The sequence below is a fragment of the Neophocaena asiaeorientalis genome, unplaced genomic scaffold, assembly GCF_003031525.2.
Source record: "Neophocaena asiaeorientalis asiaeorientalis breed wild unplaced genomic scaffold, Neophocaena_asiaeorientalis_V1.1 scaffold603, whole genome shotgun sequence".
In the NCBI taxonomy this organism is placed as follows: Eukaryota; Metazoa; Chordata; class Mammalia; order Artiodactyla; family Phocoenidae; genus Neophocaena; species Neophocaena asiaeorientalis.
The window spans coordinates 692,499-758,118 of NW_020175662.1; the positions used below are offsets into that span (position 1 = coordinate 692,499).

The 65,620-nt window shown below is 39.6% G+C and overlaps 4 protein-coding genes across 7 annotated transcripts in view; 3 read left to right on the top strand and 1 right to left on the bottom strand.

Moving 5' to 3' along the window:
• CCDC175 (coiled-coil domain containing 175) overlaps positions 1 to 18,797 on the top strand; it is a 65,781-nt gene extending 46,984 nt beyond the window's left edge. Inside the window, exons 14-20 of the mRNA XM_024731499.1 lie at positions 2,742 to 2,880; positions 6,820 to 6,899; positions 8,370 to 8,522; positions 11,748 to 11,850; positions 15,212 to 15,255; positions 16,566 to 16,728; positions 18,727 to 18,797. Coding sequence (XP_024587267.1) covers positions 2,742 to 2,880; positions 6,820 to 6,899; positions 8,370 to 8,522; positions 11,748 to 11,850; positions 15,212 to 15,255; positions 16,566 to 16,728; positions 18,727 to 18,797 — 753 coding nt within the window. The remainder of the gene's footprint in view (positions 1 to 2,741; positions 2,881 to 6,819; positions 6,900 to 8,369; positions 8,523 to 11,747; positions 11,851 to 15,211; positions 15,256 to 16,565; positions 16,729 to 18,726) is intronic.
• Positions 18,798 to 21,552: 2,755 nt separating this feature from the next.
• Positions 21,553 to 40,942, bottom strand: JKAMP (JNK1/MAPK8 associated membrane protein). Of its 4 annotated transcripts, none has more exons than XM_024731484.1 (7): positions 40,843 to 40,916; positions 38,726 to 38,849; positions 38,004 to 38,158; positions 32,392 to 32,598; positions 28,927 to 29,108; positions 25,351 to 25,427; positions 21,553 to 23,496 (listed from the first exon to the last, which is right to left on the bottom strand). In XM_024731484.1, exons 3-7 carry the CDS (start codon positions 38,063 to 38,065, stop codon positions 23,278 to 23,280), a joined length of 747 nt encoding a protein of 248 aa, XP_024587252.1. In that variant the 5' UTR covers positions 38,066 to 38,158; positions 38,726 to 38,849; positions 40,843 to 40,916; the 3' UTR covers positions 21,553 to 23,277. The 4 variants fall into 4 exon arrangements, with proteins under 4 accessions (XP_024587252.1, XP_024587250.1, XP_024587251.1 ...); XM_024731482.1 differs by having other exon boundaries at positions 22,502 to 23,496; positions 38,726 to 38,817; positions 40,843 to 40,942; XM_024731483.1 differs by having other exon boundaries at positions 22,605 to 23,496; positions 38,726 to 38,799; positions 40,843 to 40,914.
• A 102-nt stretch (positions 40,943 to 41,044) lies between these two features.
• L3HYPDH (trans-L-3-hydroxyproline dehydratase) lies at positions 41,045 to 53,112 on the top strand. The gene is made up of 5 exons (XM_024731479.1): positions 41,045 to 41,634; positions 44,434 to 44,603; positions 47,089 to 47,211; positions 47,301 to 47,438; positions 52,110 to 53,112. Exons 1-5 carry the CDS (start codon positions 41,127 to 41,129, stop codon positions 52,233 to 52,235), a joined length of 1,065 nt encoding a protein of 354 aa, XP_024587247.1. The 5' UTR covers positions 41,045 to 41,126; the 3' UTR covers positions 52,236 to 53,112.
• A 5,313-nt stretch (positions 53,113 to 58,425) lies between these two features.
• GPR135 (G protein-coupled receptor 135) lies at positions 58,426 to 60,049 on the top strand. The gene is given in 1 exon segment (XM_024731500.1): positions 58,426 to 60,049. A coding segment is annotated over 1 exon segment (1,587 nt). The 3' UTR covers positions 60,013 to 60,049.
• The last annotated feature ends 5,571 nt before the right edge of the window (positions 60,050 to 65,620 follow it).

Below are 65,620 nucleotides of genomic sequence, written 5' to 3' on the forward strand. Positions count from 1 at the left end.
TTATTGTACCCTTGATAGAATCATTCTTCTCACCAGTAGTAAGATCTCTGGACTGACAGAGCCAAATTCACAGGGAGGGGGAGCAAAATCATTAGGTTTAATAGTGAGAAGGCCCACTGCATTCCCAAGGAAAAGAGCCCTGTATATTAGTCACTGGTTCAGAATGTAAACTTCCAAATCTTGAGAGGTGTTTTCTTCTAGGCGGTGCTGTGACTAATTCTTGTGTAGACTTGGCTCCGATACCCAGGGGCCTCCACTACAATGTTCCTGTCAGAGCTTGCAAAGCCTTCTGCGTCACTCTGATCTAGCACTGACACATTGATCACAGTTGGATCTGCTGGGTCCTTCAGCCCTGTGTCTGGCAAGGTTCAGTCAGAGAAACAGAGCTACCAGGAAAGGGGTTTATTAGAGGATTTGACCTTCTGCCATTGTGGGAGCTCGTTATGTAGTCTAGTGAGTCTTTTAGCTTTACATCTGGAGCCGGGGCCCAAAGGCAGCAGGGCAGGCAGTTCGGAAGGAAAGATGGACCGGAAGTGGAGAAAGCAAGGTCAAACTGGAAGTCGCAGGATGAGCGGAACTCATGAGCTTGGACTGGTACCTGCATTGGCCACTCTCCTTTCCAAGGCTTCAACGCCCAAAAATTGTAGCAGAAGCCGGAGCCTTTCATCACTGGGCTATGTATGCACGTGGCTCAGAACTCAGGGAAGCTGAGGGAAGATTTGAATGATCGGAAGAAGCTGTGGGCCTGACAGGTCACCCAGCTCCAAGAAGCTGAGCCAGCAAACACCACCTTGCCTGAGCTGTGGCAGCATCTGATACCCAAACCCTCACTCCTAGCATGAAAGAAGAGCGTGGTTTCTTGTCAGGGTGCTGCCGGCAGCTTCAGCCTTGTGCAGGCAATGGGAATGAATTAATGCATTCACATGCCTCCTTATCCCCCCAGGCCATTCTTTTTTACCAAATATAGTATAGATATGCGTTTCTTAATACTGCAGTCTGGAGAATTTACTCCTGATTCTGCATAGCAATATTTTTATATTATGGTGTTTTATGTATGTTTTTGTCTTTCTGTATCATTCATAAGGATTCTAATGGTAATTTGGAATGGGACAGCATATCACTGTATTAATTAGGGTGCGAGCAAGGTGCTCTATCAAAGAGATGCCAAAATGCAGTGAACATAAGCAAGATGTGTACTAAAGGGTTAACAATCCTCTATCCTTTACTAGGAAATTGACCTCGGCTTAACTTTCTGGCTCTTCCCCTCGTAGCCTGATAAAGGTGGATTATCAGTTGTATTATCAGGCAACATTGCTTATATAGAACAACCCTTTATTAGTATGCTGCATCTTGACCAGGAGAATAACTAGCGGGAAACCAGAGCATTGGGCTTTCCTGGATTTGGTGCCTCTTTTAAATGGGCATGTCCCTTGTATAGACCTAGAAGGTATGCCCAAGAGATGTTGGTTCCAATTTAAACATGGGGCTTCTAGACCAGGGAGTCCTTCACATCTACCCCTGTGGATCTCCTTCTCTGGCACTAACTTACCACTTTGGTGGGGTCAATGGAAACTAGCCTCTGGTAGGCTATGTTGTGAGGGCATCTCCCGCTGGGGGAGCATGTCTGGCATTGCTCTGCTGGCCCTCAGGGTTTCCTTTAAATTACGTGTGTATGCAACTTAGATAAAAATTAAAAATAAAAGTTTTTAAGAGTAAACTGGGTCAGTTATGGCCAGTTTAAATCTTTGAGTCTGAGTATCTATTTAAGACAGATACTCAGATACTTCTGACATGGTCATTACAGAAGAGAGATGTTTATTTCTCTTTCCCGGTATAGGCTGAAGGGAAGGGGTGGAGGGCTGGAAGGGTAGCTCTGCCACCCTCGGCATGAGACTAACATCTGTGGGTCCAAGTGGCAGCTTCCATTCTCATCCTCTTCCAGCCAGGAGAAGGAGGAAGGACCCAAGGGGCACATACCCCTTCCTGTTGAGGGGCACACCCCACCTCTGCTCACAAACTCATTGGTCACACCCACCTGCAAGGGAAGCTGAGAACTCACTCTAGTTGGCAGCCATATGCTCAGCTAAAACTCAAAGAGTCCTGATATCGAAGGACAGGAGAGTGGATAGTAAATGTCAGTTGACTGTCTTTGCCTTAGTCACTATTTTAAATCCACCCTGACTTTCTAAGAGAGATTCAACTATATTCCACTTGAAACTAAATAAAACCTGAGTTTGAATAAATAAGCAGGCATTTTCATGTTTTACTTTCGGCACTCTTAACCCATTTATTGTAGTATCATATCCACTTACTTCTACCCCCTTCCCATTTCTTACTAACATCCACATTTCTTAGAGCTGGTATATATTTTGTTTTTCTGCCTGGGTTTTTTTTTTTTCCATAAAATATCAATCAAGAGAAAGTTTCTCAAATATGTTTTTGGGGTACACATTAGGTGGCAGTAATAGAACCATAGCAGTACAGCTATAGAACTGACAGGATCTTTGGAGAGCCCAGTGAATTTAATCTCCTAACAGTATAGATTGCCAGAGAGTCAGTGAGTCAGCCAACAAATATTTATTAAATATCTAGTATGTGCCAGATACCTTTCTATGCACCTTAGGATAAGAGGAGTCCAGGACAGACAGAACTTTTCCCACCAAAGAACTTACCTTCTACTCTAGAATGCTGTGTGAATTCTCCAAAATCATACCTCACGATCAGCTTTACTGTCTTTAAAGCAAAGATTCGCTGAGGAAACACAAATTAACAAAGACAAGGAAGGTGAACTAGTCGAGTGTCTTCCACAGCTTCAGGTGGCAGAAGAAGAATACACGGACAAAAACAGACAGTTTGAAAATCTCATTGATATTCTTACAGGTACATATGAAGCACTTAGTAATTGAACTCAAGCCCAGGTAAGGATTTCACTGTTGTCTGCTAACACAAAGTGGATCACAAGCCAGTGGTGAAATTCTCCCAACTTCTCCCATCACCTTTAACTCTCTATTCTCTAGTTTTTGCCTCTTCTATTAATTTCCTCTTCTCTGCACCACAATCTTACTGTTAACTCTTGTCAAATTCCTCCTTTTCTCTTTTAAAACTGTTTAAAATTAAGAAGTAGTAGCAACTGTATTATATGGTTTCTCTCTGTACTTGCTAAAGGTAGAACCAACTCCTTTATCTCCTGCCATGTGGAAAATTTTTTGTTTCTTAACATGAATTTACAGCTTGACTTTAATCATTTTCTAGCTATGACTTTAATCATTTATAAGGTATGTACTCAGACTTTTTTCACTAATCTGCCCCTAAGGCAGAGATAGATAAGAGCTTGTCTCAGATCTGGGGGCTTCATAGAGAAGATGAAATGTGTCTGAAAGTATGCATATTTTGCATTTTATTACATGGCACACCATGTGTGTGTTTAATATAGAAAATAATTATTTTCTCCACAAAAATTGGATGTGATCAGCTAACCCTGAACCCCAAATTTCACAGATCCAGAACCATCCCTAGAGGTGTGAGTCTTGTTTTGAATTTGGGGAGTAAAGGATCATTATCCAAGGATTTAGGTTATTAAGAAGGACAACTTCTAGAACTTCTATCTTCTAGATGATGGAAGAAGTGCCACTGGAATCAGGCCAGGACCAAAATTACAGAAAATGTGCACATTTTTTACTGGAATGGGAGTAAAAAATGTGCATTGTGGTGGGACTGACCAGCTGGCAAAGATGAATATGGGGATAGGAATTAAAGCAGTGTGTCAAAACAGGGTAGTCATATGGAAACCCAATATGGTCAAGTGTGAAATAAACAGATATTCAAAGTGAATAGTGGTAATTTTCAAGGAAGGTGGATTTTTAAGAATATTATAAGAAAAAGTACCTGGGTCTGGTTCCCATTCCTCAGTTGATTTTCCACTTTTGCCACATTTTCATTTAGTCAACTCAGTTAGGTTTTCTTGTTTTTTTACCACTTTTACCAAGACTTGCAACATATATGTACTCCATTCCCAATTTTCTACTCCCCCACCCTTCCTTCATCCCTTCTTGCACTGGGTGGAGGATATAAGAAACACAATGAGTATAAAAATAGGCAATATATTGCGGTATATTGCAAGAACTGATTCTCTTAAGTCAAAGAAGAGGGATAAAATACTGAAGAAAGTAGAGAAAAGAGAGGAAGGCAGGAGAAAAGAAGGAAAGGGGACATAAGAGCAATGTGCTTCAGAGAGTAGGAAAGTATACTTCACCTGCCAGGAGTGAGACTTATAGAGGGTAGAATATAAAGGCTCAGTACACATAAAGAATAATGTTGTGACTTGTGATTAAATATGATGGATAAAACACATGCATCTATCTTTGCTCCCTAATAAAACTTCATAAAATATGTGCAAAAGATTTATTTAAAGATATAAACCCACAAGTACAAAGAGACTGGCAGAGAAGACATCAACAGATAATAAATAACAGCAAATTGTTGGAAGGTGTAATTGGATAGAGGTATTAGCAGAAAAAGAAGTTTAACTAGCAAGTGCTCACAGAGGAGCATAGCATGAGGACAAGAAGTTCTCTCCTCAGGACCAGGGAAGTCTTGGACATTGGAGGACAGGGATACTGTGAAGCCCGAGATGAGTCATGGGGCTGAAGATTTGCTGGAAGTCTTTATGGCGAGCAGTTAGACCCCCAGGTCAAATATCCTCTTCTGTGCCACTGACTGACTATTCCTCCACAATGCCAGCAGAGAAATTGGGCAAGAGGGTTCTAAACTTCAGGATATCAGATATGGCTGAGCGCAGAAAACAGGTGCTGTTCTGAGACCCCCTTCCACTGCTCAGCTTGATGAAGGCTGCCAGCCAGTTGTGTTATAACTCTTCTGTGATCCCTTCCCCACCCTGAAGATGGTTGGATTCTTCCCTAAGGACACTGAACAGTTTCAAAGAGCTCCACAGAATCTAACATTAGAGAGCCCCCCAACAAAATGGGTGATCACTTCTGATCACTGTACAGTGAAGTCCACCCAGGAACCAAACCTTTTAGTCCCTCCCCCTTATGTAGGATTAGATAGTCAAAGATCACCAGACATCTCAGGAAAAACTCCAGCATGAATGACATAAACTAAAGCAGATAGAAAAACAGAACTTGGTGGAAACATAAACACAAATAACATAAGAATACTTTTAAAGATAAATTCTCAGGGAGTATATATTCTCTGTATATTATTATATATAATACATATATATTCTCTGTATATTGCTTAGAATATATGTTCTCTCTAGTATAGAGAATATATCTTAAAGTATATTCTTAGAGAAATAAGATATTGCATTTATGAAAAAGAACAAGATGCTTAAAAGAAAGAACAAAGAACAAAAAAGAGCTCTTAAAAATAAAAAATATAGCAACTAAAATTTTAGAATTCAATAGGATTATAAGAAAAGTTAAGGAAATCTCTCCAAAAATAGAACAAAAAATAAGGAGATAAAAGGATAAAATGGTAAGGAAATTATAAAACTGTTCTGAGGTGTCAAATATCTGACTAACAGGAAGGCCAGAAAAAGAGGTCAGAAAATGGGAAGTATAAAGTTATCAATGAAATATTACAAACATATTTCTCAGAACTGGAGAATATGAACTTCCTATTTTAAAGGGCCTTAAAGGGCCTGTCAATCCCCAGTACAATATATGAAAGAAAAGACATTAAGCTACATCACTGTTGGATTTCAGGAGAAAAATAAAAAAGAGAAGATCCTAAAAAGCTTCTAGAGAGAAAAAGCAGATCTCACACAAGTCTGAGAATGGTCTCAGACTTCTTTACATCAATATCATAATAGAATTTAGAAGACATCGCCCTCAAAATTTTGAGAGAAAATAATTTCCAATGCTAGATACCCATCCAAGCTACCAGTCAAGTATAGATTTAGAATAGAGATATAATTAGATATACAAGATCTCATTTACTCTGTCTCAGGAAGCTACATAAAATTTGCTTCAACAAACAGAGGAAATAAATCAAGAGAAAAAAAAAGGTATGAGATTCAGAAAGCAGGAGGTCCAACATGAGAGAGATGCAGAGGGAAGTCCCAGGAGGTCAGCTTTGCGGCAGGACTAAAGAAAAATGTACAGAAGGTAGTGGGAGAGGGTAGAGAAAGGGAACTGATGGATTACGTAACGTGTTTGACCACGTGGGAAGTAATGTTCAGAAAGATTTTACAATTCTGTTATAGATTTTGATATGAATTAATGACATGTACATGGAAAACTAAGCAATTCTTTTAAAAAGTGAGGTAATTTTTACCTCCAGGAAAAACAAGAAACTATAGAAGAAAGGAAGTGTAACCCTACTACACTGTTTGTCTCATCAGTGAATAATATTTACATTGTCGTAATGATCCAAACAGTTAAAATTCATTTAAACAAAATCCACAACTTCACGAGGAGGTTGAGGGAGGGAACATGGAGCTGCGGGTGTGGGCGGGAGGTGTAGGGATGGGGGTAAGTGGGCTGTGTCCCCTACTATGTTAGGAAGCGAGCAGAAGAAGTTAAGAAAGAAAAAAGTTTCTTAAAGAAAAAATTTTAAGAAAAAAATTTTTAAGAAAATATAAGAGGAAAAAGTTAAAATGGGTTAAAAATGGTTGATTCTGAAGAGTCAAACACAGGGGTGGATGCAGCATTGGGGAGTGCCTGACTTCCAGTGTTTGTTATAAGCCTTATCATAGTGTATGGCTTCTAAAACCAGGCATATGTCTTGTTTTGATTATTGTCTTTTAATTAAAGAACATTGTAGGTGGTTATTTTTTCCTCTCTCTCTTTTTTATAGCACAAAAGCAGGAGCAGAATTTACTGAATGATCACATTTCTCAATTGTCAAGAGACTTTTTAAGATACCTTGACAACACGGTAAAGAGTCAATGTATTCATTCTTTTTTCTTTTATTAGAATATTGGTATATACAGACAGTGATACTTACCTAGCACATTAGAGTTTTCAAGAAATTCACATTTTTTAAACTTACTCTGTTAATATCAATGTTTTGAAAGTTTTAGTCACAACATACACATATGTATATAGGTATATACATATACACACATATATATACGTGTGTGTGTGTTTGTATGTAGAGAGAGAGCAACTTCAGAAGCAATGAACATGTAACCTGGGACTTCCCCAGTGGTCCAGTGGTTAAGAATCCACCTTCCAATGCCAGGGGCACAGGTTCGATCCCTGGTCAGGGAATAAGATCCCAAATGCTGTGCCGCGTGGCCGAAATTTCAAAAAACAAAACAAAACAAAAAACTGGAAAATCACTGGGGAGGATTCAGTTTCCTTATTTAAAAGGTAGAGATTAGAGTATGCTTCCTAAGGTTCTTTTCAGATCTATTATTCTGGTAAACTCCTATGAAGACAAGGATAAGTGGGCCAAAGTTGTGGGTGTGGAGGGGGTGAATGAGATGGGAGCAGGTGAATAGATGCTTACTACCTTTTCAAATTTTATAATCAATACTTAATGATAAACATATGTATGTGGAGTTGGTTAATTAAAAATAAAATGTATTCTTTGAGAGTCACTGATCTCAAAAGTAACTTTCAGTGCATTATGGAAATAGAAACATATGAAGGGGAAAATTACAAGTAAGTATACTATATATATAATTCTATATTCTTTATAGGATGCTGCTAGGGATGATTATACAATGTACAAAGATTATGTGATTTATAGCAGTATAATAATAGAAAACTGCTTAGAGAATTCAGTAGAGAAAACTGTAGAGAACTCTGAAAAATCCATAAAGTAATATTCTTCTTCTTTTGAGAAATATTAAGTCCTCACTGAAAGAGTCTCAATAAATTCCACTCCCTGCTTCCCCATTTTTGCCAGGTAATTGTTCATATGTCAAAGTATATTCTGTTTTGTGAAATTGTCTCAACAACTTAACTTTGGCTCTTAACTTGGGATCCATAGACTCGTTTCCCAGAGTCCGTTCGCTTTGGAGTTTATATAAAGTTTTTCAAGGGAAGGTGTCCATAACCTCTGCTGATGGTCAAGGAGTTACAGTTGACCCTTTAACAACATAGGTTTGAATTCTGTGGGTCCATTTATATGCAGATTTTTTTCAGTGAATGAGTACTACAGTACTACGTGGTCTGTGGTTGGTTCAATCAGCGGATGTGAAACTGGGGATACAGAGGACCAATTGTAAAGTTACACGCAGATTTTTGAGTGGAGGGGGTTTGTGCCCCTCACCCCTGCGTTGTTCAAGGGTCAGTTGTAATTAGAACCCCTCTCTGAATGTGGTCCAGGCAAACTAATACACTGGGGCCCTGCTAGTTGAACTCTATACAATAACTGTGGGTTTTATGTTTGAGCAGAATAAAGTGAAGCAAGAATTAAAACAATTAAGAGATCACGAAAGCCATAAAATCAAAGCTCATTTTGAAGTTCTCAAGCACTTAGAAAATGAAATCTGCGTACATGACCTAAAAACAGATGATTTGCTCTTGGAAAATAAAAGATTAAAAGAGGTAAGTTCAAGTGCACTTCACTTTGCACAATGGTCTTGGTTGATTGTCTACATCTGCACTAGTTAGAAGAGAAAAGGAGAGAATAACTCTTAAAACTTTTTAAGTGAAACTTAAAGTACACATAGAAAAGTGCCCAGATCATAAGTGCACAGCTTAATGAATACACTGGGTAACCAACACTTAGATCAAGAAACAAAGCATCAACAGAATCCAGATATCTTCCATTGTGCCTTCCTGTCACTAACCTCCTAACAAGGGTAATGCTATACTGACTTCTAATACCATAGGCGAGTTTTGCCTGTTTTTGAACATTCTATGTATGAAATGATACAATATGCACTCTTTTGCCCAACATTATGTTTTTGAGGTTCATTCTTATTACTGAGTGAAGGTATGATTCATTCATTCCTTAGTTCTGTATTGTATGTATGTACTGTATTCCATTGTATGACTAACACTACAGTTTATTTATACAGCCTACTCTTGATGGGGGTTTAGAGAGTTTCTAATTTGGACTATTACAAAGAGTGTTGCTTATGAACATTCTACTACATGTTTTTTAGTGAATAAAATTACATATTTCTTTTGGGTAAACATCTCAAGTGTAATTCTCGAGCCATAGGGAGGCATATGGTCCACTTTAGTGCTCAGTGCCAGTCTCCCAAAGACGTTTCACAGCTGCCACTGCCAGCAGTAGTGTATGAGAGCGCAGTTGTTCCTCGTTCTCTATGAAACTCGGCCTTTGTCAATTTAATCATTCTGGAGGGTGTATAGAGGTGTCCCTTGGTGGTATTAATTTGCATTTTCCTGATGATTAATGAAGCATCTATTCATACGTTGTTGGCCACTTGGATACCCTCTTTGTGAAGTACCTGTCCAGGTCTTGTGCCCATTTAAAAAGTTAGGTCGTCTGTTTCATATTGATTGCAGCTTTTTGTAAAGCAACGGAATTTGTTCATCCAACAAATTGGGGTTCATCCAACCCCTAAAATTAAGGTCTCAATCTCAAATGATTAAATTTTACTTATTTATACTTGAGTTACTTATTTGAATAAGTTACTTATTTGAATCTGTCACTCACTGGTAACCCTGTGTGACTTTGGGCAGATCACTTAACTTGTGAGCTTCATTTTTCTCCCCTTAAAATGGGAATAACTCCTAAATTCATAGTGTGAAGGTGACTTCTTTGTAAACTGAAAGTGCAAAAGAAATGCAATTAAAAAAATATTTTTTTCTGGTAAACCTTATTGACCTCAAAGGTCAGGATCTGTATCAATGTATTTCAAGAGTTTTGCACAATGCCTCACATGTAAAAGGAATCCAGTCCCATTTGATGCTCACAATAACCTGGATAATATATGTGGATATTACATTATATCCCTTTTATAGATTAGGAACTGAGTCTCTTCGGGTTTTTTTTGAATTTTTAATAACCGGAAAAATAAAAACAGTCCTACAGCGGTAAGACGCTAAGGGGATAATCTCTTTACCTCTTTGAGCAATTTTTTTTTCCATTGATTAAATGGCAACAATTTCCCCACTAATCTCATGTGTTTTTTGGTAGAATTAAAATGGCGTAAGAGGTACTAATGTACTTTGAAAAGGTAGATGTGCTCTGCAGAGCCCAGGTACCATGAGCAAGAACCTGCACACATCTGACACATCTTCATTCTAGCCCTTGAAACAACCTTGTAAGAAATTTCATCCACCTGTGAAATATTCCACCAGGCTGTCTTCTATCAAGATGATGTAGATTATTTATTAATCTAACTGGAATTTGCATTGCTGTTTTGGCAATGGGTGAGCAAATGGATGGCTGACTATGTTAAAGACCGATTCTAAAAGTTCTGTTTGTGGATTCAAGGTCCACCTACTAGCCCCTGGATGACCCTATTCGTTTATCTTATTCACTTACCACTCTTTGTTTTAATGATCGCATCCCTTCATTCAACAAACATTTTAAGCATCAGTGAGTCCCAAACTCTAGGGAAGGCACAGTGAATACAAATATGAGTAAGACACGGTCCCAAGCCCTTAGAAAGCTCGCAGTCTAACTGGGGAGATGGGTATACAAATGGAATTACAATTTGGTTGTTAAGTGTGACAGTCTACACAGGGTGCATATACAGAGTCACCCAGAGCAAGAGCACCTAATCACACCGCGGGAGGAGCTCCAGGAAAAAGTCTGACAGGGTGTCATTAGCATACAGGTAGGCTTTACACCTGGGAGATGGTGAAATTCCTCAGGGATAGTGAATGAGAACAGTGAGGTGTGAACAGAGTTCTGGAGAAAGACAGCTTTTAAAGAGTCAACAGAAGAGGAGACCAAAAAGGGGGACTGAGAGAGGAAAGTTGGAGAGTTACGAGAGGCCTGCTGAACTAGGCAAGTCTACGAATAGTGATCTGTGTTCAAAGAGAGCGAGAATGATGACTTGGACTTGGCTTAAGGTGACTTGCACTTTGGTTTACTACAAAACCTTCCAGCAAGCCATGCAAAGACTGCCACAAGATCAAGGCTGCATGAGAGACCCTCTGAAACATGCTTATAAACACAGTCCTCTGGAACAGTTCCATGTCTACTTCTCCAACGGTACCAGACACTATTTCTAAGATTTTTATCAGTAGTTTCTAGTATTTGACTATTTCTCTCTTGAAACTGGGCCAGTGCCAACATTATATCCCAAAGCCCATACTTTCAGAGTTCCCAGAGACTATAGAGGTCCTGAGCATTGGGTGGTCAGAACAGAAAGCCATGACTTTAACACTCAAACCACTGCTACCACTGCCACCCAATGCAATGAAACATCCAACTGGAGTGAGCAATTCCATAGGCTCTCCTGACTTGATCTCTGTGAGGTCTTATGAACGCCTCCAGTGAGGCGTCAGTGCTGCCTGGTAACATGTACTGAACACACATTTTGCAAAAAAAAAAACTCATTTTTTTTTTCCTGTGAAGACAGTGTGTTTAGGCAGAATACCTTTTAATTCGTTTTTGTGGCAAATTCAGAATACCATGTTTACTTGGCTGTTGAAATGCTTACCAGGAAGTAATGTCCTTTACCTCCCTCACCAGAATGTAAGCTTAACAAGGGCTATGTTCGCCACTGTTACCCTTGTACCTAGAACGGTAGGTCGCACAGAGGAGGAATCAATAAATGTTTGCTAAGTGACTGCATGGATAATTAACTGAACGGCTTAAAGCAAACACATGCCTTTAATTTCCAGTATATTGCATACATAAAGAACAGCACAGAGCAACACAGAAAGGGAGCAGAAGACCTCATGTGCACCTCAAGTGACCTGTCGTCTCAGCTGACAGCTCTTCAGAGTAAGTAATGTGTCATGAATGACCTTTACATATAAAAAATAAAGTTTTGTTTAAATCAGTTTTACTGGTTTGCATATAATAAAATGCACCCATCTTAAGTTCAATGTGTTTTGACAAATGTACATACCACTAGAATGACTAGTACCACAAGAAAGATATAGAACATTTTCATCATTGAAAAACGTCCCCCGTGTCCCTTTGTGGTTGATTTCCCACCCTACCTCCAATCCCTAGAAACCATTGAGGTGCCTTCTGTCCCTAAGGATTAGATATAAATGGAATGATAGAGCATGCACTCTTTTGTACCTGGCTCCTTTCGCTCAGCAAACTGTTTTTTAAGATCCATCCATGTTGTTGCATATATCATCATTGGCTCTTTTTTACAGCTGTATAGTAGTGTTCCATTAAATGGATATACCATGTTTTGTTTATCCATTCGCTAGATGAAGGACATTTGGATTGCTTCCAGTTTGGGGTTGCTATTTGTTTATAAGTGTTTTTGAGGGTATTTGTTTTCATTTCTCTTGGGTAAATACAAAGGAGGGAATCGCTGGGTTACACCGTTAGTGTAACAGGTTTAACTTTATAAGAAATGGCCAGTTTGCCAAAGTAGTTGTACAAATTTATCATCCCACTATCAATGGGATACTCCACATCCTCACCAACAATTAAAATTGTCAAAACACTTAAAATTGTTAACATTTTAGCCATTTACTAGGCATGTAATGATATTTCCTCTTTTTTTTTTTTTGGCGGTACGTGGGCCTCTCACTGCTGTGGCCTCTCCCGTTGCGGAGCACAGGCTCCGGACGCGCAGGCTCAGCGGCCATGGCTCACGGGCCCAGCCGCTCTGCGGCACGTGGGATCTTCCCGGACCGGGACACGAACTTGGTCCTCTGTATCGGCAGGCGGACCCTCAACCACTGTGCCACCAGGGAAGCCCCATGATATTTCCTCTTAATTAAGTTTTCCTGTTGACTAAGGTTGTTAAGTACCTTTTCATATGCTTTTTGGCCACTTAGACATCATTTTTTGTGAAGTGTCGTGAACAAATTATCTATTACAGCATGACGTTACAAATTACTTTGCTCACAGATTGTCAATTTGGTTAGAACTTAGTGGAGGCAACTCCTGTCTGTTCTACATGACATCGGTTGGGGCAACTTGATGGCTGGGGGGGTAATTCAGCAGCTGGGGACTGGAATCATCTGAAGATCCACTCACTCACACTTCCGGTGTCGATGCTGGCTCTCAGATGAATTCAGGGGAGACTGTTAACCAGAACACCTCCATGTGGCCACTCCATGCATGTAGCTGCTTGGCCTGCTGTGTTCCAAAAGTTAGCATCCCAAGAAAACAAAGTGGAAGTTCATGGCGTTGCTGTGACTTGACCTTGGGAGTCAGAGTACCACTTCCACAATGTCCTAATGGTTGAGGCAGTCACCAGGCAAAAGGGGAGGGGACAGAGACATCACTACTAATGGGAAGAGTGTCAGCATAATGTTGGGGGAAGAGCATTTGAGATGAAATGTACTGTGGAGCCATCCCTGGAAAATACAACCTGCCACGTGTCTGTCCACATCTTTTGCATATTGCTTTGTGTTCTTTATGTTTCTTATTGAGTTAAAATCGTTATATAGTCTGGAAATGAGTCCTTTTTCAGTCTGAGGCTTGACTTTTCATTTTCTTAATGGTGTCTCAGAAAAGAAGTTAAAAATTTTCTTTTGAACAAAGACTGCTTTATCTAGTTTGTCTTTTAGGGTTAGTATTTTCTGTGTCCTGTCGAATACATTTTTTTTTCAACTTTTTATTAAGAAAAATTTAAAACTTACTGAAAAGTAGCACATAGAATAATGAATCACATGTGCTCATGTCTAATACATTTTTGCCTAAGCCAAGTTCTCAAAGATTTTTCCCTACGTTATCTCTGAGTTTTTAGTTTAGCTTTTATGTCTAGATCCCTGATTCATTTCAAGTTAACTTTTTCATATGGTATGAGGTAAGGGTTGAAATGTCATGGTTTTCTCTTATGCGTATTCAATTGTGCCAGCACAATTTTTGAAAAAAACTCTCCTTTTAGCACTGTATTACTCAAACGATGTTTTTAAAAAAACCAGTTTTATGAGTCTGTTCCTTTATTCTAAATATCTAACTGTACACCAGTGTCACACTGTCCTGGTTACTGTAGCTTCATATTCAGTCTGGGAATCATGTAATGCAAGTTCTCCACATTTGTGCTTCTCTGTTAGAATTATTTTGGCTATTTTAGATCTTTTGATTTCCATATAAGTTTTAGAATCAGCTTATTAATCTATACACACCACACACACATACCCCTGCTGGGATCTTAATTGGGTTTGTGTTGAACCTGTAAATCAATTTGGGGAGAATTGACATCTTAACAAAATGAAGATTTACAATCCAAGAACACAGTATATATCTCCATTTATTTAGAACTTCTTTAATTTTTCTCAGCAAGATTTTGCAGCTCTTCATATTGTTTTAGAGGTCCTCAAGACAGTCACCATTCTTGGTGATTAGCTGGAAGAATTCACAGGACTCAGAAGTTGTTATATTTTATAGTTATTTTCTATTACAGTGAAGGGTACTGAGTAAAATCAGCAAAGGGCAAAAGGGCTTGGAGGAAACCAGGTGCAAGCTTGCAGGCATCCTCTCCCAGTGGAGTTGCAAAGATGCACTTAATTCCCCCAGCAATGACGTGTGACACATGCAAAATGGTGCTAGGCAGGGGAGCTCACAGGGGCTTGGATGTCCAGGGTGTTTATTGGAGGGGGTCAGTCACATAGACATGCAGTGCCTGTGTGAATGACCTCAGTGACTCAAGCAGCTACCGAGATGCTCAGGTGGTATTTCTCCTTTACGCCGTTAGTATGGGAAATTGCATTGATTGATTTTGGAATGTCAAACCAATCTTCCACTCCAGGGATAAAACGTTACCACTTGTTCAAAACCTATTATTGTTTTCGTATATTGCTGGATTTGATTTGCTAATCTTTGAGCAGATTTCTGTATCTGTGTGAGACTGCCTTGCTCTGCTCACACCCCCAGCAGAGAGCCCAGTGGTCATAGCGCTCACATTTCTCCGCCTTCTTTCAGGTGTCACAGTTCTGTACTGCGCACTCTCCAGTATCTGAAAACTGGAGATTGAAACAAATATACTTGTGTTATACATTTAGTCCCATTTTCTCCTTGTTTTAAGTGGGAGGGCAAGTGTTGTTCTGACATTTTGGAAGTAGGAATTTTTAGATAAAAATAATTTTTGAAAAACAAATAGCGTTACTTGAATAAAAATGTTCAAATTATTTCACTAACTTTTGCATTTTAAAAATCTTTAATTTAGCACAATATTCGGATTTGTGGACTGGATTTTGGACTACACTTAAGGTGAGCTTTTTTGTGTTGCCTCCATAAGTATCATATTTCTAAGATATTCACCTACCTAATAAGTGTGTGTGTAAGGAAAGAGGTCAGGATTTGCGGGGAGTGACAGAGCTGGTGTGATCATCATATCCTGAAATGTATCCTTTGTGCTGTTAAAAAACAAATTTCAACTGAGTAAATTTTACAGATCTTACTGGCTTTATTCAACACTTCATGAATCAGGCATCATTTAAGCTAGCAGACAGGAAGGAGCCCTGAGGAGCTGTACAAATGAAAGACTTTTATAGTCAGAAGGGATCAGGAACAAGGAAGTTATTCCAGGCAAAAAAGGCAGGTTGGCTGTTGCAAGGTCACTTTCCTGTCAGGGATGGCAGGGGTCTACTAGGCAAATTACCTGACTAGTACTGATCAGGTAGATTCCTGATTGACTGGTTTAAGATTCCGTTTCTGAGAGAGCTGAAACTGTAATTAAGTCTCGCAGTTTGGTGACATGGGGTTTAGTGTAAGTGACTCCATTTTGGGCCTGTTGTCTTGTTTTTAAGAGTACCAAACATCACTATGAAATCTTTATCCTTTGGGAAGCTGTCTTCCCACTCTACCACTTCAGTTAAAGTGGGAATGGGGGAATTACAATTTTTTTTTTCAAGTACAAACTGAACACAGATCATTTTAGGACAAAGTTGTCAATTCTGAGCTCCATCTCTCCTCCATGTTTTACCAGCCATTCACCATCTCCAACCCTCCCCCCTTTAGAGGGAGGTAGGCTGTAGTTTAAATCCTGGTTCTGCTACTTTCTACGTATTGGAAGTTTACATGTGATCCTTGTTTAACCCTTAAAACAGTGGCTAAGGGAAGTGTTAGTAGTGCCTTTTTTAGATGAAGCTACAGAGGCTCAGAGAGTTTAAGTGACTTGCCGAAGACCAAACAGTTGATGAACTTATGGGGATTTAAAGCTAGATCCAGCCTGATTCCAAAGTTCTTTCTCTTAAGCTTTAAGCCATGCTGAATCTCCTCTGCAATTCTGTGCTGCTCTTAAGATGGGCTGGCTTTTTTATACCACCACCACTACCCTACCCAGTTAAAATTTGGAGTTCAGTGAGTACTCTGTTAAATCTTCTCGTTTGCTAATCCACTTTTCTGAGATCCTTTACAGAACCTTGTGAATTTGCTGTCTACAGACACTTATTTTACATGACTAGTACCAATTTTACCTATGTATTTTTGTCTTGTGCATGACTCACTTATACAAAATATGTTTTTATTTATTTTGTTGCAATTTATATTCACATACCCCCAAATGCTACTTTTTAAAGGAATTGGTAGAGAGTGGTAATGAGACCTTGCAAGAAATAAAAAATCTGATAGAGAAGCTGTATGGAAGACAAGAAAAAATTGAGCAAATCAGTATTTGGCTTCAAGAGGACATTGAAGAGATGCGTTTTCTTATGGAACAGGAATCGCAGACGGACCTTCTCAGTAAGTAACACCTCAAGAGCTTTGGGTAACAAAGACCTTTCTGCTATTCTACTGTAGCTGGTGACATCTAAAATAGCAAAAAAAGAATACCTATCAATAATTTAGTTATCCCCAGTAATCCATTCTCAATAATGTCACATATGTTCAATGCATGTTGATTCTCATTTGTGGGGTTGAATATGGTAATGCAGCAGTGTTGGGCAAGTCTCCCTTCCATCTGATTGAATCTCCTAAATAACTGAATCTCAACTTCTTTCTGATTTTTTAAAACATTTTCCTCCCCAAATCTTTTTAAACTCTTTTACATACTTCCTTGTCTTCTTAAACAGAAGATATTGAACATCATTTTCCCTTTTCTTCCCGAGCTGAGTTTAGCATTAAAAACAGCAACAGCATTAAAGACAGCAATAGTTGCTGTTTTCTAGTGATGCCTTCTGGGGCTTCTGAGATGATAACACATCCTATGCAACACGATTGACTCATGAGCAAGCAACCCGGGCTCTCCAGAGGAATATCATCCTCAATCCCTAGTCTAGTGTCATGTTAGACACAAGGGCTACAGAACTCCTTCCAGATCAGGGCTGCAGTTAGAAGTGAAGGTGAATCCTCACACAGTACAGCCCAGAGGTCCCAGGGCCGGAATCCCTTGGGAAGGTGGGATGGTGGAGGTAGAAGGGGCTGGTGAGAAGGAAGGAGAATAGAGCGTAGGGGAGAGATGGAGTGGTGAAATGAAAATAATGTCATCTGGCAAGTGTACAGATCTGTTCGAGGTTATTAAGGTTTAAAAGCATCATCATTAGAAAAGCAATATTAAAGGTGGGTTGTAGAAAATTTACAAATAAGATGAAATAAAAGTAAAATGAGAGAAAGTGGTACAACTAAAACCATCTCAATATTTGGTAAAAACCAATATTCTGAGGGTATTGCTTGACAAAAGAAATAATGTTTTAGCAACCAATAAGGAATTTTGTGGGTGAACCTTCTTATCAACCTAAAAGCTGTCTTGGTGGTCCTGCTCCAGGTTGGTGATACCTATTATGTCTTAGTGCATAAGGGTCCCTGGTGAATCTTGCTTAACTCTGCATTTTCTTTGCTAGGTCAGGCCATCCCTAGCAACTGTAGAGCAAGCAGAATTTTAAGAGCCAAGTCATCTCTAGGTGTCAATTGCACTGTTTTCACACGAGCAAATCTTCCATTTTTGTCTGAAACCTGATGGAATCTTTGCATTGGAGCAAAAAAATAGACTATATTGAAAAGCTAAACCCATGGAATAACTAATACCATATTCCCTTTTTCATTTATTTTGAGTACTGTCTTATTGATAACCTATGGAATGTGGAGGATTGCAGCATGGAAAAAATTGCAAGGCACCCAAACGAGAACAAGCTGAGGCATAAAGCTTGGTAGAACAAGGGAGTCAGAGCCACCATCGCTTGTTTTTGCCAGAGATTCAGAGGCAGGTGCGGGAGTGAGAGAGGTTTAGTGTGGGGAAAAAAGGGAAGGTTTCAGGTGTGTCCCGATTGGAGGTTGTTTGCCTGGGGAGGCTGGTAACAGGCTGACTAGAAGGAGGACAGCCTATGTGATTGATTAGTAAGCATACTTGGCTTTTCTCTGGTTGGTCCCAAGTTAGAAGAAGGGTCATAATAGAGGGAAGTTCGTGGTCATTGATCAAGTTATGACTGTTCTGGGCTCATTACATACATGGTCATTGCATGGGTCTATTGTCATGTATGGTGTGGCCATTGTTGGTTTGTATATTCAGTCTCAGCATGGATCTTAATTTTTACTTCCATTTTCAACTTAAAGTATCATGTTCAGAAAAGAGTAATAGTCGCTTTGAGTGAAAACCAACCCAAATAAAATATAAATAATAGGCCAATTCAGCATGTGCCATTCATTTTTATTTCATCCAAATGGTACAATCATTTAATTAAAATTTAAGTTCATTTGATAGGCAGTCCGTATATACGACTCTTAATTAAACCGTTCTTATTCTAGACAACTGGAACAAGTTCCAGTTAATATTTATTATGAAGTATCGCAAGTATGGAAAGTATTGGCTTGGCTAAAAATTTCGTTCGGGTTTTTCTGTAATGCTGCCCCCTCCTGTTTTTATAGGGCTCAGAGCTAAGAATGGTTTTTATATTTTCAAATAGTTGGGAAAAAATCAAAAGGATAATACTTCCTGGTGCCAGAAAATTATATGAAATTCAAATTCCTATATTTGTAGATAAAGTTTTATTGAACCCCAGCCATGCTCATACAGTCACACATTACATATGGCTGCTTTTGTGCTACAATGGCAGACACTGACAGGGACCATGTGGCTCGCCACACCTCAATTATCTATTACGGAAAAGATTTGCCAAACCCTGAGCTAGAGTATTGCATCTTCTCCTTTGATCACTCATGGAGTGGGTGAGATTTTTTTGGCAACATGGCAAACCCTAAGGATCCTAGGCCATGCAATGATGAACATGTTCTGTTACACAGTGACCAATTCCGGAAAAAATTAAAATATTCTTTTTGTTGTTGGAAATGAAAAGAATATCACTTAATTTTATAAGAAAAAACACATATTTCTACTGAAAATATTTTCAGTCAATAGATTACTGATTGGAGGAATTTCAATTTAAAATGTCAGTACTGTTTGCAGCCACTGAAGTGTTCCTAACTGGGCATACTGATACTTGAAATTCCTCCTGTTTTTAAGGTTTCATCCATGTTTCACTATTAACACTAAACTGAATTCCACAAGTATTTACTGAATGCCTATTCTGTGCCAAGTACCATGTTAGGCTCTGGGGTTACAGTGGTGAATGAAAACAGGTATAATCCCTGCCCAAATGGAATTCAGTCTAGTACAGAAGCCGGCAAATGTTAAAAGGCCATAATATTTTTTGGCTTTGTCACCCATAAGGTCTCTGTAGCAACTACTCAGGTCTGCCATTGTAGCAGAATTGTCCCTGTAGTTTGCCCACCCCTGACACAGTGGGAGAACCAAGTATTATGCAAATGTATGTAAAACCTCTTGTCATAGGAATTTTACAGGTGGGGTATGAGAGCTATGAGAGAACCTTAGAGGGAGAGAGACTTGACCTAGTTAAGGAATCGGGAGAGGTCTCTGGGGAACTGGAAATGGAGCTGAGACGTAAAGGAGGATTTCTGGATTCCCTTACTCCACTTGTTTCTGCTCCTAGAGCACTGGCACCACATGGGCTTTGGAGGAAGGTGGACCTGGGATCAAATCTCAGCTCTGCTTCTTACAGGTTATTTAACTTCCACTCTTCAGTTGCCCTGGTTAAATATGAATGCTAACTAACAGGAATAATAAATAATGCCTCAGACACAAATTAGGCACTGAGATCCCTGAAATCTTCTGCCCTCCTGAGGAGATAAAAGTCACCCTGGCTCCTTGAATTACTTGAACATCTCTGAGGCACCTCTCAGCTCTTGGATATTTCGCGTTGAAAGTATTCTGTCACTGATGGACTTCTAGAGAAGCCCTTGATCTCTTCCAGCTTAACAGCCCTCTCCTGCCCTCTTCTGGCCACAATGTGTCACTGTGGCCCTGCAGGTCCTGGTGCTCTCCTTCAGGGTCACCGCACTATCTGTATTAGCATACTGAATACCTTTGAGCCCTGTACTAGAGCACATGCCCAGTTACTGAGTCGAACAAAACCAGTCCCTGAAACTGGTCATACACTGTGAGAAGCAGACAAGTGAAGAGATGATTAGAATATGGTGGATTCCTTCTAGTGAGTGGCTATGGAGGGTAAAGAGGCACCTCTCAATCTTTGGGGGCGTTGGGAATATACAGGGATGTCTTCCTGAAGGAGCAGCTGACGTAAGCTGGCCAGGAACAGTAATAGCGTGGCTGAGTGGAGATCTGCTGGGGGTACCAGTTGGCAAGAGTGGGGGATAGGCTTGGCCGAATGTGAAATGCCAGACTTCATCCTGAAAACTAAAATCGTTACTTTTTGCTTTAACGTTCTTTCTTGTAAATTAAAGGTAAATAAGTTAATTCTTGGTGTATACCTAAACCAAATAGTAACTGTGTACAGATTATTTGTAAAGAAGTATTAAAAATAATTGTTTTAAAATTCCAAAAATCCCTGAATATTATACCATGTACTATAACTTAGGTTACAGATAAACACTTTGTGTGCTAATCAAATATTTTAACTTGATATGTGCTCTACAGAAGACATTTTTAGGCCAAGAGATATTTTTAAAGATCAAAAAATTCGTGTAACTCTCTGTTAAAGTTCTCTTTTTGTTATTGTGATGAAAAGGACTTGATATAATCTGTTTTGATCATTTAATTCTGGAAAAGAACCTAATTATTGAAGCAGAATCAAAATTTCAGTATGAAATACTTAAAAAAATCATTCCCTCAGAAATTTTCAAAGGATCTCTTCGAAAAATTAAGATCTGAACTAGGAAGAGAGTTTAGGCCATGGTTTTCAAACATTAGAGTCACCTGGAGGAAGTTTTAAAAATCCCTCTGCTCAGCCAGACCGATTCACCCTGAATCTCTGGGGTGAGACCCCAGTGTGTTTTTAGACCTCTCTCCAGCTGGCTCCATTGGGCAGCCAAGTCTTGAAAACTATCGGTTTGAGACAAATATATAACAATGTAATTGTTATATATTTATCAGTTGACCCAAATTAAGAAAATATTTTAACTTTTATATTACCTATCCAGTGCTAGTTAGCAAAGTAATTACTATACACTGTAGCAGCCAGAGTAGTAATACAGTACAAGGATCTAAAACAAAACAAAGCCGAGCTAGAAAAAGGGTTGTTTTTGTGTATTTTTAATGACCATTTTAACAAGTTATTTAGTAACATTAGGAACCACAGTTGCTATGAATTGTTCTAGTCTTGTTCTTAAGGAAGCAAATTAAAAATGCAAATATGTATTATTTCCGAAATTCTTTGCATTTGAGGACTTGTAATCATATGACTTGCACAATTTCTCCTTTTGCATACACACTTTTCTGCTAGAAGAGGACATTGGAGAGGAAAATAATTATTAAAATGACTCCAAATGTACTGCGACAAAAAGATAGCCCTGGTAATCAGATGCATGATCCCTCAGCACCATCCCCTACCCCACCCCTGCCCATTATACAATCGTCCAATTGAGGATTCTTGGGGCAATTTAAAATTGTAACTACATAAACCTATATAAGATACATACAGACTTTTTACATTTTATTTATTCCTACAGAAAATAAGAAGAAACAGAGTCCTATCAAAAGAATACGTCTCCCAGTGGTTGAATGTACTATGAAAAAAAATCAACAAAGAAAAACTAACAAAATAACTTAAAGTATACAACTGCTGTGAATTTCAAAGGTACGAAACTACAGAAAAAGTGAGTGCATTTTCTTTTATATTTTTCAACTGTCAATGGAAGTCTTAAAAGTTTGAGATTTAACAAACTCACGCAACCCTCGCCAAGGAGCAGAAAAAGGAAATAACCTTCTAAAAATACAAATGGATAAACATGGTCAGATTATTAAGTGCAAAAATCTTATGTTGCTCCCAATCATGAGCCTCCTGAAGACTTCAGAGCATAAAAATCACAGCACACGTGTTACCAGCCAACCACAGGGAAACTTTGTGTACTGTATATATTCTGTATTTTGTTACGTCTAGGAAGCCAGCAATTGAGATACCACCATGTGACAAAAATTGTGTCTCAGGATTCATAAAATATGGCACGTGCATATATCCTTCCAAAATGAGATATGGGGGAAGGAAGTATATTTATTCATTTGGGAAAGAGACACTAATCTTACTACTTAACATTTTGAATTATTTCCACAGTTAGTGTGGCAAATACAATGAAATGCCAGATATTTGAGATTTTTTTTGTAGTTAAGCATTTTATTATCATTTTTCTTTACAGGAACAGGAATAACCTGAAGATGTCTTCAACCAAACTACCTAAAACAAAAGACCTCTTATATAAATTAGGCTCTAGTTTTGTAATAGATCAAAATACTGTATTGGTGAAAATAAATAGATAACAGAAAACAACACACTTGATTTCCATGTTTGCTATCAGACCCCACAAATACGTTTGACTTTATAATTCAGTATACTTGAAACACTGAAACACAACAGGCATGCACAAGTATGCCAATGCTAAGGATTCCAGATGATACTTGTTACAGTTTTTCTTAATAAAAGTGGGAACAACACATTGCTAGGTACACAGAAACATGATTTTGCACAAAAGAGCTAAACTGTTGCAAGAGGCAAGTGCTTCCTAATAGGTTTCTAGTGTAATATAACCGTGTGCTCTAAGTGTATGGTGTGTTCTACTACATAATGGAGAATTATGGGATTTTGTATTTTCCATCAAACCACAAAATCTGTTAAGTCAAAAAAAGAAAACAAGCAACGACCCCTCCCATAACATTAGGTGTACTGACAATCATATTCCCATGTATGACAGAAGAGTACTAATACATTTTTTTCTTTCTTTACTTCCTTTTATTAAGAACACTTCTTAGGGTTTTTTGGCATTTTACATTCAGTGTCCATTGGCTCCTTCTGAGAGTATCCGTGAAGGTTCGGTAAATTTTGCGGTGAACAAGTAAAAAAGGGCTGGTGTGGGTACCAGTGCCAAAAGGGGTAGATCTTGCTCGAGTTTATCCACTCTGGAAATGGAGATTATTCCATAGGCATGAAGTAACCAGTGGCTGAAGAGAACAATGAGTCTTTTCTTTCTGACCAGAAGATCATAGCAGTTCTACATAATTTTATAAAAGAAAGAAAAGAGAAATACAGATTATTGGGCTGAATTGGCTAGGTAAGTTATTACATTTTACTGTAAAACATATTATTGTCACACAAAATCATAACCTCAGAATCACAGGGACCTAAGAAATCACCCAGTCTTGCTACTACACTTCACAGATGAGGAAACTGAGGCTTCCTACATTCAGCACTCAGCGGCAGCACCAAGACGGGAGCCCACGTCTCTAAGTTCTGGGCTACACTACCATTCGACCCTGGAAACACTACTGCTTCTTCTGAAAGATCTGAACTGGAAGGGGAACGCCACTTTATGTGCCTTCTTCCTGCCCTGATCCACAGCAGCTGAGTCTACCAGTGCGAAGGAGGAGGTACATACACCCAACTTCCTTAACTCCAGCATTCCTAGAGTCTGCTGCCTGGATACTTAGAAGGGAGCAGAAATGACATGTGACTACTCTGATTTCCCTTGTATCTTTAATACTGCTCTACAATATACAGAAATTGGAAGGACCAAATTATTATAAAAGTAATATCTAAATGTGCTAATGAACACACACTAAAATGTAATTTGCAACTGGTTACTTAGCAGCCTTCCCTCATTAAATGCTCATCGGCTCACCTAGAGCTTGACTGTCTTTTCCTGACTTGAATCCCTATTTCAGATTCATGTACAGAGTGCTAACTGAAGTACATGAATGTTTTATATATGGGGGATTCCCAGCAGCAGAGAAACAAATATGATTCAAGCTAATCGAACTTTCCATAGTAACTATGGATAATAAACAAAAATTCAAAACATTCATTTTATTCAAATAGCCAATCATTCCCCCCCCCACATTTCCCTAGAGTTGATAAAAGTGCCAAAACTAATTTGCTTATCTTTAATTATACTGCAAAGTTGATTAAAGATTACCAAGGAGAAATGGGAGTAGAACACAAACGGAAGCATCTGAAAAATCACCGTAAAAATACTGTCTAGTTCCTCTACTGCTAGTCTGCCTAAGTCACTATGATTTCTTTCTCATTCTTTCACTCATGTAACAGAAACAGGAGCTTCAAGAGCAACCACTCCAAAATAGTTAACAACTTTCTCTGGGGTGAACTTTTTTATGTTAAGAATTATAAGAGAGCACATATCAACTGTAGTGGGCGGTTGAAAACAGTGCATAGGCACTAGATTAGCAAGCACAGGATGGAAGAGTACTAAGACATGTTACACTTTTATTCCTTTAGAGTTTACTCTCTAAGGGTTCTAACAGTGGCCTTCCACTGAAATATTAAAAAGTAAGAGGCACAAAAAGGATATCTCAAGATAGGAACAGCATCGGAACTAATGTGAGCGTTAATAACATTTCCAAATCACCAAAGTATTACAGATATTAGAGGGCAAAAGTAGACATCCGTAATCAAGAAAATAAAATTAGGGACAAAACATAGAAGGGTATGGAATGTACACTGTAATTACTGACGACTGTTAGTGTTTACTGCAAAAAAAAAAAAAAAGGCTAGAATTAGTTCTATATAAAATAAAGCATTTTTATGTTTCCTTCAAAATAGTGTTAATAAGGTTCAACATTTCAATAATTATACATTTTCTATGTGGATAAACGATGTGAAATGAGTTTTTTCTCTAACATGCCGGAGTTAAGCCTGACTACTTCACTAATTTCCCAAGCAAATATTGTCTAGTATACAACTTTTCATGAACTCATGAGCCAAAAGCCACTGAGTGGCATCGTTTAGCCAAGGTCAGCTGTAACATATCATATGCACTATTCTCCTATTCAGTTGTCAAATCTATAAAAAAAAAAAAAAAGTCTTTAACAAAGGAAAAAAGATGTCCTACCTCTATTTCGGAAGCCGACATGTACACAGCCAGAGTAACCAAAGATAATACTAATATAATGTATGGGAAGGCATAGTCTGAAAGACAAACATTGGTATTATGCTGAAAATTAAATTTTCTGAATAAACCATCAAAAAATTCAAACAGTATAATTCTTTCCATAGACAAAAACCTTCTCAACCAGTCTTGGGAGAGAGTGAAGCCCTAATGCTCTAAGGCAGGGGTCAGCAAACTTTTTCTGTAAAGGGCCAGATAGTGAGTACTTTTGGCTTCGTGGGCCACGCAGTTTATGTCTCGGTCACCTAAGTCCGCAGTTGTAGTGGGAAAGCAGCCAGATCATACAGAAAATGGATGTGTCTGTGTTCCAGTAAAACTTACTTTATAAGTTTGTAAGCTATAACTTATTTATAAGTTATTCAGACAATAAAATTCAAATTTCATATAATTGTCACACGTCAAGAAATATTACTCTTCTTTTGATTTTTTTCCCCAACAGTTAAAAAATGTAAAACTATCATTGGCCCAGCTTTGAAGACCCCTGCCTGAAGGCTTCCACTGCTGTAGAGAATTAACTTCTCTCCTATGCGTCTCGCATGATACTAGTTATGTATCAAACTTGGGAGAACTGGCAAAATAATTACTCAATTTTCTGTGTTTTGTGGTCCAGATGGGGAACTTCAGTTGAGAAAGGCTATATATAAGAGTAATTCAGCTTTAATTAAAAGGTCATATACCAATAAACCTCAAAGGCTAAATGGATCATTCAGTGCTCTTAATGTCAAATTTCTAGACAGTTCTACTTCAAATACAGTACAGTAAAATAATACTTTAAGTGAAATTTTTTTCTTAAAAATACCACCTCTTAAAATGTTCTAAATTTATAGCTCACTAAAACAAATGGACAAATTGAGAAAGATACCTTGAATTATTTTTATACAATTATTTTAAAACGATTAACTTCAGTTACTAAAACTATTAATCATTCTACGATACAATGCAGTGGAACCTATCTGGAACATTTTCAAATGTTAATTAAGGATATGGCAGCCCGAATCTCTGAATTATCTATGCAGGTCTGATTCCAATTACTAAATAACTGACAATGATTAGGTCCTAACCAGCCATTCAAAAGAATCCCAATTAACTTATAAATAGCTAAACAATGTTGCTAATGATAGTAAGAACTGGTAGAGAAAGAACTGGTAGTAAAAAGGAGAAAGAGGAAATTTCCAACAAGCCCCAAACTTGTGGGGAGTAGAGGGAGGTTCTGGGCTCAAAGCAGGATTTAGAGTGATTCTTACTCTAGGGTCTAAAACAATGTAATATTTTGAGCAACTAGGTCTGGCTGGGGGTAGTGCCTGGAAATCTTCATTTTAGTTCTGCTGGTGGTTCAGAGGAAGATCACACTTAAAAACTGGCTTCAATAATACTTCCAAGCAGGTAAAAGCTTGTCACTGACATCTTCCTAATTACTCCAGTGTCTCTCTCCCTAGACCCTGGTATCTTGAGCTACCAGAAGCCTCTTGGTGCTCTACTTTGCTCAGACTTGCTATATTCCCTTGTCATGGACTAAATGTTTGTGACCCCCACCCCCCAAATTCTTATGTTGAAATCCTAACACTCAAAGTGATGCTGTTAGTAGGTGGAGGGGCCTTTGGGGTGGATTAGGTCATGAGGGTGGAGCCCTCATGAATGGGATTCGTGCCCTTATAAAAGAAACCTCAAAGACCTCTTCCCTCTTCTGCTATGTGAGGACACTGAAAGAAGACAGCCATCAATGAACCAAGAAATGAGTCCTCACCAGACTCCAAATCTGCTGGTGCCTTTTTTCAACACCATAAAATTATGAGTTGGTATGATACCCTCTGTGACTAATCTCAGCTGATTGCACAAGTTTATACTTAGTGCAAATAAACAATAACTCCTTGATCCTCCTATGAATGTGCTTTGAGTGGAGGCTTGTTAACAAAATGATCCAAAGACTTTCAGTGTGGGAAAAGGCATTTTCCATATAGGCAGCTACAACATAGAAAGTAACACTGTCTGGCAGTCTCCTTAGGTTAACTTTCCAAACCTTTCCCTGCTTTCCACAGCTTTTCCCTTTTCCCCATTTCATAACCAAGAGGTTCTATACAATAGTACCAGTGGCAGTCTAGGACACAGGGATTTGAGGGCTGGCAACGCTTAAATCTTTAAGCCTAGTCAGCTCTCCCAAGCTTGTCTAGGATAAATGACTACCTGTGCTCTTTTGAATATTCCATGAATACCTAAAACTGAATTCACTTCTCACCAACCTATTTGCTTATTCTAACATTCATTATTCATACATTCACTAGTTACTAAGTCAGAAAGCTCCTTTATCGTATTCTCCTCCCATTTCCTCAACCCCTATATTTAATTAGTTACCTAGCTTAGTTAATTCTGTCTTTGAAATAGTTCTTCTTTCACAATGTTTCTCTGCTTTAGGTCAGACAGTCAGGCCCGGCTTATGGCTGTTATCTCTTAACTGATCCCCCAGGTTCTCTTCCCTGCCAATCCATCTTCCACACTGCTACCAAGTTATCTTTCTAAAATGCAAATCTAGTCATGTCACTCTTCCTCCTGAAATCCTTTTAAGAGCAGGTCTCTAGTCCCTAGAGCAAGAATAGCAACCTCAAATGCCTACAGAGGTCATCCAGGAGAATGACTGAAGTGGGCCAAGTCTAAGAAAATAGGAAACGGTAGGAGCTAGGAAAAACTAGATTTTCAAACACTCTGCAGGCCAAAAGAAACAATACATCTGTAAAACCAGAATATGAGGGATAACAGACTCCTGACTAGTCTCCAATTTCTTCTTCCCGTGGCCTTATCCTCAGCTCTACCCTCCTAACTTTGAATCAAATTCATTACTAAGCTACATTACTTGCACAGTGATGCCATCTTGCCCAGTTCCTTCAGGCCAGAAGCTTGCCCCCTGCACCCAGGCAGGCTCCATATAAAGATGGTATCCAACATCCTTGCAATGTTCAACATCACACGTTCAAAAAGTCCCTATGTTCTCTCAGCTACTTATAGCTTTCCTAGTAGTATATGAGCTCTTTAACACCAACTTTCTCTCATTCTTCTTTCGAGTCACAGATCAGTCTAAATGGTTGCTGAATAAATGAATGGATATATTAAAAATATATATTGAGGATTTTTTACTATATCTAAAAGTCTTTCATAAAGGAATTTAGAAAACTAAGACTTAATGGTAAACAGTATATATTATCATGAGTAATTTCCATCTATTACATGTAAAAACCATCTATTATATCAAGAGTAATTTCCATCTATTATATGTTTTTTAATTTATACTCAGGTTTTAAAAATCTTCCTATTGACGTTGTGAGCTTCAAATACAAAGTATTCTCTAAACAGAAATCAGTTTTGATAAAGAATGATGATATGTTTTAGCAAAAATATATACTATGGTTTATTTTCAAGAATAAAAAACAGAAACCAAACTACAGAAAAAGGTCCACAATTATACTCTGAGAAAATATTGTTTATCACATATAGTAAATATATTTCATGGACTTTACCCAACAAACTTACATAAAAGGCCTCCACCAACTGCCTGAAGCACGGTTAAAATTGGGAAGAAGTAAAGTGCAGCATAAATACTTTTAAATCGATCAGATTTCCCTAACCCACAGGCAATCTTCTTTACCAGAAGAGGTCGGAGCAGCATCATTAATACCAAGCAGAATGCATAATAGATAAATACAATGGTGTATCTGGAAAATAAAATAAAAAATTATAACATCAAAAATATGTTTTAAAATGTATTTTTATCATTGATCATTTTAAAATCAAAGATCCTGAAAAAGGTTTAAAAAGTCTATCCATCGAATATTCAGATTGGTGGAGGGTTCACCAAAAAGACTCTCATAATACCACTGCAAAGTGTATGCTGAGTCCTTTCCGGTAGACAGTTTGGAAATGTGTATCAAAAATCCTAAAATGTTTATATCCTTTAATTCAAAAATTGTACTTGTAGAAATTTATCAAAGGGAAAAAATCGGGTATACACAAAAACCTGATGAACAAGCATTTTTATTGAATCACACAATAAAGAAAACTCAGGAAGAAAATAAATATTCAACAATAGGAAGTTGGTTAAATTTTAGAGTACATTTATGCTGGAATACTATGCAGACATTAAAAATCCAGTGATGAAAGAAATGTTAACAACAAAAGCAACTGTGCCTCATACATTAAGTGACAAGAACAGGCTACAAAACGGCATGTGCATAGAATAACCTTAATATTCTTTAAAAAAGAATAAAAAAATAAAAATAAAAAGTGCAGCTGGAAAGACATTTTTAGCAGTGATCATCTTAAGAAATGGAATTACGGATTATTTTATTTGGGGTATGCCTTTTCTGTTTTCCAAATATCCTATAATGTAATTTTTACAACCAGAAAAAAAGTTGCAAAAAGATCTCTATCAGCAGACTATAGTTTCTAACTCCTTATTGTGAATATTTATATTTCTATGCACATAGTTCTAACTTCCTTTCCATGAGGATTTTCAAATTATTTTTTTTACTATCTTATACACAAACCCTCTCCCTTGCAGGGGGGAGTCAAGGGAAGCACGGGAGTTGTTTCAAATAACTGACCACATGCCTCTTCTCCACACAGCTTAATGATACCGGGTCGCTGTGCTCTCATGATGCTTTTAGGTCCAGCACTGTACCGTACTGCATTATTTCAAGCCTCTCTTCTTGGATGATGAGTTTTGTCTTCTTAGGCTACCTCTTACCAATATCAAAACAAAATAAAATCTGTCTATTCCTTCAGCTTGTAGTTCCTTAAGAGCTCCAAAAAGACTATTATTTTAATCAGAAGGAAACCATCATGTGCTACCTGTCCTAAAGAACGAGGAAACTAGCTTTTGGAAGGAGATACCTGTTTCCTGCCCCTGCTCTCCACCAGAAGACCTCACCCTCTACCTCCCCGCCCCCATCCATGCCCCTCATATGCACATAGGATAAATCTGACAAGCTAAAGCTAAGTTTTGTTACAACAGTAATTACTGCTCATTGTCAATAACTCAGAGTTTTAGTAAACATTACCTTTTGCAGTAAGTTTCTAATGATAGAAGCTTGCATGTTTTTCCATATCTTATCTAATTAATTTCCCCTCGAAACTATAATTATCAGTAAAAGTATTCTGATATTTTTCAATTTGTAAGGAATTTATATATACCAATGGAGAAGATATCCTCCACTAGTCAATGTAATAGTGTTCCAAAGGTTTCTGTTAATATTGCGCCATTACTTTTTGTTGACTTACAAAAGAAAAAAATCATTGACTTTGGTAGTCCTACAGCTTTCAGAAATGTTTAGCCCCAGTCTAGCCACATATGTAAGTTTAAATGGTTATGTAAAGTAACATGTATGAATTCAAATGCTAGTATTATAAAATCTTCTCATACTTTTAATAAAACATTGTTTTGTATAATTAGTAAAACAAGGCAGACAGTCCATTCCACAGTGACTATTGGTAAAGCTGCTAAGAAAAAAAAAATACCTACTTAATTCAAAGATGGTGAACAGATGGAAAATGTCCTAATCAATGAAGTTGTGTGATGAGTCTGACTGAGTGCTGTGACAAGGCTCTGAGGCTACACCCAACTCAGCAGGACAAGTGCTGTAATAAATTAGAAGTGGCTGTTATGACTGCAGAATGAGGGCTGCGAGTACCTATTTGCCATCTCTGTTCTCATATTTTTTGACTCTCCTACTACAGGATTTACAGATGTTATAAAAAACACTATAGATGTGAAGAGCAGTAAATCAGTCTGATTTTGTTTTAAATAAGATGGTTATACATCTTATTTAAATATAATATCTGATTCAGTAATTAACTTCTCTATATAGGACCAGGTTAAGTTCTGCAAGTCCCCAGGACAATATGTGACAAGAGAATAATCAAAGCTGAGGGTTATAGCTCTATGAAATCAACAAAGAAGATAGTATCAGTCTTTTAGATACAATTTATATATATAACTATGTCTGGTTGTCTCTGTATATAAATAATTTGCAGGACTTAAAAGGTAGGCAAGTGGAAAAGATTTTTATAGCTCTATATTTGGATCTCGTTTTTTGTTTTGTTGTTGCTTTTTTTTTCTACTTTTTTTTTGGATCTCGTTTTTTGCAAAGTATCTTTTTACATACGTGCATGTTTGTTTTTGATACTTAGTACTATTAAGAATTGCACAAAAAGTATGATTTTGTTGAGCATATTACATAATGGTAACTTGCTACAACTATGAGAATACAAATACTAGACTCTTCTATTATACATTTACTGAGAAAAACACATCAGAATGAACACTAATTCACAGAAATTCTAAAAACGTAGGCCAGTGTAATATTATACAGAATCTTATGAATTTGATATTTAAAAAAAAAAAAAAAAAAAAATAAAACAAAACCCAAATCTTATGAATTTGATATTTAAAAAAAAAAAAAAAAGAACATGAAGCCAAGCACTCTAATAATAATGCCAGCTACTTCTACGTGCTTCCTGTATGTAAGGCATTTATTTAAGTCAACTTACAAGGTATCATTATTCCCATTTTTACCAACAGGAAAGCCGAGGTTAAGAGGCTCTTAACATGTTCAAGTTAACAGCTGACAGACCTGGGATTCAAACTCAAGCCTGTTTTTAGCTCCAAAGCCTATACTACTTCCTGTATGTCAGATATTGCTTCTCTGTTGTATAAGAAAAAGGTTTTCCTTGTAATTCCCTTTTTAAGAAACAGATATAGCTTATTTTAGAAGTGCTCAGACATACTTCAACATCAACACAAAAATAGTTTCACTTCTATTACACTAAGATGTATTTCTATTTCCTCTTCTCAGACTATGTATCACGTAAAAGAAGGAAATCATTTCTGTATATCTCCCCCAGTGCCTAGGAGCCATTTCGCAAGGCTCAATCTGCTTACGTGAATGAAATCTATCATCACTTTTAAAAGAATGATCCCACGTCTAAATAAATACTTACAGTGGGTAGACAGCTTCATGAGTACAGTGCACTGTGGTAACATAATCTGGACTTGGGTTGTAAAGCATGGTGTACCAATCAGAAAGCATCAATACCCGACATGAATGGATATAAAGCACACCGACTGGATCGCTCACAAGTAAGGTGGTGATAGCTGCCATAGTGCATTCAAATAATGCAGTGACGTGTTGGAAAAGGGCACTGGAACTAGTAAAACAAAAGAAGCACAATCACCAGAAAATTCTCAGCATGTTAAGTGGCTTTTAATAAAACCTGTGTATGCTTCAAAATATGTATTCTAAAAAGAAGTTTTAACTGATAAATCCTGAAACAAAAAAATCTTCTAAATAGGTAAGTAAAGCCAAGCACATATGAAAACTACTTGAGAAGGATTTAACCTTGTTTACTAAAAAGGGATAAATACTCATCCCAGATAACACTGTGCCAATATTGTCTAAATGTGTAGAAGAGCAGAAATTAGATCTACCTTTATCTTCAGTAACTCGCCAAATTATTAAAAATGTCTTGAAGTTATCTATGCATCATTTTCAATTATCTTAAACATTAAAAGTACATAAAAGATTATATGTAATACATATTAGTTATAAAATATAATAAACAATGTAAGCTCACCACCTAACCCAATAACTAAAACATTAACAACTCGTATCTACCTGTTCCTCCCCATTCCACATTCCTGTCTCTCCCCTAGAAATAACCATTATACTAAATGTTCTTTATCAGTTATTCTAAACAGTTTTTATTCCAACTGTATTTATACTTCAAAAACCACTATTTAGTTTTGCTTATTTTTCAACATGATAAAGTGAGGTAAGCTTTCTGAGATTTTTCTTTCCACTCAAAATTACATTTCCAAGATTCATTCATGGTTTTGCTTATAGCTGAAGTTCAGTCGTTTTCATTGCTGTATAATATTCCATTGTGTGATCTTTCCATTATTTATCCATTCTGCTTCATTAGTAAAATGTGTTGCAAATGTCTTCCTCTCAGTTTGTGGGTTGAATTTTCATTTTCTTTGTGATGTCTTTTTATGAATAGATGTTTTAAATTTTAATATAGTTGCCTTTATCAATTTTTAAATTTCTGGTTAGCAGATTCTCACACTAAGAAAAATATTATCCTATACTTTCTTCTAAAAGTTTTAAGGTTTTGCTTTTCATGTTTCAATCTTTAACTCAGAAGAGATTTCTGTGTCTAAGTTAGTATATAACTTTAGCTTTTCCCATTTGGATATCCAACTGTCCCAGCAGCAGCATTTTCTTGAATAGTTACTCTGTTCTCCCCACTAAGCTGCCATGCCACTTCTGCCATATAAAGTCTCCTATATAACCGGCCTGTTTCTAGGTTCTCTATTTTGTTCCTGGGGTCCATTTATCTATCTCTGAGACAACAGAATATGACAATAATTCTTGATATTACATACATTCTTTTACTTTTTCAGTGGTCTTGGTCATTCTTGGGCCTTTGAACTTCCATATAAATTAGAGAATTAGCTTGTCAAGTTCCACAGTATAAATCCAATGTAGCTTAGCTACCTTGGTCTTGGCTACCTCACAGTACTGTGATTCTGTAAATGAAATATAGGGAGGTAATTGATTTTATATACTTAGCTTACAGCCAGCCTCTTCACTAAACTCTCATTATTTATGATTGCTTCTCTATAGATGCTTTTGAGTTTTCGATTTGAACAATGTTTCAGTTACCTATCACTGCACAGCAAACTACCCTAAAACTCAATGGCTTGAAACAACCACCAGTGATTATTTCTCACTGTTCTGTGGTTTGACTGGGCTCATCTGAAAGAATGAAAAACAAATTCACAGAATTGCTTCCTAGGAAGCAAAACACATCCCAAGCAGAATAAATAAAAAGAAATTCACATTATAATTAAGCTGAAGAATACCAAAGATAAAAGAGCAGCTGGTCAGCAGCCCCCATGTGCTCACAGCTGACAGCCAGCACCTACTCCAGCATACGAGTTACTCATTTTGAACACCACAGCCCAGTCCAGCCTCTAGGTGGGTGCATCCCAACCCAACATCACGTGGAACAGAAAGGACTACCCAGTTGCTATTGGCAGTTAACCTCTGGCCACCCTCCCAACCCTACTGCCTGGTTTGTCACTCTGGCCCCAGCTCAGGGTGGGTTTGCTTGTTTTCTGTAAAAGAGTTCTCGGAGATCCCCCCTTATTCCTGTGAGGCCAGCAATGTCTTAAACAGTATGTCTCTTCCAGACTTTAGTTATTTCATGCAGGAGGGTGACCTGGAGCTCCTAATTAGCCCATGGTGTTGGAAGCAGAACTCCTGTGCCATTTTACACAGATGAAGACACAAAATATGTAAGTAAATGTGTACACTTTCATATTATATAATCCAATCTTTTGCTTCCCTACAGAATTCATATTTTTAGAGGCAAAATCCCAACCTCATTATTTCTTGCCATGACTTTAGCAACCTTTTTACTGGCTTCCTCTTCTCATCATGCTCCCTTTCAATCCATCTGCAGTCAACTACGTAATCTTTACAAAATGGAATCTGCTTTTAAAACTCCTCTTATTAAACTACCTCAGTGGATCCCATCTGCCTTTCAGGAAAAATACTTCCTGCCAGCCTTACCTCCCACACCTCCTGCCCTTACGAAATTACTTTGTTTCCTCACTGCTCCATTCATCTCAGCATGCTTCATGCTCCACCTGAAAACACGTCACCTACCTGGCAAATGGTGTATCCTTCAAGATCAGCTCTGGGGTTGTCCCCCAGGTCTTAGGAGTATTTCCTAAGACTCCCCCAGCCCCAAACCTCTTTATATCTTGGTCTCATTTAGTCCCTATTTCTCATAGCACCCTCAGCTCTCATTTCTTGGTTATGCTGTGCTCTTTCTTGGCTCTAGACTTTTGCACATCTTTTTCCTATTGTCTGACTCTTTCCTCAATTCCTCTCTCAAAAACTACTCATTTTTCAAAGTTCAACTTAAAGTCAGTTTTTTCTGTGACACCACCCTATTTTGAGAGGACAGAACTGACTTCTTCCCTCTTTAAGCTAGCCTTAAACCTCTGTACACACCTCTCCTATAGACCCTCACATACACTGTGATGGTTTGTCTACCTCATCCCTGGACTGTGAGCACCCACATCTTCATCATCTCTGAATCCCACAACCTAGCACAGCACCTGGCACATTGCAAACATCCCTAAAGACTGTTGCATGAATACATCTGGAAAGCTATAAATTACATAAAAACAAATTACAGAAGAAGCGCAGCTTCTGGCTTCATTACATAAAAACATGTAAGTTCTGCCTATCTCTGCCCTGGCCTCAAAGAAAAACAAATTTAATACTAAACTTTGGGGAAAGCAAGCAGGCCAGAAAGGGAAGTTCTGACTAGTGTCTAGCCCATGCATTCTCAATGGGCACTTTTTATATATAAAGCACATGTATACATACACTATATAAACCAATAAACAATATATCTGCAATATTAAAATTTTATGGGTAGGTGGAATTGGGGGAAAAAAGGTATCTAAAACGCTTCTTTAAGGAGGAAAGAATGAAAAAAATGTCGAGAAACATGAATCTAGCCTCAGACAGCTAGGCCTCTGCTTCCTTGATTTTAAGTGCAATGTCTCAGGAAAATGCAAGAGATAGTCCTTGTCTTCCTTGCTACCAATTTCCTAGGCAAAGCATAGATATGCAACCTCCTTTTTAAACCCACCTCCTTTCCTGCCTAAGCACTGATCACACCTCTGCTTTACCCCCAAACCAAGGCTCTACCCTCTGCTCTAAAATTCTCTCTCAAAACATATCTGATGTTTTAGTTCAAATGCATTTGGTGAGGTACATCCATTAAACCCACCTCTTCTCCACTCTGGGCTGAGAAGTTCCAAATGAGCAGTTATTCTATTTTAGCTCTGTTAATCACATCTCTTTTCTAGCCCTCATCTCTCATCATTCTATAACAGAAATTAAAAGCAGGATGAAAGCTGCTTTAAAAAAATTTTTTAATAGAGTCTTCTGAAAAAGTAATGAATGCTCTTCCAACGTAAATAATCACTGTGGACTTATTAGGTAGATCCAGAAAAGTACTGATTCTACTTCCACCTGACCTTCTCTTCACTTCCGTTCCTACCACTGGCCATCACTATTTCTTGGACAACAGCTTTCTAATATGTCTCACCACTAATCTGCCCTCCACAGAAGTTATCTTCCTAAAACATCCATCCAAGATGCTGTTTCTCTAAACCCAAACCTTCACCAATAAATCATTCACTCGGCAAATACTAAGTGAGTATCTACCATGTGCCAGCGGCTGTGCTGGTCTCTGGAGATTTCATAGAGAACAACAGCGATGGCCACTGCCCTCATGGAGCCTATGGTCAGGGGTGGGAAATAACATTAAATGAGGAGACAAACATAACTACAGATTGTGTTGACTGCTAAATACAAAGCAAAAACAACAACAAAATGAGAGTGCTATTAAAAAAGAAAAATAACGGGTACAGACCTACATTAGATTGGGTCAGGGGAGGCCTCTCCGAGTAGGTGTAATTTAACCTGAGATCTGAAGGAAGAAAAGGCAGCTAGGTAAAAAGTTGCAGGGAGAAGAGAGTATTTCAGGTAGAGAAGAGTTTGGGGAAAGGGACAGGACTTAAAGCAGGAAAGATGCTGAGATGTCAGAGGAACCAACAGCCAGGATGGCTGAAATGTACTACAGTAGAATATGGTTCCTCATTCCCAGTGGGATGAGGTTCACAACATCACCAAGAACTTTCACATTCTGGCCTCAATCCCCTTTCCCACCTTCCTTTATCACCTTTCTCTCATATGCAATCCACACTTTGAACACCCAACTACTTCCATTCCCACTCACAAGAGATCACGTTTCATACCTCCCCGCCAGTGTTCATGCTGTTGCCTCTGCCTAAAACGTTCCTTTTTTGAAGTGTTTCGGATGCCACCAGGCACAATTTATCTCTTCCATTCTTTGTGATTCCAGAGCATTTTGTTTATAAAGCTTTTATATACTTTTTGTTATATACTTTTAAGACTGATTTGTATTATAATTAGTTATGTATACATTTGTCTTCTCTACAAGAGTATGACTATAAACCACATCAGTTATTTTTGTATCTCCTTCCCTGATCTTTTCAACATAAAACACAATGCTCAGTAAATTTTTTGGATTTGTTTTAGTATGAGTTTTCATAATTAGCTTGCAGCTATAGCATTTTAACTACATTATACTAGATTACTAGTATTAAGTTGCAAAGTATTTGTTTTAGAACAATAAACAGTTTGTAATCATAGCCACGTCTTTGTAGAAAACCAATGAAGATAATTAAGAAATAAAAATATAACTAAAATACTCCCTCAGCATCACTCAGAGTGAAACAGACAAAGGATATTTCCCTTAATATTTACTGAGGCATGCCCTAGCATTAAGTTTCCTTGCCACAGTCAAAAGTAATCAGAAGATAAAGGAAAAACAAGTTTGCCACTTTTACAAAAACAGAAGTATAATTACTTGATAAGGTCTTCTAAATGATAGCTATTCCAACATCAGTCCACCCAGATACATTCATAGAAAGTGCTAACCTCTTTTTCCCTGAGTACCATTCAATGAAGAACCAATGTAAAACAAGAGGAAGCATAGCCATAAATCCAAGATAGAGCCAATCATAAAGTTCTGGAGACTCTGTGCAAGGCTGACAATACTTCTGTGCATTTGTTCTCTGTCCTCTTGGACACACCTATGATATATAAGAACAGTATTTTATATACAGTTATTATCCTAGAACATTAACACCTCCAAAAAATCATTCACTAAGACGTCACATTTCAGTTTAAACATCTGTTTACATGTGTATCTTTTAAAAATAAAAGATAAAGCGTAAGTAAAATAAAAAGCAATCTACATTGCATTTGCTATACCTGTATAAGGTTATTAAAGGACTCTATTAAGTTACTAAAATAGTTGACTAATATTACACGAAAAACCTAGTTATTAACACCATATAAAAATTGCAGAGAAATGCTCTGGAGTTGTAATGCTAAATTATTGTCCAAATCACTTTTCTATATTAATAAAAAGTAATTAGAAATTATTATAAAACTATCAAATTAGAAAACTTAGTAACTGTGACCGTCAAGATGTATTATAGATATATAATCAATATGACAACACAAATAAGGATTTTATTAATGCCTCCATATTCTTTTACAAGTTGAATACATTGAAGAAGTTATTCTACATGTGACAAGATTTCAGAAGCAAAAAGATTTTACAAATGAAATAACATACAAATGTTAAGACTTACCCCACATTCTCCATATATTTCAGTTGAGCCATTTTTAAATAACAGGGTCTTCCCACAATACAGTCCAAGGCATGCTGGTTGAATATCGACAGCTTTTTAAAAACAAATGCCAGTATAGTAACATCTTTTGTGATTATAAAAAATAAGGTAATAAGAGCTGAAACATTTGGCAGAAATATCTCAACACACTTTCAATTAAAAAATATGTATTAGACAAAAGTCTTGATACATTTATTTAAACGTTTCCTTTTACACTGTGACATTTACTGAATATAACTAATAAAAATTAGTTATATTTTTATTTCTTAATTTCTTTTACACTGTTCCATGACATTACATGGAACCTTATTGCTAATACTGTTCCTTAAGATTAAGGTCCTCAACCAGCAGAGCGGACTTTAAGCCCACAACTCAAAGCCTAACCTGGTACATCTCCAGTGGCTCTAACCAGCCATTCCCCTTGATTAGATGGTCTAGCCTTTTGAATTTCCTTTTTTTTTTTTTTTAACTAGAGGACTAAGAGAGGATTTGCCCAGTCAGGACATTAAGTGCGAACATACACACAAAATCTATTATCACCTTCCTTCATGACAGAACACCCTTTAATACCAGAAAAGCAGAGAGGACATAAGTTCAGAATAAAGGGAAGGTCTTTAAAGTAAATACATTCACCTTACAAGAAGCTTGTAAATTATCCTAACTTTGGTCATTTTTGTAGAGGACAAGTGAAGATTTCATCAAGGCTGTCACTGGGCCTCTGACCAATACTTAGGAACCACTGCATTAGAATCAACCCTCTGATCTCAAGGCTTGGACGACATAAAAAGCAGCTCTTTTTAACCAAAAAACTCAGGGCCTACAGATTGTCTTTGACCTCATCTACAGGGAGAAACTATCGAACTAGTTTTTTTCATCAGTGACATCTGATTCCCTTCAATCATTGACTCATTCCTTCAGTAAACATGCATTAAGTGTCTGATTCCACTGGTGAAGGGCCCCTAAAGATTCACGGAGGAACATGACAGAGTCCCTACCCTCAAAGAACCTACAGCCTTGTGTGGAATAAATCCAAAACAACTGTGGCCAAATGTGAATTAACTTGGGAAATTATGCATTCTATGGCTATTCTTGAACAATCATTTCCCAAATGCTTCATGAATTCACAATCTAGAGACTGCCTGATCCACAATACTCTTTCTTCTTTCAAATTCAAGTAGACTTTTTTCTTTCTCCTTGTGCTTAAGAGAAAAATAGAAATGGCGCTGACTAAAATGCCTCAAGTTTAATATTTTCACTTTTATCAAATTTCTGACTTTTTAAAAAACCCATGGGCTTCTTTACCTTACTTGGCACTTATTTTTAAACCAGTTGTAATCACAATGTTCTAAACTAATAGACGGAAACGAGTTGTTTCAGATTTTTTGAGAAGGCAGAAGGTAAAGAATTGGAAACCTTCTATACCGGTTTTGCGTCTAGCAGATGCATAGTAAATACATTTGAGTGTAAATATTCTAAAATTTCTCAAAATCCAAGGCCTGAAAACCGGTATGATAAACTGAACGCAACAGCTTACCGTCGACCAAAAACACCCTAGCTCCCACTGCACGCTCACTTTCCCCTTTGATTTCCTTTAGTAAAGGAGGTCTAGATTTTTTGCTTTTTTGCAACCGTCATGCCCCTTTGTGAAAGGCCCCCCAAACTTAACGTTTGATGCTGAAGCAGGACACAACCGTTAAGCAGCAATTAGCTTCTGCTTCCTTTCCTGTTTTCCTGCACTTACGCCCGCGCTTTAAATTGTCAAGTCAACTCTCAGGAATGTTAAACAAAGGGACCGAAACAAAGGGACTGAGGTGACATTCTGAACAAACAACAAAGGCCTGTCCTTTTCCCCCAGTACGCAGCCGGCGTCCCCTCTGCAGTCGGTCTCCTCGCTGCAGCTTGTCTGGAGCAGAGACTACCCCTATCCCACCTCGGCCCGGCCAAGAGCTGCTGGGAGCAAGGGACAAGGATTTGCCGCTATCCAGAGGCCACCCGCTGTGGCCAAGCCCAGAGCTGGGAGCGTAGGGAAGAAGCAGAGACTAGGATAAATGCTTCCCGGGACCTCGGCAATCACTCACCCATCGGCAGCTTGTAGGTTTCCTTGGAGAGGTTCCTGGATCAGCCGACCCGGCCGCAGCGCCCGGACATCCGGGCCAAAGCCGCCTCGACGGCTCCGCCTCCTGGTAACCCGGGCGACCGCCCCGAAGCCCCGCCCCGCCTCGGGCTTCCGGGTCTCGGCTCGAAGGCCCCGCCTTTCAGGTGGCGCTGCGGCCTGGCCCTCTGGCGGGGAGGAGGCGGTTGGACAGGCGGCTGGAAGCGCGAGCGGCCGTGCGGTGGTTGATTCCCCATCTGGACTCAGACGATGGCGAGCCCGCCGGCTGTGCCCCGGCTGCCTCCTCATGACCCGAGGACGCCGGCTCTGTCGGTGGTGGACATGCACACGGGCGGCGAGCCTCTGCGCATCGTGTTGGCTGGGTGTCCGGAGGTGGTCGGCCCCACGCTGCTGGCCAAGCAGCGCTACATGCGCCAGCACCTCGACCACGTGCGGCGACGGCTCATGTTCGAGCCCCGGGGGCACCGGGACATGTACGGGGCTGTGCTGGTGCCGAGCGAGCTGCCTGACGCGCACCTGGGCGTCCTGTTCCTGCACAACGAGGGCTACAGTTCCATGTGCGGCCACGCGGTGCTGGCTCTGGGCCGGTTCGCGCTCGACTTCGGGCTGGTGCCAGCGCCCCCCGCCGGCGCCCGCGAGGCCCTGGTCAACATCCACTGCCCGTGCGGGCTGGTAGCCGCCTTCGTGGAGTGCGAGGGCGGCCGCAGTGGCGGCCCGGTGCGCTTCCACAGCGTCCCGGCCTTCGCGCTGGCCACAGGTAACCGGTGGGACCCTTCTGACCCTGCCGCCCAGGGCCCAACTAATTACACTGTCTCTCTAGGCTGGAACCCACGCACCGCAACTAACTCACCCCACAAAGCCTTTACAATCAGTAAAAAGGTAATTCTAAATAACTGCAAGTGTGTGTCAGCACCTTGCCCTTGCGAATTTGTGTGGTGCATGCAATTTGATTACCCCGCAGATCTATCCGTCTTTGGTTTGGGGAGAGTCTTGAGGGGTACAGAATTCCGTGCTTCCCATACTCAGCGACTCATTCTCCACTCGTCAGGCATTCCTAGAGATTTCACAGTTGGGTAAGACAAGGTCCACTAGGGTCAAGGAAAGTGCAAAGAACCGGAGCTCCAGGCTGGCTAGAATATGATTGCTAGACACATTATTACACCCTGACAAGTTAGTAAACACGTTACTAAAAGTCATCTGTAAAAATTGCCTTACCCACTTATTGGGGGAAGAATTAAATATTTTCGAGAAGATACAGATGTTGCTGGTCTAATTCTTTAAGAACAGGTACAGACATTGCCTGGGTCCAAATCCTGACACACCCTTAAAGCTATGCAAACTTAGTCAAATTACTAACGCCCTCCGTGTCCATTGTATCTTCATTTGTTATCTCATTGAGGTTTTTTTGAGGATTTAATGAGTATGCAAGGTACTTAGAATTTAAAAAAAAACATCTTCCTAGACAGAAAGACTGCAGAATATATAGGGTTGCTAGTTATAGTTCTCTAGGTGTGCAGAGTCTTTAAAAGGCTTTGGTGGGTTCTCTAGTACAGAGCCTGTATGTCATGTAAAACAGAGTGTCTGTAACTATTCATCCTTACAAAGAGGGAGATTGCTACAAATTCCATCAACAAAGGCTGAATTCTATCAAGATGCTTTAGTAGAAAAAAAAAAAAAAGATGCTTTAGTAGTCTGACTGGAAGTGAGCTGGGAGCTAATTTAGTCAACCCAGCAATAGGGTTATCATTCCTTTTCTTCAAAGTCTTCCAGCTGTGCAAATCATTCTGTTAATTTGATCTTGATCCCCCTCGTGGATTTGGGTTCAAGTTTAGCCTGATTATAAATGTTATGAATGATGCAGTAATAGCCCAGGTGTTTGAGAGTCTTAGAATACCTCAGGCAGCCGAAACACACAAGTTGATAAAGAATGCCACTGGGCAAACTGATGCCAGTTTCCCAGAAAGAATGGTGTCATGTCCGGATTGGGAGGGAACTTGAGGGAGACAGGAATGTATGTTAGGATTGCATCTTTAAAAAGCTCAGCAGTTAACTAGCTTGGCTACCTGATTTCCCCTTAGGCCACCCCAGCAGCAGATTAGAAGCACTCTAGATTTTGTGGAAAATGACAGCTGGCAGCAGGATCACCAACTACGTACATCATAGCTTGGGGTTGGTTAGGGCAGGGGCAGCCAACCCCACAAGCACAGTAGTTCCTGAAAGCATCACTGTGTGACCATACTGTAATCAGTGGGCATTAATGGTCACTTTGAGCCATTAAGAAAATGAAATCCTTAAATTCTCTACTTTGAAAATTGCATAAAAGGCAGATGGATAGTGTCCAAGATCACGGCTCAGCCCCTCCCCATCTCTGTGACCTTGTGGAAGGGATTCCATGCCTCAACGTCATCTATAAAATGAGGATGATAACAGTCCTTACCTCAGGATTGCTGAGTTCATCTCCACTCCACCCAGCTAAAATGAAGACTCTTTAGTTTTATTCACTGTATTTAAGTGCTAGAACAGTACACAGTCAATGAATATTTGTTGTGTAAATAAATGAAATTCAGAGAAGAATATGCTGATTGGCAAATGTAAATATCTGTCCTCTTAAGAGCCCTGTTCCAGTTGGAAGTTAAACTTTTGGCTTTAATATTAACATTTATTGTATTCCTAAACTGTGCCCACTATTCCCCACACATTATCACATGGAATTCTCAAAACAATCCCTTTAGGACGGAAACAGCAATTCCATTTTACGCATGAGGACTTCAAAGCCACACTTAGCTTTCCCCATTCTGGCAGTCTCACATTTCCATCTATTTCCTGAGTCTCCTTTCATTAAACCTGCTTTTCATGTTGCATCAGCATCAAGATAAAGACATTTTTGATTCACTTTTGCTCTTAAGTCCCACAGGTGTGTTTTACTCCTTTGATTATAAACTTGCTCTGTTTTGACACATCATGTGTTAAAAGGGTCCTGTGGTTCTACTCTAACTGGTAGCCCCCTGGTATCTTTGTATGACTCACTGTGCAAACTCAGGAATACAAGAACTATTTTATTTTTCACAACTTAATTTCTGAATTTGAGACCCCTCTCTGCCCTGTTGGTTGACTTAGCTTCATCCTTCCACAGGCTGGCCCCTTTTTTGATAATCTGCATGAGAGGCACCTACATTTTCCTTCATAGTTTTCACACATTCATGTCCCAGAATTTCCTCTCTCTCTGCCTCTATGATGTTTTCTAGAAAAGATCTTCAGAATAGTTAACAAAATATGTATGTATGATTTAGGAAAAACATGGCATTCATGTTCTAAAACTTATACAAACCTCATTAACTTAAAAATAGAAAGATGTACTGAGCTAAAGGACTATTATTAATTACATGATGCATACTCATTTTGAAAATGGATTTTTGCTCCATTCCTTTTTACGATAGGAAGAAGTACCCCCACCCCAACCCCCAGAAATACACATATATTTAAAATGCTGTTAATTTTATTTTATGTTATTGCTGAAATACTAAAACAAACTTATTTTCAAGCACATCTTTTTTAGATCTCCTAGTGGATGTTCCCGGTCATGGAAAGGTGGTGGTGGACATTGCATATGGTGGCGCGTTTTATGCGTTTGTTAGTGCTGAAAAGTTAGGACTTGATGTTTGTTCCACAAAGACAAGAGACCTCATGGATGCAGCAAGTGCAGTGACAGAAGCAGTGAAAGCTCAGGTCAGTACAGATGCTGCTATCGTAGCAGATACCCTCCTCTGTGACATGGAGGGAATCTAAATGACATGTCTATACAGAAAATTAAATATCTCTGAGTTCAAATTATCAGTAGTACTAAGAATAGGGTACTGGTTATAATCTTAGACTCTAGAGCACGACTACCTGGGAGTTGTAGTTTTGCTACTTGTAGCTTTTATAACCTTGAACAAGTTACATAACTTCCATGTGCCTCAGTTTTCCTAGCTGTAAATGGAAATTATGAAATACCTGCTTCATAGGGAGTTGTAAGAATAAGTCAATGTGTGTAAAGGACTTAGAATAGTGCCTAGTCATAGTAAATGTTCAATAAATGGTAACTATTATGAACTTTAATAATACATAATAATAATATAATTTGTGGTTACTTAAGCATAGAAAATGTATTATATAATATTCCACTAATTTGAAATGCTTTGATATATGTGGTCATTCTGCAAACCTTGAAAATAATGAATGTAAAATATAGCTTATAAAATAGATTTCATTAAATCTGATCAGAGTTTCTCTTATTTCACAGAGAACATTAATTCCTAGTTAGTGAATTTTTCCTATATTGCTAAGAAGTTACTTAAATAACCACTCAAGTAACTCTAGTTTGGCTTGGGAAAACTATTGTTATAAAATCAGTTTAGATAATAAATAATTCTAGAATATTCTTTCCTTTCTAGCACAAGTGTGCCTTTTTACCTAATTGGGACCTATATATAAAACTCAATTTTACCTAATTGGGATCTATATATAAAACTCATATACATATTTAAATGTTTTAGCATATGAGAATTTATCATTCTAAGTAAAAAATAACTTAGGAACGATAGAATCTAATATACTTCTACTAATTATTTATGGGCCTATTTAACATATCTGAGGCTTTATTTTAACATAATAACTTAAATAACAAAATGAATATATACCATATCCCTGTTCTAAATTATCATTTTTCCAGGACTGTCAATACCAACAGGTAGAATTATTTTATCACAGTAACTTCTGAAACTCTGAATTTACATCCATTTTCTGTTCTAGTAAGCAGACAGCTAATAGTTTAACAGTTTGACACAAAATAATTTGACCTTATTTTTAATAAAATCAAGAGAAAAAGGCATTGTTTTCTTAATAAAAGGAGTAATTTTGAAGTTCTCAAAGCTAGAACTTCTCACCAAGGTGGCAAGGGGTGGACTTTGAGGGAGGAAGGATTCTGAAAAAAATATGAGTAGTTCTGTCGGTGGTGAAGCAGGCAGTAGGACTACTTTGTGAGTTGCTGATTATTCATACTGCTAATGCAGATTTAGGCAAAGGCCATTTGCCGGGGGGAGGGAGCTAAAGTAAATATAAAGTAAATTCATCTTTGTCCTTTTAGCAAACATTTACCAAGGACTTATTGTATGTCGGACACCATGCTAGATGCTGGAGACCCAGAGGAAGAACAAACCCCACAACTTTCAAGGAGCTCAGTCTAGTGGGGGAAGCATCCCTGTGGGCAGTGTGATGTACTGGTGCTATTGTGGAGGTGGTGCATAGGGGCTTTAAGAGGTCAGAGAACAAAGATCCAATATACAGGCCTCTTTAACTGGGTTATAGATGGACTCTTTGGATTTTAAGAATCCAAATCTCTTCAACTGCTTTAAATGACAGGTAAGTGGTAGTGGAATATACTAACTGTAAGGATACAATGGAACTGAGGTTATAGTAATCTCAGCCAAGCTACCAGGCATTACAGGAATCCAGAAGTTAAACAACCAGACCTCCCAAGTTCAGGAAGCATCGCACATTTGGACCTGACCAAGCTTTACCACTGACGTGACCTAGCTCCCCTGCCAGTGCCTGCTTCTCTCTGTGTGTACCTGCTGCTTTTTATGATACTGACTTCATCCTTTCTAAGTCTTTTTTGACCCATCCAATTGTTTCTCTTACCTAATAGCTTCTGCATCCTTATACTTTTTGCTTGCTTATGGCCTCTGACAGTTCTTGTATCTATCAGTGGTATTAATTTCAGCTCTAGATACTCACTGCTTGATTTTTCTACATTATCCCCTTCAAGTTCCTGAGGGTGAGAGTAGGATTGCCTTAACTCCTCCTGCTTGAGCAGCCATGGCTGGCCTGTGAATTGACCATCCTGGGGTCAATGCTGGGGTCAGCGGTTCAAAGAGTATGTGTTTCGGGAGGTATGTGTATAAAATAGGACTGTTCCTTTAGTAGAGGCTATGTGCAGGCCGACTTCCTTAGAAAGGGCTCAAAGTATAAAAATCATAACTTCCAATGAAACTATCTTTATTCATCTAGAGAAAGACATAATTTCTAGTATTTAGTGCTGTGACCCAAAAAATATTTTTTAAATGATAAAGATGAAAAAATTATGTCTGAGTACCCCATATATGTTATTTAAAAGATAAGTTTGAATGAAAATATTTATTTTATGTGTGGTTGATAATTATTTTATTTACAGTTTAAAATTAATCACCCTGACAGCGAAGACCTTGCCTTTCTATATGGAACTATATTAACAGATGGAAAAGATGCTTATAGTGAGGAACCAACCACCAACATCTGTGTGTTTGCAGATGAACAGGTATTAAAACTGGAATTTTTAGGCACACAGCCAGGTAATATGGAACTAGAACACTGTGAACACTCTCATCTTCATTTATTCTGCAACAGGTTGACAGAAGTCCTACCGGCTCAGGAGTGACAGCCCGAATTGCCCTACAGTATCACAAAGGGCTTCTAGAACTGAACCAGACCAGAGCCTTTAAAAGCAGTGCAACCGGCTCAGTATTCACAGGGAAGGCTGTGAGGGTGAGTAGTACCTTTAGCTTCTCATTTGTAAGTATGTTACTTTTGAGACTGTGGAGACCTAAGGTGGGTGTTAGATAAGTTTCTTCACTTAGCTCTTAGAAGAGAATTTTAAGACAGGCCTGAAAAAACTTCCATTCAGCTAGGATATTGGTTTTCAAAGTGTGGAAAGGACCTTGGGGTCCTATCCATGGGTCCACAAAATCAAAGATATATTCATAATAATACTGAGACGTTGCTTCCTTTTCACTTTCATTCTCTCACAAATGTACAGTGGAGTTCTCCAGGAGCTACATGATGGGTGATATCCCAACTGATTGAATGCAGAAACAAATATGAGAATCTAGCTGCCTTTTGTTATGCCAGACATTAAAGAGATTTGCAAAAATGTAAAAAATGCCATTTTTTTTTGTTTTGGCAGATATAGTTATTTTCACAAAAATTTGTTTATGACAAAATGTAATTGGTTTATTATTTTTAAATGCATTAATGAACAAATATCTTTTTTTTGAATTTTAGAATTTTATTTACTGTTTTTATATAGCAGGTTCTTAACAAATATCTTTAATTCCCAATATAGCAAATATTAATTGATATAACTGAAATAAACAAAAACTCTTTGAGGTCCTAAAATCTTTTTAAATTGAAGTATAGTTGATTTACAATATTGTATTAGTTTCAGGTATACAACATAGTGATTCAGTATTTTTGCAGATTATATTCCATGGTAGGTTATTATGAGATGTTGGGTATAATTCCCTGTGCTATACAGTATATCCTTGTTGCTTATCTGTTTTATGGATAGTAGTTTGTATCTGTTAATCCCATACCCCTAATTTGTCCTTACACTCTTTCCTTTCCCCTTTGGTAAGCACAAGTTTGTTTTCTATATCTGTGAGTACATTTCTGTTTCGCATATACATTTATTTGTATTATTTTTTAGATTCTACAAATAAGTGATATCATATAGTATTTGTGTTTCTCTGTCTGACTTTCACTAAGCACAATATTCTCTCCATCCATGTTAATAAGAATAATGGCATCCATAATAATGGCATTATTTCACTGTTTTTTATGGCTGAGTAATATTCCATTGTGTGTGTGTGTGTGATGGACACTTGGGTTGCTTTCCCATCTTGGCTCTTGTCAATAGTGCTGCTATGAACATTGGGGTGCGTGCATGTTTTTGCATTAGTGTTTTCATTTTTTCAGATATATGCCCAGGAGTAGAATTGCTGGATCATATGGTAGTTCTATTTTTAATTTTTTGAGGAACCTCCATATTGTCTTCCATAGTGGCTGCACAAACTTACATCCCTACCAACAGTATAGGAGGGTCCCCTTTTCTCCACATCCTCACCAACATTTGTTAATTCGTAGACTTTTTGATGACAGCCATGTTGATTGGTGTGAGGTGGTACCTCATTGTGGTTTTGATTTGCATTTCTCTAACAATTTCATGTGCCTGTTAGCCATTTGTATGTCTTCTTTGGAAAAATGTCTATTCAAGTCTTCTGCCTATTTTTTTAAAAATATTTTTTGATGTGGATTATTTTTTAAGTCTTTATTGAGTTTGTTACAATATTGCTTCTGTTTTATGTTTTGGTTTATTGGCCCTGAGGCATGTGGGATCTTAGCTCCCCAACCAGGGGTCAAACCCACACCCCCTGTATTGGAAGGCAAAGTCTTAACCACTGGATGACCAGGGAAGTTGCTTCTGCCCATTTTTTGATTGGATTGTTTGGGTTTTTTGATATTGAATTGTATGAGCTATTTGTACATTTTGGAAATTAAGCCCTTGTTGGTCACATCATTTGCAAGTATTTTCTCCCATTCCATAGGTTGTCTATTTGTTTTATTGATGGTTTCCTTTGCTGTGCAAAAGCCTTTAAGTTTAATTAGGCCCCATTTGTTTATTTTTGCTTTTATTTCTTTTGCCTTAGGAGACAGATCCAAGAAAATATTGCTACTACTTATGTCAAAGAGTGCCTATGTTCTCTTCTTCCAGATTTCCCAGCGCTACTTATTGAAGAGACTGTCTTTTCTCCATTGTATATTCTTGCCTCCTTTGTCGTGTGTTGACTATAGGTGTGTGGCTTTGTTTCTGGGCTCTCTATTATGTTCCATTGATTTATTTGTCTGTTTTTGTGCCAATACCATGCTGTTTTGATTACTATAGCTTTGTAGTATAGTCCAAAGTCTGGGAGGGTTATACCTCCAGCTTCATTCTTTTTTCTCAGGATTGGGGGCTTTTATGGTTCCATATATATTTTAGGATTCTTTGTTCTGGTTCCGTGAAAAATGGCCTGGGTATTTTGATAGAGGTTGCATTAAATCTGTAGATTGCTTTGGGTAGTATGGCCATTTTAATAATATTATTTCTTCCAATCCAAGAGCATGGAATATCTTTTCATTTGTTTAAATCATCTTCAGTTTCCTTCATCAGTGTTTTATAGTTTTCAGCATATAGGTCTTTCACCTCCTTGGTTAAGTTTATTCCTAGGTATTATTTTTTTGACCTGATTTTAAATGGGATTGTTTTTTACTTTCTGATATTTCATTATTGGTGTATAGAAACGTGACCGATTTTTGTATATTAATCTTGTATCCTGCAACCTTGGTGAATTTATTTATTAGTTCTAATAGTTTTAGAGTGGAGACTTTAGGGTTCACTATATAGAGTATCATGCCATCTGCAAATAGTGACAGTTTTACCTCTTCTTTTCCAATATGGATAACTTTATTTCTTTTTCTTGTCTGATTGCTATGGCTAGGATTTCCAATACTAGGTTAAATAGAAGTGGTGAAAGTGGGCATCCTTGTCTAGTTCCTAAATTTAGTGGGAAGGCTTTCAGCTTTTCACCATTGAGTATTATACTAGCTGTGGGTTTGTCATAAATGGCCCTTATTATGTTGAGATATGTTCTTGCTATACCCACTTTGATGAGAGTTTTTAATCATGAATGGATGTTGAATTTTGTTGAATGCTTTTTCTGCATCTGTTGAGATGATTATGTGGTTTTTGTCTTTCCTTTTGTTAATGTAGTATATATCACATTGATCGATTTGTATATGTTGAACCATCCTTGTGACCCTGGTATAAATCCAGCTTGATCATGGTGTATGATCCTTTTTATGCATTCTTGGATTTGGTTTGCTAATATTTTGTGGAGGATTTTTGCATCTATATTCATCAAAGATATTGGCCTGTAAATTTCTTTTTTAAGTGTCTTTGTCTGGTTTTGGTATCAGGGTAATGGTGGGTGAGGTCCTCAAATCTTAGGGTATAAAGGGATCCTGAGACCAAAATGTTTGAGAACCATTAAATTAGGGTTTGGATTTTTTTTGTTTTTATTCTATAGGAATGTTCCATTTTATATAATAAGATGTGAAAGTCCTGAAAGGTTGTGGAAAGTATTTTTGTAATGGAATCAAATTGTAAATGAGCTAACAGCTAATTAATGAATTTACTCATAGTAGTAAGTAAAATCTACTGTAGTATGATTAAATTGCATCTAATAAGTGAATCTACTCACAAAGAGTCCTTTAATATAGCAGATAACTTATCCTAATAAAGAGTTTTATATCCTAATGTAGCTGTTTTTAAAGTTTGTTCTTTTCTGTATATGGAATTTGCTTTAACTTAGGGATTCATATATAATACGCTGATCTTATGGGATACGAAACCATTTATGTTATATGCAAAAACTTGGAATACGTTATCTTCAAGTCTGAGACTCAAGACAAAATAATAATCGACATTTATTGGGTGCTTGACTATGTGTCAATTTCCAAGCTAAGCACTTCACATATACCGTCTCTTTTAATTGTCCCAAGAGTCCTCTGAGGTCAGTAATGTTATCATCCTTTTTTCACAAGTGATAAAATGGAGAATTAGAGTTTAGATAATTTGCCAGAGGTCAAACAGACAGGTAACAGAGCCAGGCTATGCATGTGGGTCCCTCTGAGCAGAGCCTGTACTGTTAACCACCATATTTTCTTGCTCTTAGGCAAACATTTGATGCAGATGGGCAGTTTCACCCACATGAGAGTGAACTCAACTCTCAACCACGCACTAATGATGTCTCCCAAAGCTTCATCCCTACCATGCTTACCTGTGCCTCTCTCCTGAGTCTGACACTGTCCACTAAACTCATCTCAAGATGATTGTCCCAGAGATATCTCAAACTCAACTTGTTTACAAGTTCTTCCTTCCTAAATGTGTTCTTCCTGTCTCATTCCCCATCTCAGCTAATGGTGGCGCCAGCTTCACTTCCAAGCTAGAAACTATGGTCATATTTAACTCATCTCTATTCCTCACCTCCTACGTACATCAGTCCCCAGGTCTATCAATTCTGCCTCCAAAGTATCTCTATATTTTGTTCTCCATTCTCTAAAAACTGCCCTCCTGTCTCTAGATTTAATTGATGAATTAAGGTTCCTCTTAACAGATTGCTGGGTTTCTAGTCTCTCTCCTCTCCAATTTGTTCCCTACTTTACAGCTAAACTAAATCAAAAACACAAATCCAGTCACTTACCTTAAAAACCTCCCATTGCCTATATGATTAACTCTTGGGTTCTCTTTAAAATGATAAAAATTGAGAATACAACTTTTAGGCTAGATAAACTATGAGGGCAGTATCTTGATATTCTCCTTTCACCTTCTTTTTTCAGGAAGTAAAATATGGTGATTTTAAAGCTGTTATAGTGGAAGTATCTGGACAAGCCCATTACACAGGCACAGCAAGCTTTATAGTAGAAGATGATGACCCACTGAGGGATGGATTTCTTCTCAAATGACTTATATGACTTTTAAGGGCTTTCTTTAAATTGTTATCATAAGTAAATTTTCTCTGAATTACGAGGAAAACTGTATCCAAATGGTACATGTAAGCCAACTAACATTCTTCTTAAAATAATACACTGTGGTTAAATATAAGGTCATTATTCCTCATATTTATACATGTGTATTGGTATATTGCTTATAGAATACAAAATGCAGAATACTTTTCTAATTAACATATCAGGTAAAATTAAAACCTTAGTTCTTGCTACTTTTAAATATTCCTCTGTGGTAATTACTATAATGTTCTGTTTTAAATGCTCTTTGAATAATAGCTTCAATTGTAGCCCTCACAGCAATGAGTCTTACAAGTTCATTATTTTAGTCTTCCAGTTTTTGAGTAAAATAATGCCCTCTCTCTAAGCAGCACGCAAGGGAGACAGCTTATTATAAAGTCCTCAACACTTAGCAGTCATAAACTGGGAAGGAATGGGGTGGTCAGCTTTTTTAGGTGAGAGTTGTAGCTGCTGCAGGGATGTCCTCTGTGCTGCAGAGCCCAGCTCCTATACCTGTAAACTCGTGAGAGAAGATCAAGAATCAGGCTTTTGATATATCATCTTTAAGGCTCTTTTGATATATCTTTAAGGCTCTTTTGATATATCTTTAAGGCTCTTATACTGCATTACTGAAGTATAGGTACACAGAAGGAGTCAATCAATAAATCTCTACAGTGGGGCAAGTCACATACTCTGCCAGCTACATGCCAGGTAATTTAAAACATGAAGGACATGTTAACTATTGGCATTCTTGCTAGTTAATTGTGAACCTGTTAAAAAATAAAATTTGATCATTATCAGTCATTATAAAATGAAGTATTAAAAATTATTCACCATGTGATTTTCTCAATATTCAGTAGACTTTTTTCCTGGTGGGTGGGGGGTATTTTCTCAGTTTATTTTAGATTCATTGTTTTGACCTTAATTTGTGTTCTGAACTCTGTCAGCCTTGAATCAGTAGACTCTTTTTTGAGGTAAGTAATAGTATTTCTTTTTTAGAGCATACAGTGAAGTAATTCATTCATTTCAACTGGCTGTATCATCCAGCAAGTCTGTGTAGACCCAGTTATTAGGTCTCTGATTGAATTACCTGACCGAAAGGAAGGCTATAAAGTTAATGTTCTTGATTTCCTTATTGAATACACAAAAACTAATGTTTTCCATTCATTATCTCTTAAAATCTGTGGTAAAAAATTCACTTACCTCCAAAAAATAACACTAAATATGACCGAGAAATTTTCTACAGATCAGGGAGATTTGCTGTACTTTATTTTAATAGAAATAGAACCACTATTTGCTCTCTAAATTTCACAAGTCGCATTAATTTGAAGACACATAGATTGTTTAGAAGTTCATAGAATTTTGTAATGTGCACACACATCTCCCCTGATCTAACGAGGTACACTCTGAAATTTGATTATTATTCTATGGCTACCGAGGCTGGGGAGTATTTTATCACTGACATTCTTTAGAATTGTTAGCACGTGGTGATAACAAAAATGTGGACTGACATTTAGTCAGTTTTATTATTGTTTCAAAATTCTCTACAGACAGTGCACCCCCTGATCAACTGCACCCAGGCCGGCACTCCCTCCGCCCACCCATGGTATGCCACTGCTTTTGTCTCATTCATGAATATGAGAGGAATGCAAGCCAGAAGTGTCAACTAACTCCCTCAGGTCGCATTTAAGGCTGTCAGTCTAGGGCTTCTGACCCCAAGTCCGGTATTTTCCTGCTACACTTCCTCTGCCTCTAAGACAGGACAGCCAGAACTTGTTCTATGATAATACTTTAACAAAAATATTATGTTTGTTGAACATTGAAAAATAGATACTGCCTAAATCTTCCCAAATTCTAATCCAAACCAGAGCCAAACCCTTGCAATAATATTCATTCCTTCTGTATTTCACCGTGTCTCCCGTGGAGTCAAAACCACTAGGGAAATCAACTGCTGTTCCTCTCACCTCCAAGTGTCTAATCAGTCACTAAGTCCTATTGATTCTACCTTCTGAATACTGCTCACATCTATCCCTTCCCATCCTTGCTAAGGATCTTGTCTCATCACTAACCTCTTTCAAGCAACCTCCTTCCCCTCATTGGTTCCTTCCTCTAAGGTCTTACTGAGTATCATCATAAGCAAAATGAAACAAACACCCCTTGTCCACCTTCCCTCTTCAGCCTGCTGTCTGTCACCCCTGTTTCCTTCCCTTTGCAGTCAAGCTCCTAGATTCCTTACTCTCTTCTCATTGGGTACATTTTCTCATCTTCCATTTGCTACTCAACTATTGCAATCTGGTTTCGACCTCATTACTCATTGGAAACTATGCTTGATCTAACGGCCAGATTTAATGGTCACCCAAGGGTTTATGCAATCCATGGTGGATGCTGCTCCTTGCTTCTTGCAGGCAAGTGTGGTACCAACCTCTACTCCCTTGGTGCAGAGCTCAGACACAGAGCCATCTGCTGAGGTTCTCAAGACCATAGGTTAGTACTCAGGCCCCATTAGTACCCATCGGGTGCTGCAGTTGTGTGGGCCCAGGTCCATCTCCTCTTCACCATGCACTTGCAAATCTTTGCTCCAGGTCCTCTAGACTCTGTAAGAGTTGGGGCACCCTCCTCTTCGTCCCTCAAATTCTACAATTTCCATACCATCCCTCCTTAGGACAGTGCCTCTCGTACTTCAGTGTAGGTGTGAATTACCCAGGGATCTTAGAATGCAGACTCTCATTTCCTAGGCATGGGGTGGGGCATTTCTAACAAGTTCCCAGCTGATGCTGGTACTGCTGGTAGGAGGACTGCAGTTTTAACCAATCGATTTTAATTCCCTGTTTGGGCCCAGGCTTTACAGGTGAGTCTCCCCTACCTGGAAACTTCTCCTCTTAGCTCTGAGCTACATAAGAAGCCTGCTACCTCCCTACCTGGAGGTAAAGAATAGAGCTGACCTCATCATCACAGCAACTTTTCTGAGAAGAGGCTGGAAACTTACATTCTCCTCTTTTCTGAAAAGCAAAAGTAAGACAAAGCACCCCGAAACACAGGACAGCTGATTTCTCAGTTGGCCAAATATGCCTCATCAAATACATCACTCACCTGCTTAGCTTCTCTCCCTTTACCTGCTTCTTAATTTTTGCTACTCCCTAGCATTCCACCTATGGTCCCTTTCTCTCTTCACTCAATACTCTGTTCCTAAGTCATATTCATGCCCACGTTTTTCTCTCTTGCAGAGAGGCTGACATCTCCCAAGTCTCTAAATCCTAAGCTCCAGAGCCATACTGCAGATTCACTACTTGGTGGACAAAGCAGACTCATCTGCCCCTAGAATGTGCCCCTCCTCCCATATTCCCTAATTTGACCAATGGTACCACCATCCATCGAGCCAGGAACTTGGGATCTATCCTTGGCTCCTTTTTCATGCTCTTTTGTCCTGTCTGTTGATGCTCTGAGGTGGATGTCTGTGGATTTGGCCGGCATCATTCCTTTCCCCTTCTTTTATCAACAACACTCTCCTTTTCCTTTGGGAAACCATCCATCCCCTGCACATAGCCTTGATGGGGCTGCCAGACAAGGGGTACTCCAATCAGACTGTCTCCTCTAAGACCTGGGATCTTGAGAGAAATGACATAAGGTCTGAAAAATGGTTGAAGCAGACTTATTCCTATAGAGCCCTAAAGAGATCACCCTCAGTTCCTTTCTGCTATCTCTACCTGTAGAGCTGCCCTGACTTCTCTTGTTCTTGGGGTTGGCTGTTAGACTATCCTTTTGAACTCCCCCTATCCTTCCAGTAAATTTTGCTTTTGCTTAAATGAGACAGTGCCCTCAATGTATTGTTTAGATCCAAAGACTCTAATCCATATACTGCCTCCTTCTTCACTGTAAATGCCTTAGTTCAGACTCTTTCATTTCTCCCCTGGGCTATTATAATGCCTTTTCTTTTTTCTTTTCCAAATCTATTTATTCATTTATTTTTATTCATCTATTTTTGGCTGTGTTGGGTCTTCACCACTGCACGCGGGCTTTCTCTAGCTGCGAGGAGCGGGGGCCACTCTTCGTTGTGGTGCGCAGGCTTCTCATTGCGCTGGCTTCTCGTTGCAGAGCACAGGCGCTAGGTGTGCAGGCCTCAGCAGTTGTGGCACGCGGGCTCAGCAGCTGTGGCTCGTGGGCTCCAGAGCACAGGCTCAGTAGTTGTGGTGCACGGGCTTAGTTGCTCCACAGCATGTGGGATCCTCCCGGACCAGGGCTCGAACCCGTGTCCCCTGCAATGGCAGGCGGACTCCCAACCACTGTTCCGCCAGGGAAGTCCCACAATGCCTTTTCTTAACTGGTCTCCCAGTTGCCAGATTCTCTTCCTACAGTCCTTATATTTTTAAACAACATTTATGACATTGTAATATATTTGTGTTTGCCTAAAACTGTAAGGTCTTTGGGCTAGGATCCTTATTTGTTGTTTCTGAAAACCTAAATAAACGAATCTGTTATATATTTTTGGCTTAGTTCAGTGGTTTTCAGCTGAGGTTGCCCCCCCGCCCCGTCCCCCTGAACATTTGGCAATGTCTGAAGACATTTTTAGTTGTCACTACTGCCATCTCGTGGGTAGAGGCTAGGGTTACTGTTAAACCTCCTACAGTGCCTAGGATAGCCTCCACAACAGAGAATTACCTGGCTCAAAATGTCAATAATGCTGAGACCGAGAAACCCAGTCTTATTTACCACCTTAAATGAACTTTACTTATACTGTAAGTTTCCAGTAGGATATTTTTCCTCACTAAAATAAGTGCCCAAAACACTAATGTTGATTCTAAGACCTGAAAATATACTAGTCATTCTTGAGATCAGTGTTTCTCAAACGAGCATCAGAATCACTTGCAGGGCTCGTGGCTGGGCTCCATCCCCAGAGTTTCAGATTCAGTAGATTTGGGGTGTGGCCTGAGAATCTGCATTTCTAACAAGTTCCCAGGTCATGCTGATGCTGCTGGTCCAGGGTCCACACTTTGCAGACCACTGCTTTAGAGAACCCAAGGGTTTATCACACTTTCCCTCATTAGAGGCCATGCCCAGAAACTTGAGATGCAGCTTCCCTGGGCAGGCAGGCCCTTCCTGTTCCTGTATCTTCCCACCAGATACCTGGAGCTGCGTCTGTGGCGACTGCTTGGCTGGCAGCACCTTAAACTCAAAACATACCACATTCCAGAGAACTGATCAAGGCTGCCAGCAGGGCAAGGAACCAGTGACTCTCCCCTCTTCCCTGACACGTGTGAGAGAGTAATGGTCCTGGGGTCCAGATCCTTGAAAACAAGGTGACATCCTGCCTCCAGGATCCATATCCTAGCTCCTCAAAGCACCTGTATCAGAATCACCTTTGGGGTTTAGATTCATGGGCCCATCAGTACTCCTGGGAGTCAGCCAGCCATTGTGCATTTTAATAAGCTTACTACATCAGTGGTTCTCAAAGTGTGGTCCTTGGACCAGCAATATCATCACCACCCAGCAACTTGTTAGAAATGCAAATTCTCGGACAAAACCCCAGATCTACTGAATCTGAACATCTGGGGTTGGGCCCAGTGAACTGTGTTTAAACAAGCCCTAGATGATTCTGTTGCATGCTCAAGTTTGAGAACACCTGGTTTAAGTTTTTCTGCTCCCTCAAGTTTAAGATCTCCGAATTTAGATTGTTTTCCACTTCAGGTTCGAGATTCCTTTCCTACCTGTAGATGCCAGAAACACTCACAGGAAGCAAAGCAACCCCCCTCGCCCCCCGCCTCTCTGTAGGACATGTGTATCCAAGAGAGCTTGAGAGTGAACCCTTGTTGAATTTGGCCATCTGTGTGAGGACCAGTCCCGCTTTATCTGATCTGGCTGGGCAGTGGTCCCTGAGGGGGTCGACCTGGCACTCTCTGAAGCCCACCTCCCTGGCCGCATAACCTCGGGTAGAGGTGACATCCTGGACCGGCTTTTCTGAGGGTACTCGGCCGGCGTCCCGCCCCGCGCTCTCGCGTAAACACGCGGTTCCCTTGGCAACGCCTGGAACGCACGTAAAAAGCTCCGCGGGTCGCGGGCTACGGTCAACCCTCCGGCCGAGCGCAACTCCAGGCAGAGGGCCCTAACCCCCGGCCCCGAGCCACCTCGGGCTTACGGGCGCCTCCCCCGGTGCGGGATGAGCAGACCTGCGGCCGCCGCGGGCCCCATGGAGAAGCAGCCGCTGCCGCCGGTGCGCCCAACAGTGAGCACAAACTTGTCGGGCAGCCCACACCCCGGCGCCCCATCCACGGCCGGCACGCCTGGCCGGACTTCCTCTGCGGCGACGGCGGCGGCCGTGCTCTCCATCAGCACCGCGTCGGCCGCGGCGCTAGGGAACCAGAGCGGCGGGAACGTGGGCGACAGCACTGGCGCCTCGGCTGGCGGCGGCTTCGGCGGGCACGGCGCGGCGGGGAGGCCACCGCTGGGCCCTGCGGCGGCGCCGCTGCTATCTCAGGGGGCGGCGGGGACGGCCCGGGCGCTCGTCCTCCTCCTCATCTTCCTGCTGTCTAGCCTGGGCAACTGCGCGGTGATAGGGGTGATCGTGAAGCACCGGTAGCTCCTCACCCTCACGGACGCGTTCATCCTGTCCCTGTCTCTGTCGGATCTGCTCACGGCGCTGCTGTGCCTGCCAGCCGCCTTCCTGGACCTCTCCACGCCGCCCGAGGGCCCGGCGCCCGCCGCCGCCGCCGCGGGGCCCTGGCGCCGCCAGCCATTTCTTAGCTCGTGCTTCGGCATCGTGTCCACGCTCAGCGTAGCCCTCATCTCGCTGGACCGCTACTGCGCCATCGTGCGGCCGACGCGGGAGAAGATCGGGCGCCGCCGCGCGCTGCAGCTGCTGGCCGGCCCCTGGCTGGCGGCGCTGTGCTTCTCCTTGCCCTGGAAGCTGCTCCGTGCTACCTGGGAGTCCCCGGCGGCGCAGAGCTTCCACGGCTGTATGTACCGGACGTCCCCGGACCCCGCGCAACTGGGCGAGGCCTACAGTGTTGGGTTGGTGGTGGCTTGCCACCTGCTGCCCTTCCTGCTCATGTGCTTCTAGCACTACTACGTCTGCAGGACCGTGCGCCTGTCGGACTTGCGCGTGCGGCCCCTGACCACCTACGCGCGCGTGCTGCGCTTCTTCAGCGACGTGCGCACGGCCACCACAGTGCTCTTCATGATTGTCTTCGTCATTTGCTGCTGGGGGCCCTACTGCTTCCTGGTGCTGCTGACCGCAGCCCGGCAGGCCCAAGCCACGCAGGCTCCCTCCCTCCTTAACGTGGTGGCCGTATGGCTGACCTGGGCCAATGGGGCCATCAACCCTGTCATCTATGCCATTCGCAACCCAAACATTTCGATGCTCCTAGGGCGCAACCGGGAAGAGGGCTACCGGACTAGGAACATGGACGTTTTCCTGCCCAACCAGGGCCTGGCTCTGCCGGCTAGAAGCCGCAATCCCCTTCGAAACCGCTATAGCAACCACCTGGGGGCCTGTAGCAGGATGTCCTCTTCCAGCCCGACCAGCGTGGTGGGAGGGGACGTGGCCATGTGGGCTCGCAAAAATCCAGTTGTGCTTTTCTGCCCGGAGGGGCCACCAGATCCTGCGACAGCAGCAGCTAAACAGCCTAAATCCGAAGCCAGGGATAGCAGCCTCCAAGAAGGGTTGGAATGCACAGCTTGTGAAGGCAAATTTTCACCCGCTTCGATGAACAATACAGGATCCCGGAGAGAATCGTGTGTTTCATAAAGCCAAACATTTACAAAAGAGACAGAGGGGGAGGCTTACCACTTCCCCCAAACAACATACAAAACAGTGTCCTTTCCTTCAGAAGCGCTGAAAGGAATGTAAAGTGCAAAACTTAAAACGATGTTTAACCACACAACCAAGCATTGTGAACTGTAAGTGCCAAAAATGACAAAAATAAAATTCACAATTACTGAAAAGCTCATATTACAGGAATCACACTGGGAAACAAACAAAAAAATTCATTGAACGCAACTGGTTCATATACATAGACTTTCAGGAAAGAATGAAGACCTTAAGAATTGTTCGAAGGCCCCTCTAAATCACCAGCATTCAGCAGAACTTCAGATTTCTAGAACTTGCACCTCTGACACATGTCTTGGGTGCTTAGGTTAGGAGTCGAAAATTTTTATCCTTACACACTTTGGTGCATTCCCTCCCCACCCCCACCCCCATAATCTTTGTGAGAAATTTTAAATTCATATCCCGTTTAAAACTATTTTAGGATTTTGAAAAAATGGTTTATTACTAAAAGTGGTTTATTACTATAAAATCCAACCATTTGAGGGGCAAAGAGAAGTATGAACATAAAGAAATGTGGCTATTTTTTAAAGTATTTCAAGATTATACTTAGAAATTAATGTCCCCCATCTAATCCCCAAAATTATCTGCCTTGGAAGCTTTGAGACTTAAACCTTACTCTAACCTGCTACTTTTGTTTCTAATGATTTAGGGGTGCCACTCTCAGAAAGCTTTCACATTCTTAAAAAATAATTTTCATAGTAGAAAATCTTTGCATTTGAGGTAAATTGATTTTTGGATGAAGCCAAAAATGTAATTTGAAGTCAAGTTGATTGAATTTTGTGAGTAATGCATATATACATATATGAGAGCTCTATAAAAGTAATAAGCTTGGCTATCCTAGGTAGCTTGCATCTAACCGAAGATGATTCCAAAGAGAAATTCAAAAAATATTTTGAGAAGTGGATGCATTCTTGGAATAAGCATAAAGCTCTCCATAAAGTTCCTCTACATTTGGAAGTTTGGGTACATTTGTTTAAAAAAAATAGTTGCTTGGGCTTCCCTGGTGGTGCAGTGGTTGAGAGTCCACCTGCCGATGCAGGGGACACGGGTTCGTGCCCCGGTCCGGGAAGATCCCACATGTCGCCGAGCGGCTGGGCCCGTGAGCCATGGCCGCTGAGCCTGCGCGTCCAGAGCCTGTGCTCCGCAACGGGAGAAGCCACAACAGTGAGAGGCCCACATACCGAAATAAATAAATAAATAAGTAAAAAATAAAAAAATAGTTGCTTAATAGACATGACATATAAAATAATGTGGTCTTTATTTGAAAGGAGAATGGCTATGGGATTATTATACGTAATAGAGTGCTCATAACTTAGGGGTAAAGTCAGAGAGGTACTTTAATCAAGCCAGAAATATCTTCAGAAAGGTGCAAAACAAAGATGCTGTTTAAAAATATTTGAAAGCACAATTCGGGATTTGTGTGGGTGAAATTTCTCACATTAAATGCCACTGTACATAGAATCATTTACTCAGAATTTTACAAGATGTTTTTGTGTTTTCTTCCTCTTTCCTTTCTTCCATCTTGCCCCTCTTTTCTTCAGTATTTCACAGCCTTAATTGAATAAGTACTTTAAACTAGATATGAAACCTCTGCTCTCATATAAAGATTTTAATGTGAAATGGCCACCTTTTTTTCTTGTAAAGTATTTAAAGATCTTCATTAGTATTTAATTTTTTGTGTGTGACAGAAGGGTGTATGTCATTATTTTGTAATCAAAGATGGAAATATATGATTTTTTTTTATACAGCAAGTTCTTATTAGTCATCCATTTTACCCACAGCCGTGTATACATGTCAATCCCAATCTCCCAATTCGTCCCACTCCCACCCCCACCACCTGCCACTTTCCCCCCTTGGTGTCCATACATTTGTTCTCTACATCTGTGTCTCAATTTCTGCCCTGCAAACTGGTTCATCTCTACCATTTTTCTAGGTTCCATATATATGCGTTAATATACGATATTTGTTTTTCTCTTTCTGACTTATTTCACTCTGTATGACAGTCTCTAGATCCATCCACGTCTCTACAAATGACCAAATTTCGTCCCTTTTATGGCTGAGTAATATTGCATTGTATATATGTACCATATCTTCTTTATCCATTCATCTGTCGATGGGCATATAGGTTGCTACCATGTCCTGGCTATTGTAAATAGAGCTGCAATGAACATGTTGGTACATGACTCTTCTTGAATTATGGTTTTCTCAGTCTATATGCCCAGTAGTGGGATTGCTGGATCACGTGGTAGTTCTATTTGTAGTTTTTTAAGGAACCTCCATACTGTTCTCCATAGTGGCTGTATCAATTTACATTCCCACCAACAGTGCAAGAGGGTTCCCTTTTCTCCACACCCTCTCCAGCATTTGTTGTTTGTAGATTTTCTGATGATGCCCATTCTAACTGGTGTGAGGTGATACCTCATTGTAGTTTTGATTTGCATTTCTCTAATAATTAGTGATGTTGAGCAGCTTTTCATGTGCTTCTTGGCCATCTGTATATATATGATTCTTGTCAGAGCTAAAGATGTTTTAATTTTTTCCCTTTCTCAAGACATCACACAATCAGAAGTTTATGAATTATCTTTATATATCTTCCTACACTGAGTGTAGTACAGAGTAGATGAGATCATGTCTCCTCTTTAGCACTTATTATAAAACATTTACAGACAGTGCAGCTGAACTCACGTTGAACAGATATCCTGTTAAAGGCAAAAAAGTTGTGTATTTTTCACATTTTGAGAAAATGGAAGTCATGTCTGATATTTAGGGGAAAATGATAAAGTCTTCCAATTCCAAAAGGTATCATAGCACAGAAATTCAGCAACTGTGAATAGAGGCAGAAAAAGAGTTAGAGATCTTAGATGAAGGAGGCAAGCATGTTGCAAGATAGGGTATTGTCTGAGAAGAAGAATTGAAGGAAGACATCTAAAAAAACCGTAACATGAAATAAACCTGCTTCGTGAGTGAGGGGGAAATCCATGAGATTGGGAGTGACAGGGTGGTGGCATGAAGGACTGTAGGCAGAAAAATCAATCCCCACCCTAACTCTTGGTAGGCAGGCATAGGAAGTTTTAGGAAGGGGGTGGCTTGGGAAGGAGATTGTTCTGTTAGTGGTTCTAAGAATAATGGTGGGTAAGAATGTGAGGGGAGAGAGAGAAAGTAGCTAGTAAGTTACTGAACAATTTACAGTGTTGTGTTTGTCTTTAAATTTGAGGCTTATACAACTGGTCAGTGATAGAACTAGGACTTGAACCTCAGAACCCCATATTCCCTTCTCTACCCTCTGTTGCCCCCATAAAGATCAATAGATAGAGAAACTAAGGATGAGAAGTTGTGGTACTATCATCATCATCATCAGCACCACCATCAACATCATCACCATCTACTGGTTTTATTTCGTACTTTATGTAGAACAACTTCCTGGGCACTAAGGCTACTAACGGGTAGAAATCACATTACCTGCCTTAAGAGGGCATACAGACTAATTGAAGACTTTGTGTTTTATAAAAATGGGCCATAATCAGGACTCTTTAGTTTACCTGTAAGGAAGAAAAGGTGCAGCATTTTCAGAAGCGGTTAGCAAAGAAGAGATGGATTTGGAAGCAAAAGACATGCAGATAAAGGCCGGGAACCAATCTGGGCCAGTTGTAAATACTTAGAGACAAAAATTAGCGCCTTGAATAAAAGATGTGAAAGAATGACTCAAATAAATATGACTTAGACCTTTCCTCATGGCTTTGTGGGAAAAGGAAAAGAGAGGCTGTGCAATATTGGGATGTATCAAATATTGTTTAGACATAAAGGCCAGAATGTAATCCTTCATATCTCATTCTGCTCCCAGCTTGAGTATTTCATTTAAATTACAATAACAAGTCATACTCAGCATAGTACATACATTAGCTCATTTAATCCTCAAAGCAACCCTCTAAGTAGTGGGTGGGTGAGGGGATGCTATTACTATCACACCACCCATTTTACAGATGAAAAAACTGAAGCAGGGCTTCCCTGGTGGCGCAGTGGTTGAGAGTCCGCCTGCCGATGCAGGGGACACGGGTTCGTGCCCTGGTCCGGGAAGATCCCACATGCCGCAGAGTGGCTGGGCCCGTGAGCCATGGCCCCTAAGCCTGCGCGTCCGGAGCCTGCGCTCCGCAACGGGAGAGGCCACAACAGTCAGAGGCCCGCGTACCGCAAAAAAAAAACCCTGAAGCACATAGGGACTACGTGATTTGTCTAAGATCACACAGGAAGTAAGTTCTAGATGTAAGATTTGTCCCTAGCAGACTGGTGCCAGAAGTCTCATCTTAACCACTGCACGGTACTGCTTCTCTAATTTGTGAAAGCTAATGGGAAACCTGAAAAAGAGCCTGGGAAGATAAAAACAACTATCAAAGGGATGGGAAATAGATATCATAAAACTTAAAAGAAAGGATTTGTTTAATTTGGAGAACAGCTATATAAGATGTGTGTTTTAAAAATATATGAAGAGATTTTGAGCAGTTATTTTCTCATATAAATCCCAGCCCTGGAAGACTCCAATCATTGGCCTTCTCCATTCCTGCTCCAGGGTGGCTGAGCACAGCTGGAGAAAATTAGAGTCAGATCAATTAGTACCATCTACACCTAGAATCCATAGCCTCGCCCTACCCTTCCACCCTGCCCGGCAGTCTGAACCTCTTCTCTTGTCAGCTCACTCTTTCTGCCCATTTTAGTGACCCCTCAAACTTTCAACCAATTCTCCCCTTTTGGAAGATCACTTTTGCTCCTACTTCACAAAGAAAATAGAAGCCATCAGATACATATACCCTCATATTTTAGCCATCAAATGTAACAAACTAAACTGAATTTATACCAGTTCTCAGCTCTGTCTTTCCAATAGTAAAGAAGCTGGTCCCCTCACCAGCCTCAGGACCCTCATGCTATCAATTATCTCCTTTCTGTGGTATCCTTAGCCTTTCCTGCTGAACCAAGTCCTTCCCATGAGCTCTTAAGCATTCTTACTTAAAAGGAGAAAACAAAGCCTCTCCGATTTATTCATCCCTTTTCTCTCCCTGAGCTCCCGCCCTTCCACTAAACTTGTCAAAAGAATTGCCTACACTTTATCAGATCTAGATCCTGGTCCATAATGTTCATGGTGCAAGAAAGTCACTTATGCAACTCAATTTTCCCCCAATCCCCTATTCTGCCAGATGGCAGAAACTTAAGATGGGCTTATTTAGCTCCAAGGCCCAGGTGAGCGTCAGTCTTCAGTGGTCATCTGTCTGTACTGAGGTACCCATCGATCTGTCTCTGGTCACATCCACAGCGGGCTGTATGAGTTATCCCCACTCAGTCTGAGAGGACCCAGGCCTAACTTAGACAGCTTTAGAGCCCTTCTTTGGACACAGAAAGATTATTACTCCATCTCAGCACCAATGGAGGGCTGTGGCAACCCCTATAATGCTGTCTCATTATTTTCTCATATAAATCCCAGCCCTGGATGACCCCAGTCATTGGCCTTCTCCATTCCTGCTCCAGGGTGGCTGAGCAC

Bases quoted from the DNA above. Each gene is read 5' to 3' on its own strand.
- JKAMP (XM_024731482.1), bottom strand. The intron at 32,599-38,003 runs GTTAGCACTTTC...TTGTTTTACTAG, and splicing joins TGGTACTCAGGGAAAAAGAG to TTCCAGTGCCCTTTTCCAAC. The intron at 25,428-28,926 runs GTAAGTTTGTTG...TTTGTCTTTCAG, and splicing joins AGTTGGTGGAGGCCTTTTAT to ACTATGCCTTCCCATACATT.
- L3HYPDH (XM_024731479.1), top strand. From the start codon at position 41,127: ATGGCGAGCCCGCCGGCTGTGCCCCGGCTGCCTCCTCATGACCCGAGG. The intron at 44,604-47,088 runs GTCAGTACAGAT...TTTTATTTACAG, and splicing joins CAGAAGCAGTGAAAGCTCAG to TTTAAAATTAATCACCCTGA. The intron at 47,439-52,109 runs GTGAGTAGTACC...TTCTTTTTTCAG, and splicing joins TCACAGGGAAGGCTGTGAGG to GAAGTAAAATATGGTGATTT.